The sequence below is a fragment of the Lolium rigidum genome, chromosome 2 (assembly GCF_022539505.1).
Source record: "Lolium rigidum isolate FL_2022 chromosome 2, APGP_CSIRO_Lrig_0.1, whole genome shotgun sequence".
Classification (NCBI taxonomy): Eukaryota; Viridiplantae; Streptophyta; class Magnoliopsida; order Poales; family Poaceae; genus Lolium; species Lolium rigidum.
The window spans coordinates 227,559,982-227,632,070 of NC_061509.1; the positions used below are offsets into that span (position 1 = coordinate 227,559,982).

At 47.0% G+C, this 72,089-nt stretch overlaps 2 protein-coding genes across 2 annotated transcripts; both read right to left on the bottom strand.

The window, feature by feature from the left end:
• Positions 1 to 23,437: 23,437 nt before the first annotated feature.
• On the bottom strand, positions 23,438 to 25,674 carry LOC124688263 (uncharacterized protein At1g66480-like). Its single transcript, XM_047221964.1, has 2 exons — positions 24,952 to 25,674; positions 23,438 to 23,639 (listed from the first exon to the last, which is right to left on the bottom strand). Exons 1-2 carry the CDS (start codon positions 25,672 to 25,674, stop codon positions 23,595 to 23,597), a joined length of 768 nt encoding a protein of 255 aa, XP_047077920.1. The 3' UTR covers positions 23,438 to 23,594.
• A 13,100-nt stretch (positions 25,675 to 38,774) lies between these two features.
• On the bottom strand, positions 38,775 to 42,743 carry LOC124690623 (U-box domain-containing protein 11-like). The gene is made up of 4 exons (XM_047223984.1): positions 42,447 to 42,743; positions 40,671 to 40,787; positions 40,131 to 40,586; positions 38,775 to 40,016 (listed from the first exon to the last, which is right to left on the bottom strand). Exons 1-4 carry the CDS (start codon positions 42,741 to 42,743, stop codon positions 38,958 to 38,960), a joined length of 1,929 nt encoding a protein of 642 aa, XP_047079940.1. The 3' UTR covers positions 38,775 to 38,957.
• Between the last annotated feature and the right edge of the window lie 29,346 nt (positions 42,744 to 72,089).

Genomic DNA, 72,089 nt, shown 5'->3' on the forward strand with positions numbered 1-72,089 from the left:
AGACTTCTATATTGTAAGCTAAGTTGGGTTCGCCTAGAACCCAGGAGTATTCCTCTTAGGACCCAAGAGGAGCTCCAAGACGATATGTGTATTATGTTTGTAATAATAAATGAATGAGTTATGGACCTGCTATGTTCTGTTGTACTACTCTGAGGGATGTAATATTTGCGGAATGGTACTTCGTGAATGTTATATCAACGACTGGCATACTACAACATGCAGTGGTATGCAGGGTCACCACACATCCCCATGTCCATGTCGTCGATGCTACAACCCCATGTCGATGATGTCGTCGTAGTCGTCATCGCCGCAGCCCCTGCTGATGTGGTTGCTAGTGCTGCCCCATGTTGATGTCATCGCTTCCGTAGCCCCATTTCTTTGTCGTCGTCGCCAGTAGTAACATACTTCCAATGGACATAAAGATTTCGATATTACAGAATGCACACTTTATTATTTTTATCTATCTTCTCACTTGTTTAGATTCATACAATTCAAATTGATCTTAGTAAGGATACTACTCCCTCCGATCTGGAAAGAGTGTCGGATTATTAGTACACTTAACATTTAAGACCTTCTAAAATTAGGGCCCTCATTAGTTGCACTCGCCGCCGAGGGTGTCACCGTCGAGCTGGGGCTGGACGAACTCATCATCGGCGAGGATGTCCACATCGTCCCCTTGTGCAAGGACACACAGCTCAACCTCTGTCTACCCCCACCAGAAACGGCGCCGAGATGAGCATCAAAGGGGAGAAGGGACGGTCGAGCGGAGATGCAGCCACCCGCGGCTCCCGGCCGCAGTCGTAGGAAGTGATTTAGGCCATGAAGACGCCGACGTCCGTTAATGGGATGGTGCTAGCCGGCCACGGCTATTGCACGTGCTGTAGGCGGCCACCCGAGCCTCCGTACCACCCGTCGTCGCAGCGCCGCCATCGCCATGGAAGGCATAGGCGTACACTTGTCCTCCAGATAGGGTTTGAGGTGCTACTGCAGAGGACCTGTTACTCATCGTGGAATAGATGGGGGAGGAGGGCCGACAGGTATCTTTGGTGAGCTCATTTAGGAGGAGGGCCGGACTGATTCTTGTCCACGGTTCTGGTGGGTGGGAGATTTGTGACGAGAATGAGGTGGAGTGGAGATGAGGAGGCAGCCCGTACATGCGCTGGGTAGTGAATGCGGGTTTTGTGTTGTGCGGGTGGTTCACGAAGGGGAGTGCGGGTTCCCGAAGAGATTTATTTTGCGAAATCGCCTTTCCGACACTATTTTTGGATCAAAGGGAATAGTTTTTTTTAGCTCATATAGTGCATTACGAAGTCAAGAATCAACTTAGGGGTGATTTTACCTTAAATTTTCGTAGTTTCAACGGAAATCCCACCTTGTTATAACAAGAAATTACTAGAGCTACAAACAGTTTGCAAGTCACAAACAACTTGGTGTAGATATCAATATTTCGAGATAAGCAAGTCAAAAACAACTTGGTGTAGATATCAATATTTCAAGATAAGCAGCAGCGCAGGCATTTCAAGCATGCAAAAAAAAGAATTAATCAATGCTTTTCAAGGAGGCTGCATTGTCTTGACTCGCAAAAGATTTAACTACTTTGTGGAACAAGTAGTCCAGACCAGCTCCAAAAAACTCCACGTTCAGCCCACACTGAATGCATGCCAGGTTTAATCTTTACATTCATCAACTCAATCAAACAACAAGTTAGATAAAACCTCAAGTATAGGGATCACCAAAACCCGGCCAGCAATTATAGGAATCACTAGACCACATGAATCACCAAAATCCAGCGAGTATATGGATCACCAAAATCCATCAATATAGGATTACTCTTACGATAAATGGTGTATACAATTCAGCTAGATGAAACACCATAGTATCAACCTACCACACACTCACATATTCGGTCCATAAAATTGGATCTTGTGTAACATCAGATTTAAACAAAGTCCAAAGGTTGTCAACCTTATGTATACAAGGTTAGTTCTAGACATGTATGAACCAAGTTACTCCAATCCTAGAGCAAATATAAGACACCTTCTGAACCTAGAACAAGATTGAGTTTTCCTATAACCGGGCAGTGTCCTTCAACATTGGTTCGCCCTGCAACACAACACTCTGAACATTTCTTAATTGATCGATTACACAAGAGATGAGAAAGACACATACTTGAAATTCACATTGATGCGCTTGGCATGGCACTCTTGACTGACCGATTACACACGAGATGCGAAAGACACATACATGAATTTCACGCTGATGAGCTTGGCATGGAACTCTTGATTTATTGATTACACACGAAATTCACGTTGATGCGCTTGGCAGGGGCATCAATCAGCAGCAGCCCGTACCCAGTTGTCGTCAAAGTGCATCGACGTAAGACTTCTTGTTGTTGCAGAGGCACATTAGGAGCCATTTCCTAGTCGTTCTCCTAGAAGGCAACGGTTCTTTCTTCAGATCGAATGCTGATGCCCACAAGTATAGAGGATCGCTGAATTTTCTGATAGAAAGTACTACCTAAATTTATAGTTTAACTCAAGGGAAACACAAGAATACCAGTAAGACTTTAGCAATTGAGGCGTCACTCTCAACCACACATGTGTATCAATGTTCTCAAAAAGGAAGTGGTGATTGCAGCAGTTGAATTAAAACAGTAAAACAAAACACTGAACAGTAACACTAGATTTCCAGTTTTCACCGGAATAGTGACTTGTAACTTCAATGGTAAAAACGTATGCATGAGGTGATAACGGGGTGTTGCACGAATAAGATTGATCATATAATGAGATACAAATAACATGGAATTCATCTCTAACTCTGTGGTGTATAGGTATGTGTTTCAAATATAGTTATGCGTACTAACCAAGAGAATTTGCACAACCCATTTTGCCGGGGCCAACTTGGAACTACAGGTAACTAAGATCTACCCTTTATAATAGCCCTGAACAATGCATTAGCACTCTTGTAACACACAATATCCTCAAAAGTACAACATATCCCCCTTGTTTTCCCTAACTAACACCTTAGGGTTCACAGGTTCAACCTAATAATAGGCAATACAAATTTTAGATAAATATCAAACTCATACATATGATGGGGCAATAAAAGTTCAGTACTAAAAACAACGTTAGGTTCAGCAGTTTGGTTCAAGTATGGTGAGATTCCGGAGCAACACATTGAGCAAAGTACTTGAAAAAGTAGATACATTTTGGATGTATCAGCTCCCCCAAGTTTAGCTCAATGTTTGTCCTCAAACGACTCAAATGCAGTGCAGAAGCGAGAAGGAACTTTTACAAGAGCTTTGCTCTACACATGTGTGACATTTTAATAACAAAAAGTATTCAGATCATGAATTTCTTAACGAATAGAAAGTGTTAGCAATGGTTCATTATATCGGTGTTCCAAAATTTATACATGTTGCAGAGAAGGTAATATATGGCAACACTATTGAGATAAGATCAACTGATAGTAGCAACAAAACAAAGTTCTCGCATCACATTTTGATTGAACCATGAGCAAGGTTTTTGAGATCGTTGATTCTTTTAAGTATTTGATTGATAATTTAGCATGCTTGCATTGTACACTTAAATACTCAGGTAATGTTGTATCCTTCCAGTCTTTCAACATTTAAACACTCATAGAAGATCGATATATGAGTATGTGGCTAGTATCTTCAGTTGACAACATTGAGATGGGAAGGAAGTAGGAAATGCATTTGCTTCTTAGCTTCATGCCTTGGATGAGCGGCGAGGATACCCTCAAAAGAAATTTGAACTTGAATAACTCTTTCTTTCCATGGATCTCAACATAGTAATAATAAAAATAAAAGACAGCTCATTGTGTTTTTATTTTCTTTTTCTTTTCAGGATTTTGGCTCAAGGGATTTTGTCCACCAACACATTATTCATGTTGGTAGAATTGGTTTTTCAGGCTAGAACTAAGGTTGATTCGTCAACGGAAGATACTATAAACCCACTTATATATGAGTCTACGATGAGGTTCGCCATTTGAAGGACTGGATTGCCGTACCAATATTTGACCTTTATATTTTGAAGACACACATGAATATAAATATTCATCATTGAACGTGTGCCAAATTTACAATAACAAGCATGATGGGATGCATAGACCTTTGTTCTCAGCCACTATCTTTTAATCAAATTTGAATGTTGTTACTCAATATCATATTCCTTGCAACATTATATAGCCAAGAGAACACATGCAGATTAAACAATCTATCACCACTTTCCTAAGTATTAATGAAGCAATGTTGTGATCACTTGCATTATTAAATTGCATACATAAACATAGCAAATGTTTTATACCTCCTTTAGCAATTCTTACATGCCAATTCATCATTTTTTGCTCTTCCTCTACCAACTGAAACAGCAATGCATTCACAGAGAAAATAGAGATCAAAATCTATCAACAATTTACTACAGCGGTGCATCCCAATTTTTCCTTACTTACACACCCTATAAATTTTTGCAATTTTTTGTACATGCAGGGGGTGAAAAGTTGCAGTTGTTATAGCAGTTTCAACTCAATCAGAGTTACAAAGAAAAAAATTAAAATATAAAACAGTGGACAACATCATGCAGATTTTTGCAACTCTTTCTAGCATTCATAACACGAACGAAAATTTGTTTGGGTTTTTGGTTTTAGATGGATGAAGTAAATAACTATGAGACAAATAAATGAAAGAAACAAATAGAATCTTTTTGGTGTTTTCATTTTTAAATAATAGAACTACAACTTAAACAATTCAAACATGATATAAACAATGAGAATGAAGGGGAGGAAATCATACTCCTCCAAGCTTGGAGGGAAACTAGCATCCCGGAAAGTGCTGGTATGACCCCTAGCCACTTGATCCATCATCATAGTAAGATGATGGTTCCCATTGCAGATCCTCTCACTGCCCCATTGGGAAGAGGGCGCATCCCATGATGGATACTGAGATGGTGAAGGTGTGTCATCCCATGAAGAATGCATCTCTTCTAGAGCTATCCACTTGTCCGAAAGCCTGCCAAAATAGGTCTGGTTAAAATAGCGGGATATAGATTATAGCTGCGTCGATTTTTAAAGCTACAACAGGCTATAGCTGGGCTATAGCAAGCTAAACCCATATAGCCAATTTACTAAATAATGAGGAAAAAATCAATATTTCGGCAGCATATAATCGTATATAATATATACATCAATAATTTACAGACGCATAACATAGTAACAGAGTCATATAAGAGATGCACGTAACCGAAATATAGGGTTAGCCGCTTGGTGATTTTGCCAGAGAATTGGGCCGTTCTAAAACATTTGGATCAAAACCTTTGGGCCCGATGAGTGAAAAGATAGCCGCTATTGTGCTAAATTGGGGCTAAATAGCTATAGTCGGACTATTGACGGCTATTTATATTTTAGCCTCTGAAGGCTATAGCCGTACCCGCAGACCACGCGTAAACAGAGCAAAATAGTCAAGACGAGGGAGGAACGTGGACTCAAAGTTTCCACGTTTAACCATGTATTGATACATGTAAATTCCATCTCTCCACAATCTCATTATTCCCATGTTCAAGTCTAGGAGATTAGATTCATTGATTTTAATGCCAGGGTTTGAGAGCTTCCTTTCATCTTTAATGTAATAAAAAAATTAAAGTAGCTATGGCTCTAGCAAAAAAGGGTGTGCTACTGTTATGTGATATTGCATATGATAAAGTTCTAGCAATAATTACCCTAGATTATAATCTGGAAATCTACCTTCCTTAGCACATTTGAACAAATATAGCACAGGACCGGTGCAACTAGTGGAATTATCTCTACCAAGAAATCATCTAACAAGAAACAATGCAAAGTACCCTAGTCCAGCGTGTTGAATATGTGAAAGCTTGCCCCTATGAATATCATAGGGCGCATCTACACTTATAGCCCTCCAAAAGGCTCTACGATTAGCATCAATATCACTAGGGATTTCATCCCAACTTCCATTATTTGGAAGACGCAATGCATTACATAATTCATCAATGGACATGGCATATCTCTTTTCTTGCATGACAAAAGTTACATTAAAGGTGCTTGCAGTGTATTTACTTCTCTTACTTACCTTCCACTTCTGGTAGTTGAATCTGAATGTGGCAAGGAACTCACGACTTATTTCAGCATAAGTATTCTGAGGTTGTTGGCGAAATTGAGCAACCCTGTTTGAGCCGCGAAGTGGTTGTGTCGTTGCCTAATCGACGGTACCTCGGAGGAGGGATCCTCACGAGGGGGAGAAGAAGTAGGGGCCATAGGGCGGAGTGCACACGGGACGGTGGTACGCGAGTTACCCAGCTTCGGAACACCTGCACGATGACGGGGCCTACTGCTGCTTGTCTGGAATTATCTGGGCGCTTTCGCGTTGTTACAATGAGTTGTGGTTGTGCCTCTAGGGCTCCCAGGATCCGGCTTATAAAGGCGCACGGATCTAGGGTTTACATGGAGAGTCCTAGCCGGAATACAAGTTGCCTAACTACGGTACAAAGTCTTGCCGTGTACGTCAAGGATCCGCCTTCCTCCAAGTACGTGCTGGATCCGGATACTTCATGGGCCGTCACGGATCCGGCCTCCTTCGTAGGTCGGTAGAGATTCGGCTTACTGTTCCTGGGCTGGACTTCATCCTTCAGGATCTACAGCAACTGGGCCGCCCGATAGGCCACATGCCTCACCACCATCTATGGGCCACCCGGGCTTGCCGGATCTAGGCCATGCCGTTGATATACCCATAAAGTATACCCACAACAGTAGCCCCCGAAGTTCTCCGAGATTCATCATTCCTCCGACTTCATTCAACTCGGATCCGAAGAGAATCTTGAAGAGCTTCAAAACTTTTACTTGATTCCGGGTTCATTCACTCGGAAATCCTTCGTCTTCAGATTAGGTATCACAACGGAGATTCCTTTTTTCCCGCGCACAACCTCCTTTTTTTCCCGCGCTGAATTTTCGCAGACGCAAATCTTCAGCCGGAAATATCGGGAGTGCATGGTTAAGTTACCTCCACGTCGTTTTACCGCATTTGACCTAAGACACGTGTCATCCATCCAACGGTGCAACCGTTCCGTTTCCACCGTTGGATCCGAATCCCGAATCTCCGCGCGTGGCCTATAAATACCCCCGCGGCTCGGTAATTCCTCATTCTTTCACCGCACCTCACCACCTCGTCTTCTTCCTCGCGCCGCGCCGCCCGTCAGATCTCAACTCCGGCGAGCTTTGCCACGGTGAGCTTCACGCGTCGCCGGCCCAGGCTTCTCCTCGTGCCAAGATTCCCACGGTTGAACGGGAAATCTTGTCCGCCGCCGATTCGTGGTCACGCGAGGCGATTCCCTGCAAGTCCGGCGACCTCGACTCCACCGGAGCTCCGCCGAGCCACCGCGCCATTGACGGTACGTGCGCCGGTCTTGTAGAAGAAGTAGTAGTTGTAGTATAGATTTTCCGGTTACTCAAACTAGCTCGCATGGGTGCAGCCGGAAGCATGCCTCACGGTTCTCCTCACTGCACTGGTAGTTCTCCGAGTAACCCGGAACCCAGTGCCGTGGAACCAATTTGCCCGGATCCCATTGCGTTCCTACCACCATATGTTTCCGACATCCGGCTAGCTCAACCATTTTCCGCATCTTCCAGCACCACTCCAGGCCGGATCCCTTCCCTCAAAGAACTCCAAGAAGAACTCGAAGGTCAAGCGAGGATGGCAACCAAGGTGCAGGAGGCGGAAAACAAGAGGGCTTCTAAAGCTCGGATCCGCGAAGGAGAACGGGGTCAATGGTGGCCCTGTGAAACCACCGATGTGGAGCTCAGAGAGCTTCAGAACGAGGGTATGATCTCCGCCTACTGGAGCTTCATACGTGACACCGACGTCCCCAAGCCCGGAGGCGACGAAGTGGTCATGACTAAAGCTTGGGTGGAGCGCGGACTGTCGCTCCCCTGTTCAAAGTTTTTCTCTCCATCCTCGGCACATATGGGCTCCAGCCGCACAACATCTGCCCAAACTCATACCTCCTCCTCTCCAACTTCGTTACACTTTGCGAAGGGCATCTCGGAATCCGTCCGGATGTCAAGTTATGGCAGTTCTTCTTCCGAGTGAAGAAAGAAACGAAGGAAAGAGTAATGGTGAACTATGGGAGCATGACGTTCATGCTCCGACCTGGACGCATGTATCCACCTCACGATTCGCACGAATCCGTCCGGTACTGGAACGCCGGATGGTTCTATGAAAAGAACATCTCAGTTCCGAACGTCCACGACGGCCTGCCCAAATTCGTCAACGATCCTCCGGAAGAACTTGCGAGCTGGAGCTTCGTTCCCTCACTCGCCCAAACTCCGATCTTGGAGAAGGCAGCGCGGAGAATATCTTGGCTAGTCCATGATGGGCTAACCGGAGCTCAACTCACACTTAGCTGGTTCACCCGGCGGATCCAGCCACTGCGGCATAACGCGCGATTAATCTGCGCATACACCGGGGCGGACGACCTACTCCGGGCTACCCGCCACGACCTTCCGGCTGACTCTCTGAAAAGGAGAATCAAAACGCTCGTGAAGATAGGCCGGGGCCAGCCGGTCCCGGAATTGATCAAGGATATCTACACCAACGACCAGTGTCCTCCGGTAAACTCAGTTTCCTTTGTTACTTCAATCTTCACAAGTTTTCATATATTAATCTTAACTTATATGCTTATTTCTTCCAGCTCGATACTCTGGCGGAGGAAAACTTTCGCACCATTCTTCGTGTTCCTGTCAGCGGCGACGGGGCGGAGGAGGTTCCGGACGACGAAGAAGAGGAAGAGGAACAAGCACCCCGCAAGGCGGCCCCTCGACCTTCGAAGCGCCCCCGCGCCAAAGCTTCCGGCTCAGAAGCCGGAGCCAGCGGCGAGGCCTCCGCCAAGAAGCCAAAGACCGTGAAGCCCCCTCCGCTAAATTCGAAGAGAGCGGAGCAAGCACGTTTGAAAATGCTGGCAACAGCTGGCAAACGCTCGCGCCCCATCATCCCCGGCGCCCCGTAAGTTTCCGAGTATGGTACATCTCTACTTGGATAAAGTTGTTTATGACGTGAACCCCTTCGCTCGCATGTAGGAATCCAAGCACCGCCGCCACCCGGACCACCAACCAAGAGCCCATCACCAAGTACATGAAAAAGTCTCCGGCTGTAGGTCCACCCACTCCAGCTCCGCCAAGCACGTCTCATACTGCTCCTCAAACGTCCCCTTCTCAAGCTGATCGTTCTCCCCCTCCTGCCGCCAATACTCCACCGGAAATAGTTCCGATTAGCAGCGAAAAGGTGGGCGGAGAAGATCCTAAAGACAAAGGACCTGCTCAAGATGAAACAGGAGTACAAGGTCAAGGAGAAACCGAGGTTACTTCTTCCGAAAGAACCGGAGCCGGTACTGGCGACGTTGTCGTATTTCCAAAGAATTTTGGAGATCCGACTGACCTCACTTCCACCCCCAAGGCATACGCAACTAAGTTTTTCAATAAACTTACTGAGGCGGAGAAATGGGAACTTGAACAAGACTTGCTCAACGCCATGTTGGACAACACCTGGGGGAAACCTGATGTCGCCACAGCGGAGATTCAGGACTTCAAGAAGAACGTCGGCCATTTCCTCAACAAACTCGTCTGCAAGCAAAAGGTACCCCCAGTAGCCCCCAAGCATGTAAGCGGAAACGTAGATGTACGTTAGCGCTTAAATGCTTAGACGATATCACTTCTGGAAAGATTTTTAAGTCGATGCAGTAGCCCCCAAGCATTATGGCGGAAAAGTTCCGGCAATAATGCTTTAAAGGAATCCACTGAAGCAGGCGGAATTCTTACTCCTGCTCTGTCTAACTTTACAGGAACAGCAGGCGCTGCATTATGAGCTGCACAAAAACATTGCCCTTCAGCACCGCGTTACCTTAAGTCAGGCGGAAAATATCCGGACTCTGAAAGATGCGAATGCAGATCTAAACAAACAACTGGCGGAAGCCCAAGGTTGGTTTCCGCCCTTTGCTTATCACTGAATTCGTATTGCGATTTTAACCTGTGTTATTATAGGTGCATCCTCGTCCCTTGCCACAGCCTCCTCGGAGCTTGAGAACCTGCGCTCCTCGTACCAAGCATTGGAGACGAAGCTAAAGGAGGCGGAACTGAAAAGGGAGCAGGCCGAGAAACAGCTGGCGGAGAAAAACTCCGAGCACGCCAGGGAGAAGGGCGAATTTGTATTGAAGAGAAATGCTGACAGCGAGACCATCAAGAGGCAGCAAAAAGAACTCACTGGGCTCCAAAAATATATGGAAACCGCGGAACATCATTGGGACGTGCTTAGTGAGAACGTTTTGGGTACTATTCTAGAACCTTATACAAATGCTTGCTCCGACCTTTCTCGTGTGCTCAAACTGTATACTTATATCCGATTATCTCGTGCAGAACCTCTTGGGTATCCGGAAAAGCGTCGAAATTTGTTCCCCCGAGACGATCTCCTTCAACTTGCAGGCGATGATTGCAAAGACCTCATCTCCGCCTCCCGGAAGATATGCTACAACTTGTCCATCAAAAGGAGTCGTACTTGCAAAGTTCGCAAGCTTATACAAAAGATGGACGTTCTTCCGGAGCTGGTGACGGATCTTCAAGCATCATCAGCCCGAGGCGCAGCTGCGATGGCCTTGACCATGTGCTTGGCGCATAACCCGGAGCTTGATCTTGACCAGGTGACCGCCGAAGTTCCTCCGGACGCGAATGTCAATGCGCTCTTAGATGCAGTAAACGGCTACGACACCCGCATTGCGCGCAGGATCCGACACGAAGAATTCTACGACAAGTTCGTGCTTCCCGCGGACGAACCCCTGGAAGCAGAACTTCAGGAGAAGCGTGACGCAGAGGCACGTCCTGCGGAATCCGGCACCCAGTTTACCTGGACCAGCTCCAAGGATGCTCCCCAAGAGGAACCCAAGGACGGCGCTGCGTCTTCGTCGGAAGAAACTGATGAGGATGTGTCGTCTCCGGCAAAGGATGCCGAGGAAAATGACCCAAAGGGCAAAGCTTCTCCTGCTAAGGGAGAGTGAAAACTTTATTCCTGCGGAAAAAACAATGCATCATTTTGGCCCCAGCGAGGGTTTGTAATAAGACTTTAAATTCTTAAGTAGCTAGGGACGAAACAACTATGCATGGGCGGAAACAACTTATCCTGCTATCCCTTAATATTATTCTGCATGTTTCGTTCTTGTTGGAAAGCAAGTGTTGATGTTGATGTTTTCCGGCTTACTCGCTTGACCTTCCGCGAGCCGGAAGACCTTTAGCCGGAAACGCCCGCCAGCGGCGACGAAACCCAGTGGTAATCCGTCAATAACCGCGGAAACAAGCCCCCGGCCAAGGTGCTGGAAATCGCTACTAGGAATCCACGAATTCGCAACAGAAAACATTTCGACCAGAAAACTAAAGCTTACGTCCTGAGGGACGATTTTTGAAAATCACAACTTTCGTACACGCCTAGGCGGAAATATCCAGCTCTGCGGTTTTAGTCGGAAAACATACACGATCTAAAAATGAACAAGTAAAGGAGGTAAATGACTCATAGAGTGAACCAAAAGCTTTATTTCATTGATCATGTATAATATTGTTACAAGGTATGTAATTCTATGCTAAGTGTGGAAAGGACGTAGCTGTGCGATGTTCCAGGGGCGATCTGTTTCGTCGTAGATGTCCTCCGGATCCTCACGCTTGCGTTTTCGGCGCCAATTAGCAGGTCTGTCCCTCAGCTCTCGGAAATCGACAAGGTAGTACGATCCGTTATGAAGCACTTTGCTAACGACGAAGGGTCCTTCCCATGGAGATTGCAACTTGTGATCTTTCACCTGGCGAAGGCGGAGAACCAGGTCTCCAGCCATGAACGAGCGATTCCGGACTCGACGAGCGTGATATCGTCGGAGCTTCTGCTGGTAGATGGCGGAGCGCTGGTCAGCTAAATTCCGAGCTTCTTCGATCAGGTCCACAGATAGCTGTCTGGCCTCGTCAGTTGTTTCTTCATTATAGGCGGAAACTCGCGGCGAATCGTGGATGATGTCGGAGGGAATCACGGCTTCGGATCCGTATACCAGGAAGAATGGGGTAAACCCTGTTGACCTGTTAGGGGTAGTTCGCAAACTCCATAAGACAGCGTCCAGCTCGTCAGCCCAAGCTCCAGCTGCTCGTCGCAGCGGTTCCTCGAGGTGTGGCTTGATTCCTGATAATATTAGACCGTTAGCCCTTTCAACTTGACCATTGGATTGTGGGTGAGCCACAGATGCGAGGTCCAATCGAATCCCCATTGTCTCACAATAATCCTTCAATTCTCCCTGAGCGAAGTTTGTGCCATTATCCGTGATTATGCTTGTGTGGGATGCCGAATCTCATCACGAGGTCGTGCAGACAAATTTTAGTGCCGTAGCACCGTCGGCTTTTCTCACTGGCTTTGCCTCGATCCACTTGCTGAATTTGTCAACGGCGACCAAGAGGTATTCAAAACCGCCAGGAGATGATCTTTTTAACTTACCAACCATATCGAGCCCCCAGACCGCAAATGGCCAGGTGATAGGTATGGTCTTCAGCTCTTGGGCTGGAGCGTTTGGTTGAGTAGCATAGTACTGACAACCTCGGCAGGTCTTGACTATCTTGTCAGCATCTTCTTTAGCTGTGAGCCAGTAAAAGCCTAGCCGAAAAGCTTTTGCAACGAGTGACCTGGGAGCAGCATGATGCCCGCAATCCCCTGCGTGGATCTCTCTGAGGATTTCAATGCCATTGATGTCTACGTTCCCCCTCCTTTCCTGTAGACAGTGTTGGGCCTCCAAGAGCAGAGGTTTGTAGAACAGCAGCAAGTTTCCCTTAAGTGGATACCCAAGGTTTATCGAACTCAGGGAGGAAGAGGTCAAAGATATCCCTCTCATGCAACCCTGCAACCACAAAGCAAGAAGTCTCTTGTGTCCCCAACACACCTAATAGGTGCACTAGTTCGGCGAAGAGATAGTGAAATACGAGTGGTATAAATAAGTATGAGCAGTAGCAACGGTGGCGAGAAAAGTGCTTGGCGTGTAGTTGATGGTGGTGGTATTGCAGCAGTAGTAACGCAGTAAAACGAGTAAACAAGCGGTAGTAACTCAGCGGTAGTAACGCAGCGGTAGTAAATAAGCGAGTAGTAACTCAGCGGTATTTAGGAACAAGGCCTAGGGATTACACTTTCACTAGTGGACACTCTCAACATTGATCACATAACAGAATAGATAAATGCATACTCTACACTTTTGTTGGATGATGAACACATTGCGTAGGATTACACGAACCCTCAATGCCGGAGTTAACAAGCTCCACAATAATGCTCATGTTTAAGTAACCTTTAGTGTAAGATAGATCAACACTACTAAACCAAGTACTAGCATAGCATGCACACTGTCACCTTCATGCATATGTAGGAGGAATAGATCACATCAATATTATCATAGCAATAGTTAACTCCATAATCTACAAGAGATCATGATCATAGCATAAACCAAGTACTAACACGGTGCACGCACTGTCACCATTACACACGTGCGGGAGGAATAGAACTACTTTAATAACACATCACTAGAGTAGCACATAGATAGTAGTGATACAACATGCTGCAATCATAAAGAGATATAAATAAGCACCTCACTATGCCATTCAATGAGTAAGTATTCTGTGAAATCTAGCCTAAGAGACCCACACGGTGCACACACTTGTCACCTTTACACACGTGGGACGAGGAGTCTCCGGAGATCACATAAGTAAAACCCACTTGACTAGCATAATGACATCTAGATTACAAGCATCATCATATGAATCTCAATCATGTAAGGCAGCTCATGAGATTATTGTATTGAACTACATAGGAGAGAGATGAACCACATAGCTACCGGTACAGCCCCGAGCCTCGATGGAGAACTACTCCCTCCTCATGGGAGCAGACGGCGGTGATGAAGATGGCGGTGGAGATGGCAGCGGTGTCGATGGAGAAGCCTTCCGGGGCACTTCCCCGCTCGGCGGCGTGCCGGAACAGAGATCCTCTCCCCGGATCTTGGCTTCGCGATGGCGGCGGCTCCGGAAGGTTTACGTGGGTTTCGTCAATTGGTATCGGGTTTTCTGATCCAGGGGCTTCTTATAGGCGAAGAGGCGGCGCCGGGGGTCGAAGGGCTGGCCAAACCCTAGGGGGCGCGGGCCCCCTAGGCCGCGCCGAGGTATGGTGTGGTGGGCCTGTGCCCCCCTCCGGTCCCTCTCGTGTGTTCCGGATGCTTCCGGGGATTCTAAGATCTTTGGCGTTGATTTCGTCCGATTCGAGAATATTTCGTTACTAGGATTTACGAAACCAAAAACAGCAGAAAACGGAAGCGGCACTTCGGCATCTTGTTAATAGGTTAGTTCCAGAAAATGCACGAATATGACATAAAGTGTGCATAAAACATGTAGATAACATCAATAATGTGGCATGGAACACAAGAAATTATCGATACGTTGGAGACGTATCAGCCATCTTGATTGGAGACGCATTTGAGAAATACCCCTGTTGCGCTTCGTTTGTAGAGCTGTCCATCAACAATTGTGTAGGATCTTGCTCGTCTGATGATCTGTCGCGCGAGGACCTCGTCCTCCGGCAACTTCTGATCGATGAGGTAGTCCAGGAAAGGCTGCGTCCAGGCCGGAATGATAGCCATCACTTCTTTAGCCGGAGATACTGCCACCTCTGGGTTTTCCGGGTTAGCGCCCTTCACCGAGGGTATCCGTAAATGCTCCAGGAAAATTCCAGGCGGAATTGGCTTCCTGCCGGATCCGAGCTTGGATAGCATATCTGCCGCTGCATTGTCGTCTCTCCGGACGTACTTGACTTCGTATCCTAGAAAGCATTTGGCGATCTCGTCAACTTCGTCTCGGTAAGCCGCCATGACGGAATTTACGGCGTTCCGGGTTCCGGCTACTTGCTGTGCCACCAGGTCGGAATCTCCGCAGCAGATAATGTGCTTGATCCCTATTTCCTTAGCGATGCGCAGTCCGTGTAGTAGAGCCTCATACTCCTCCATGTTGTTTGTAGCTTCGAAGTGGATCTGCAGAACGTACTGCAGTTCTTCTCCGGTAGGGGACTTCAGGGTGACTCCGGCTCCTGAGCCTTGATGCTGCTTGGATCCATCGAAGTGCATAACCCATGTCTCGGTTCCGGCTCCAGATTAGCATCCGGAGCTTCTGTCCAATCTACAACGAAATCCGCCAAGACCTGTGATTTAACCGCAGTCCTGGCTTTGTAGCTGATATCGAAGGCGGATAATTCAATGCCCCATTTTGCTGTGCGTCCTGTTGCGTCAGCGTTGTTGAGAATCGTTGACAGCGGAGCCTTGCTCACGACTGTTACTGGATGTTCTTGGAAGTAATGTCTCAGCTTCCTGCTGCCCAGGAATACTCCGTAGGCTAACTTCTGAAAGTGAGGGTAGCGCTGTTTGGATTCCGTAAGGACCTCGCTAATATAGTAAACTGGCCTTTGGACTCCATATTCGTGACCTTCTTCCTGTCGTTCCACCACGATGACGAGGCTGATGACCCTGTTGGTGGCTGCCAGGTAAAGGAGCATAGGCTCTGACTCTCCTGGAGCTGCTAAGATAGGTGGGGAGGTAAATATCTCCTTCAACCCTTGTAGTGCTGCATCCGCTGCCTCGTCCCAGACAAACTTGTCTGTTTTCTGCAATAGCTTGTACAGGGGAAGTGCCTTCTCGCCAAGACGGCTAACAAACCTACTGATTGCTGCGACACAACCAGTGAGTCGTTGCACATCTTTGAGACAAGTTGGTCTTTTGATGCACAAGATTGCCTTGATCTTTTCCGGGTTCACTTCAATGCCCCTGTTAGAGACAATGAAGCCAAGGAGTTTTCCGGCTGGTATGCGAAATACGCACTTCAGCGGATTCAACATCATCTTGTACCGACGGAGATTCTCAAAGGTTTCTGTGAGGTCGCTGATCAAGTCGGATCCTTTCCGAGTCATGACCGCGATGTCGTCGACGTAGGCGTGTACGTTCCGGCCGATCTGGTCCTTCAAGCACCGCTGCATCGTACGTTGGTAGGTGGCACCTGCGTTTTTCAAGCCAAAGGGCATAGTAACATAGCGAGTAAGTGCCAAATGGGGTGATGAATGAGGTCGCCTTTTGGTCGGACTCCTTCATCCGATCCGGTGGTACCGGAATACGCATCAAGAAAACACGAAGTTCCACCCTGCCGTCGAATCAATGACTTGGTCAATGCGCGGCAGGGGAAACGGATCTTTCGGGCAATGTTTGTTCAAGCCGGAGTAATCGATGCACATTCTTAGTATTTCAGTGTTCTTTTTGGGTACAAGGACGGGATTTGCGACCCAATCAGTATGGATTACTTCTATTACAAAACATGCCTCTAGTAACTTTGCTAATTCCATTCCTATGGCGCGTCGCTTCTTATCTCCAAAGCGTCGCATAGCTTGCTTCACCGGTTTAGCCCCCGGGTTTATGTTGAGGTAGTGCTCGGCGAGTTCCCTTGGTACTCCGGACATGTCAGAAGGTTGCCATGCGAAGATATCCATGTTAGCACGGAGGAACTCGACGAGCGCGTCTTCCTATTTGGGGTCCATGTTGGCTCCGATCGAGACTTGCTTGGTAGCGTCATCTTCCTTGAAGTTGACTTTCTTGGTCTCTTTCGCGGCCCTGAAGGAGTTTTTCTGTTCGGAGATCTGCTTCTTGGTGGTCTGCATCTCAGTCGGATCCACCGCGGCTCTGTAGCCTTTCAGCTCTTCTCCAGATATCACAGATTCTGCGAAGGCGGCTTCGCCCAACTCGCACTCGTGAGCCTTTTTGTAGTCTCCGGTTATGGTGATCATACCGTTAGGACCCGGAATCTTGAGCTTGTTGTAGATATAGCACGCCCTTGCGTGGAACTTGTGGTAGGTGGGCCTGCCGAAGATGACGTGGTAGGAGCTCTTGAAGGGCACAACTTCAAACGTGATCTTCTCTTCGCGGAAATTGTGAACATCGCCGAAAGCCACGGGAAGTGTGATGCTGCCGAGGGAATTCGCCTTCTTACCCGGAACCACGCCGTGGAACTCAGTGTTGCTGTGTTTGAGCTGTTCCTTGGTGAGGTTCATCCGCTCCAGAGTCTCCAGGTACATGATCTTCAAGCTGGCTCCACCATCCATGAGGCACTTGGAGAAGTCATACCCGTCTATGCGGGGACTTACAACCAAGGCGTAGTATTCTTTTGGCACAATGGCGGGATGATCCTCCCTGTCAAATGTGCACGGAACTTCCGACCACGACATACTTGCGGCACGGCCGGAAGCTGTGGCGTTCGGGATCCGGGTAGCTGACTTTGTAGCGCGGATCGTTGGGGTTCCGAGGAAAGTGTGGTAAGCCCCCACGCTCTTTTTCTCGAAGGGGTTGGATTTACTCGCGGATCCGGCTTTGGGATCCGGCGAGTTATCATCCTCATCCATTGCCTCGGAAGCTGTCCTCCTCCTTGTCCTTGTTCTTGCCCTTGCCTCCTTTGCCGCGTGGGCGGTGCTTCCGGGCGCGCTTGTATCCTGCCTCCGGGTCGTTCTTTAGGTCATTGACCCACTTGCAATTGCGGTTGGTGTGAGTGGACTTCCCTGTAGCCGGATCCAAGTGGGCCAGGCAGGGCATGTCTCTATACTCCTCGTAGGTTTGCGGGGCGCGGGATCCGCCAGCTGTGACCTCTGTGCCATGCTGCTGACCCCTGCCGGCTCCGCCTCCACGGCCGCGTCCTCTTTCGCCTCCTGAACCTCCGCGTTGGAACGCCATGGCGACCATGTCGGATCCGCCACTCTTCTGGTCATCAGGGTTTTTGCGTTTATGGCCGCTGTTGTTGCCGTTATCACGGTTCTTCTTTTGCTGGTGCAGGGGGATTGATGTAGCTGCGATATCACCGCCCGCATCGTCATCGGCGGCAGTGTGGTCACTGGCAATGGAGATCATCTCATCCAAAGTCAGTTTATTGGCGTTAGCCAAACAAGTGAGCTTATGCCTCAGCAATCCTCCTCTCTGCAGTCCGCCAATGAAGGCGTACATGGCGGTGGTGTGGTCGACGTTTTCGCATTCGTTCTCGCATGCCAACCATCGTGTGAGGAAGTTTCTTGAGGATTCTCCCTTCTTCGGATACAAGCTTGTAAGTCGCTTGCCGTGGCGAGGTCTTTTGTAGGTGCCCACGAAGTGTTTCTCGAAAGCGGTCTTCGAGGTCAAACCAACAAAAGATGGAGTTCTTCTCGAGGTCGCTGAGCGCAGTTCGGGCTGGACCTACAAGGTACAAGCTGGAGCATGCGGCAGGCGATATTAGGGGTTCCTCCGGCAAAGGTTACTGCGTTATAGTAATCCTCAATCCAGGTATCCGGCCTTTCGGTGCCATCATAATGCTTCAGGTTTCCGGGTAGCTTGAGATTCATCCTTGGCTTTGGTTCCTCTCGAATCATCCTGCCAAAGCACTTCGGTCCGATGTAGTCGGTTCTGTATTCGTTGAGGCGTTCCCGCGCGTCGCGCGAGCCGTGGCGGGGGGACTGTGAGCGAGAGCGAGATCTCCGGCCACCGCCTCCGCCTCCACCTCCGCCGCCACCGCTAGGTGGTGGTGAGGGAGACCTACGAGGGGGCCGATCCGACCTCTTGCTTCCGCCTTCGGATTCTCCCCGGCCCTCCCGGTGCTGGCTCCGGCTTCTGTGGCTGCCTTCGCCGTGGCGTTGGCTGCCCTGGTCGTTCCGGCTCCGGCGGGGCTCCGGGTCGCGCTCCTCATTCCGGCTCCTCCTAGGCTCAGGCTCACGATCGTTGTTCTGATTCCGGCGAGGTTCTGGCGTGCGCTCCCTGTTTCTGTTTCTTGAGGGCAGCACGTTGTCGCGGATAACAATTCCACCATGCCCTTGAGGCCTGGTGTTTCCGGCTGGACTACGGCGGCGAGGGGGACGCGGGTAACCATTAGGCGGAGGAGAGGGGTTGCGGTACTTGTCTCGTCCAGAGTACATTGCATCCTTTCCCTTTCTTGGATCTGACGGTGGCGTCTTTGATGGTACGGGGATCGGATTTGGGTGTTCCCTGGCTTTCCTTCTTCGTTCCGAGGATCCGGTTCGCGATTCGTCATCTCGATGGCGATTGTCGTGGGCGTCCTTCTGCGCAGTGGAGATGCAATGCTCTGGGTTAGATTCCAGCTTGCGCGAAGTGTCTGCCTTGCTCTGTTGCTTCACCGCTGAGGCGACGAGCGTGCGAACGTAGTCGATGTCAATCTCCTCGTTGTTTTTCTTCAAGATCTCTGCAGCCTTCGTCATATTGTCCTTTGGGGTTGCGAGCGGCTGTTGCTCTGTTGGAGTTGCGAAAGTGATCTTGCGGGGAGCTATCATCTCACGCCGGACCTTTTCGACCTCCTGGTGAGCTTCAACGATCTTGTCCTCCCAATGCTTTCGGAGTTCCTTGACTTTTGCCAGTCCTTGGTCCACCTCCTGCTCACGCTGGATGAAGTCTTCCACAAAAACTGCGGCGTGCTTCCTTTCCTCCAGCATGGCGGCTGCGGTGACCTTAAACTTCTTGGCTGTGGCCAGCAGCTCCACTCTCTTAGCTTCTAAAGCTTCTACGTCTTCGGGAGTGATGGGTTTGTTAAGAATATCCGAGCGATAAACTGCATCCATGCCTGCTTGTGCGACCATCTCTTCAGGCGACAGGAGGCTCTCCGAGGAGGAATCCCTATGGGGTCGCTCTCGCGACATTGGAGATCCCTGACGGGATAGCTGGGGGTCGGATTGGGTGCCTGCCTCTTCTGATCCGTTTTCTCCCAGTGCCGCTACAGTTGCAAGTACCTGCTTTGGTTGGGCGGAATCAACTTCAGGCTGTTCACCGTATCCATATTCCTTCACCTTGCGATCGAACTCTTCAGTGTCCATGGATTGGGTGTCTCCGGAGATTGGGCTCAGGTTGCCCAAAATCGACTTCAACCGGATCTCCGCTTTCTCCGACAGCCTCTTGCTGATCCGGAGCAGCGTTGTTTTCCGGGGCTTCGACCTGCTCGGGACCAGCTCCGGCTTCTTGAGGGGCGGTTCCGGCGGTATGGGCCAAGAAGTGCACGAAGTGACACCTTTGCTTTTCTAACACACGGGAGACCCGGGCGGATCCGCATTGGTCTTCCACCGTTATTTCCTGCTCGGGGGCGGATTGGGTGGGTTTTGATTTTTTCGGATCTAAGGCGGAATCTTCGCCGGGAAGTTCTGCGTCTCGAGATCGGATCTTCGCGGCTGCGTCCTGCTCGGCGGCGGTCGCGTCGGCGCTACTTACCGGTGGGTTTCCGTCGGAATCGGCGGTTTCCCCGATGAAGATGTGTATGCCGCCAAGCGGGACGATGGAGAGCTTGACGGGGTCGGTTTTAGCCGGAATCCAACACTCATCCGGAGGGACGATCGGCAGATTTCCGGCGTAAAGGACACGCCCCACGGCGATGGTGTCGTCGTAGCTTCCCATGGCGGAACCCTCCCGGTTCCGGCCTCCGGACGCCGCGGAGCCCCACGGTGGGCGCCAAGCTGTCGTTGCCTAATCGACGGTACCTCGGAGGAGGGATCCTCACGAGGGGAGAAGAAGTAGGGGCCATAGGGCGGAGTGCACACGGGACGGTGGTACGTGAGTTACCCAGCTTCGGAACACCGCACGATGACGGGGCCTACTGCTGCTTGTCTGGAATTATCTGGGCGCTTTCGCGTTGTTACAATGAGTTGTGGTTGTGGCTCTAGGGCTCCCAGGATCCGGCTTATAAAGGCGCACGGATCTAGGGTTTACATGGAGAGTCCTAGCCGGAATACAAGTTGCCTAACTACGGTACAAAGTCTTGCCGTGTACGTCAAGGATCCGCCTTCCTCCAAGTACGTCGTTGGATCCGGATACTTCATGGGCCGTCACGGATCCGGCCTCCTTCGTAGGTCGGTAGAGATCCGGCTTCCTGTTCCTGGGCTGGACTTCATCCTTCAGGATCTACAGCAACTGGGCCGCCCGATGGGCCACATGCCTCACCACCATCTATGGGCCACCCGGGCTTGCCGGATCTAGGCCATGCCGTTGATATACCCATAAAGTATACCCACAACAGGTTGAAGTCATCATCCATTCTCCACCTCTCCAACACACGTGGGTCTTGCCACCTTGTGGTGTGCATGTCCAATTGCTCCGCCTTGTAGAGCATATCGGCTTCTCAATGTTGAGCTTTATCAAGGTTGATGGAGACCTTGGAAGAACCTCTTCTAGACCTTGGCATTAGAGCACCAAGGATGTGTTTGCCCTTGCTCATGGTGATAAGAACCTTGCTGAACTCTAACAAAATCACTAAATAATTAGATGCATCAAGTTATAATTCATTAAGAATAGCAGCAAAGCATCTACCAAGTAAGACTATGCATCGTTTCAACTTAAAAACTACAAATCCATGGATTTCTCATGCATAAGATGTGTCAGCAATAGCAGAAATTCTCTCATAGTTCAAAGCATCAACTCAAAAATAAATTGGATGAGAGGAGGAGTCACATACCAAGGAGTAATCCCACCAAAGGGATTTGAAAATGGTTGCTCAAACTTGGAGATCGAAAATGAGGCAGCAAGGGAGCACGGATTTTTTTTTCGAGGAGTATCTGGTCGAGTTTTGAGTGGAGGAGAAGAACATAGGAGCTTGCATCTCACCTAACTCCCCCTGTTGGGCCCACCAGGGCAGGTGGCGCGGCTAGAATGGTAGGCTGCCCCACTAGTGTTCTTTTGGCCCCTGGGTCCTACACAGTGTTCTTGTGTTAATACATATGAAAGATTATGGTGTCACTAAAGATAAGGATCTTCATGTTGTTTTTACATAGAAAGGCAATGTTAACAAAAGACAACCTAATTAATAGAAATTGGCATGGGAATACAAAATGTTGATTTTGCCCAAAGAGAAAACACTACACCAAACATTTATTCATGATTGCCAACTTGCAAAACTGTCCGGGGTATTGTCCATATGTCCTTTGGTAAATCACCAACTAGAAACATTAAGCATTTATTTGTAAATTGGTCGCATGGACTGAAAAAAAGAGTCAAGGGCCAGATTAGAGTTGGAGTTTGTGCTCTTATGTGGACAATATGGCATGTGCGAAATAATATCATCTTTAACAAAAATAATTGTGCTTCTTTTTTGCAGGTTATCCCTCTTGTTACCCAGTGACGAACCTGTACGTGGTTATATCACCAACCAGAGGAGCAGCGTATGGACATGAATTTTGGGTGCACATGATTTATTCAGTTGTTGCGGCTTGCAGCTCTATCGCCGACTTGCATGTGGATTCATTTGCGCCTATTCAGCTTTTCCTTCTTTAGATGGTTGATACATGTATCAACCTTAAGTGATCGGTGAATTTGTAATCAGCTTATACATTGGAGATTTGGAGACTATCTTTCAATAATGAAATAAAAGCCGTAGGCATTATTTCCATGCTGAGATTGGGGCTTCGTTTCCTCGTTTTGAAAAAAGAAGTTTTTTTACACCCATTCATCTAAATGTGGCTCTGCTATTTTATATTGGATGGAGTTATTTCTCTTCGAGAGATGTATGGTAAGCAATTATAACAATGTTTCAGTCGTCTAGGCTTGATTAAGACCCTGACCTGTTTATCATGCCCATCTCAGTCGCATAGACATAACAAACTGGCAGCAATATTGCGTCATTGTCCTGCTGTTATACGTAGAGGTCCTGCTGAAGATGGACATCTAGACGTCCATTAACTATTCTGAGGTGCATAAGGTGCATTACAGGGTCAGCGAGTAAGATGCATTGCCAAAAAAAAAACAGGGTCAGCTAGGAAGGTTCAAGTATGTGCATATATCTGACTTTCTGGCACTGAATATACTAGAATGGCATTTCAAATCGATCATATAACATGTCCATCTTTCTGATGATTGGGTGCAAGCCTGCCGCACCATTATCCGAATCTGACTGGTTTGAGATAAGAAACACTGGATGTGCATGGTTATGTAAATGATATCTGCATGTGCCTAGGAACGCGGTTCAGAAACAGCCCCATTATATGCATTATACTTATGCTAATCATCTAACCAATTCAACGCAACGCTCAATTATTAAGCACTATTAGCCCGCACGTCTGCTCAAGAATCATACACGAAATGAGAATTAGTAGTTGTACAAGACAGTGCAGAGAACCTTAAACTGCAGGTTGGCATCTTCCAAATCATGCAAAAGAGTTGACCATGACTATTGGCTCGCCCAGAGAATGAGAGCACAACATGGTGGACTTATAATAAACCACCATAGACAAGCTACCACGAAAACGCAGAAGAGAGAATCCATAAACACACTAATCAGATGTGAAATCAAGGTGAACTGGAAGCCATTCGGCGGCTTCTCTGCCATCATGCCATAGTTTTTTTTTTTTTTTTTGGAAAGAGAGCAACAATCCAACTACATCTCAGCCTGAAGATACATTGAAACTTTCTATCTCCCGGCCGGTCAGACGATCACCAAGCATGGTTGGGACAGTAGGATGTGTTAACACGTCTTGGTGGTCAAGGGAATACCAGTCATGCTATCAGCTCGTCTGGCAACGCCACAAACCTTGCCCGCTTCTGAAATACCAAAATGGGAATAAGATTAGTCTTCAGGCAAGGCGATGATTATGACACAGATTTGAATACAGGTTTGTTGAACAGTTCGGTATATAAAGAAAGTCTTTTGCAATTTTAATCGATGGCCAGGGGGATAACGACTTCAGGTAACGTCTGTTGGCACCTAGAAATTGTATAAAAATGATAGAGACAACTTAATCATTTAGAAACTCGGTCGCTGAAAATAAAATCATATGCCTCTGGATTCAACACCACGATGCAGTTCTAAAAAAACACAGAAATGGCAGGCAACAGTCATTTTGTTCTTCTTTTCTTCCCATTCTACTAACTTTTTTTTTTGCTAGGGCCACTAAATTATACTTGTTGAATGTGAAAGTCTTTTGCAAATACAATTGATGGCCAGAGGGATAACGACTTCATGTATTGTATGTTGGCAACTAGAAACCATATAGAAAAAGATTAAGAAAATTTCATGGTTTAAAAGTCGGACGCTGAAAAAATATCGTATGCCTCTGGATTCATCGTTTAGAAACTTCATAGTTTGAAAGAAAAAACAAAGATGGCAGGCAACAGCCATTTTCTTCTTCTTCTGCGAGGGCTGCTAAACTGAGTACTTGTTTGAATGTGAAAAGAGGAAAACAGCAGGAAGGTACTTGCGTGTAGGTTGTTTCCCGCAATGAGCGGAGAAGAGTTTTCCAAGTGTAGTGCTCCACCGAGACAGGCTACATGTTCTCTGCAAAGGCAGCAAAATTCTTGCTGCTGCTGTGCTCATGACGCGGCATCTTACATAGTGCAATTTCACTAACCTTTGCTAGTGGCGCTTTTGTACTGCGGTCACCGACGCAAACCGATCTAAAAAGAACAAGAATTATAGTATCTACACCATTACTGGCAAAAGGATATAACTCGGAAAGTGAACAGTACCTAATTTGTTAAGTTTTACATCTTCATGCTCCAACACTACAAGCTACTCCTAATTAATTCAACCAATTAAAAATGTACTACGAGTAGATCTTGTTCTGAGCTGCGTCGCAAATAGCAATTGTAGGAGTACATATTTCTATCCAAGGATAATTCACAAAGTGAACAACCTAAGTTTTTTAGCTTGCATTTCCAGGTCGTAGTCCTAATCCGGAGTACAAGCAGATTAATTTTACCGCAGGTGAAAAATGTATAGTACTAGAACTTGTTCAGAGATGTGTCGCAATTCTTTCACGCAATGTGCGATGTGTACAAGGGAGCACGCAGTGATGGAGCGCACGTGGAGAATGAATGGGGGACGTTAATGGAAGAAGGCATTGGTTTACTATACCTCCTCCTTGGCGTTGGTGCGGGCGAGCGAGGGCCACCGCTGCGGCGTCTTGGGCGCCGGCCCGGTCGCCGGCTTGGGGAGCATGAACCCGGAGCCCCACTCGGGCGTGGCGGCGAAGCGCGGGCTGCGCAGGATCCCGGGCGGCCTCTCGGGCGTGACCTTGGCGGTGCCGCCGTCGCCGACCGCGGCGCAGAGCTCCATGATCTTGGCGGCGGCCTCGGCGGCGTCGCGGCTCTCGCCCATGAGCTTCTCGACCTGCGCCTTGGGGAGGCGCATCTTGAGCCGCACGGGGGTGCCGCCGCCGGCGCTGGCGTAGCCGCCGTTGAGCGGGGAGGTGGGCGCGGAGGCGGAGGCGGCGGCGTGGCCCTGGAAGGAGGAGAGGTCGGAGGTGGAGCGGCGCGAGAGCTTGAGCGACTCGAGCCGCTCGCGCGCGCCGACCTGGAGGTTGCCCGACCAGGCGCGGCGCGGGGGCCCCGCGCGCGAGGCCGGGCGGCGCGGGAGCGCGACGAGGAAGTAGAGGTGGCCGCGGCGGAGCGGCGCGTCGGCGGATAGAGGGCGCGCGCGCGCGCCCAGGAGCTTGACCTCGTCGGCCTCGAGGAGCTGGAAGCCCGGGTGGTCGCGCAGCACGTCGGACGCGGCCGCCGGCGGCTTGACGCGGAAGGAGGTGCCGTCCAGCTGCATCACCTTGGCGCCCTTGCGCTTGGCTCCAATGCTGTTCCCCATCGCTCGTGCTCTCGGCTCGGCGGCGGTGGTGGTGCGCACGGCGGTGCTGGCCTGCGTTTTTTGATGTTGAAGGAGGTGTGTCGTCTCGGGAGCCGCGGCCTGTGCTCCGATTTTTCTTTTGTTTTATAAAAGGAAGGGAAGAGGAGGAGGAGCGAAATGTGGCGGGGTCAAAGGTGACGAGGGAGTACTTTATTGCTCCGGGAAGATGCCGAGGTGTGCTCTTGTCTCTCTTGCGCTTGTTTTTTTTTTCCTTTCTTTTATTTTTTGTGCTACTATTTAGGTATCAATGGGGCTGATCTATCTCAGACGGTTCGTTTTGATCTGTTTGGCTCAGCTCACGGACAAAATAGGGAAGTGCATGGCTTTAGCCCCATCTCAGTGAAAGTGGTGAGGTGTCGAGGATTTCTTCTGACTAGGGGATATTCGGATTTTCATGGAGCTTCATCGGCAACTAATCTCTTTTTTTCATCTTGGAGAGGATGTTGTCTTCATGCCCCATTCGGCGACTTCTTGACCGGACCTCCTTCAACGTGTATCCTCCGGTTCTTTGTTTTTTTTGTGTTGCACCGTCGACGTCATCCATAGGGTCATCGTTCATATCACCGGCATTATCTTCCATGACAGTGGCATCATCCATAGGGTAGTCATCTTGCCCAAATAATGGCTCCAAATCAATATTGAACCCCTCTAGTTAAGTCTCTTGCGTGGTCCGGCCGCCAGCATTGATCATGTCATGCATGTAAGCGTTGTCGTCTTCGTCTTTAGCACTCCCTCGAACAGGATGCGGCACACGAGCAAGTTCCCTGGCGGGATCACCTGTGGCCTCTTGCTAGTCTCCTGACCTAAATCACGGGGCATAGCGGTGCGGTTGAGGTCGCGGCCAGGCACTGCTAGGCCACCCTGCAAGGATGAGTCCTCTGGTGACGACGATCACGAACCGTCTAGCCGAGAGGGCATGGAGACGTACTGGACGGCATATAGCGTCTCTGTCGGTGCCGTTGGCGACCATGGTGAAAGAGGTAGTCGTGCGGCCACAGACGAGACCGAGCTTTTCAAAGAGGCACCGACGACCTAGACCCTGGCAGGATTGGGTGTCTCTTACTTGATCAGGAGCACGACCTTGACGGAGGCTTGGGAGCCGAAGACGCTTGTGTTCGCATAGGCCTGAATGGTCAGAGCGAGCTCGACCTCTTTCTTTGTTGCGGCAAGGGTTGCCTCTTTGGTCGCCCTCAGGGACGGAGACAAGGGGGGACGAGGGGGGCTGCGCCCCCCCCCCCTATGCTCATGATTTTTCTTTGAACACAAGTCATGGCAGCTCCTTATTTGTTTGATTTTAGCTAGCTCTGCCCCCCCCCCCCCCTTATACTCCATTGCTGGCTCTGTCCGCCCTTACCTTCATGGCGACGCGTCGGACGGCGTGTTTCTTGGTCTCATTTGTTCACTCCGTCGGCGTCAGCTCTTTCTTCGACTCGGTTACGACCTTGGCCATGCACTTGCAGAAGGCGACAACGGTGGTGGTGGGGGCTATGGCTTCATCCATCGCATGATAGGGTTGTCGCAATAGCGTCAGCGTGTTTTGTGAGGGAGTGCTGGGGGAGTGGCTCGTGCGCCACTGGCTTGTGCTCAGGAGGACAAGGTGGGGACGCAAGCAAACAGTAGGCGCTATCCGTGCGATCACATTTAAAGCCCAAATTTGACCGAGAAGAGTCGATCCATGCGTCTCGATCCGTTTGTGTCGAGCCAAGATCAAATATTTTGTGTTCTCATGTCTGCGTGAACCAAAACGAACAACTTCTATCCGTTTAGGTTGGATCGTTGCAAATGCCTTTAGCACGCACGGGAGACCATGGAAACTCCGACAATCGTGGCAAAGAAGAAAATACAGCTTCAATGAAAGTAAAGTGGAAAGAAGGGTGTGCATGCATGTGAAAGCGTCGAGATGAACGGAATCTGTGCAGGGGAATATCAGCACTGGCTTCCATTCTGGTTACGATCCTGGATTGTCACGAGATCTTCAGCTCTTTGCAGCTGCGCAGCCCAACTGCGAACTGTAAAGCGAGCGGCTAAGTGAGATTCAAGGCACAACGACCAGCTCTTTCTTTTCCGTCGCTCGCGCGCGTTAATGTGAACAATCAGCCAACCCCCTATGCTTCTAGATTTTTTTTGAATGGTTACGCTTCTAGATTTGCTAGTACTGATTTTTTCTGTCCTTGGTCGTTGCCTCGTCGGTGTTTGCAGGAGTCGGCCACCGGATTGCTTGCTTGATTGTTTCCCTGGGAAGAAGCGAGGTGTAAACTAGGTCAAACCGTAGACCTCTTAACAGCACGATAAGATGTCAACTGAATTTTGCATTGGGGGCTGCATCTCACCGCTCCTAAAAGTCTTCTTCCTCTGTCGGTAGGCCGTTCGCTGCAACCCTAAGGCCTTCTTTAGATCACAACAAAGAAATTTGATAGTATTGGAGGTACAAAACAGATGATTGCAAACATAGAAAACTGCTGGATTTGGATGCAACACAGAGAAAACACGGAATGTAAGAAAGCGGTTAGAGTAGATGTTGAAATTCCTATGCAAATAATTGATGCCTTGGAATGCAATCCATAGAAAATTTTGGAGGTATAAGAGCAACTTTAGCAGATCCCGAAAAACGGACCAGAACTCCGGCTGTTTTCCAGGTTAACGCTTTTTTTGGGCCCCAATAGATACCGCAAAACGGCCCCACCCAGAAAGAAATATCCAAGGTGTCCTATATATAGAACCCCCTCATGACGCTATATATCTCATCCTGTGAATGATTTAGGGCTCCTATCCCGAACCGTCCCGCCGTGGCAACGGCGACGCGTAGGTCCTCCGGTGAGCGCCATCGACGCCGCCTCGTAGGTCTTCCAACCAATCTTTCTAGGATAGGGTTAGGTCCGGTGACAATAAGAAGTTATAAGATGCTAATCTATCTATGCGTTGCCTGTGTAAATTGCTGATCTATGATGGACTATGAACTAGTAAACTATGTCTATCTTCTATTTATCGCGCGATTTTTCTTTGAATTTCCAGTATGAATTCTGGTATTTGTTTTGTCACTCGACCGTTTATACCGTACATCTGTTATATATCGAGCTCCCCCAATACGATTTATCCGGGTTTGGATTATGGGGATATGCTAGAGTTGCTCTAATTCCTTTGATCCAAAAGGCTTCCTGAGAAAAAAAAAAGCTTATAGACCATATTTCTCCAAAATTCCGTTAAAATCCTTCGATCCAAAGGGGCCTAATCGTATTAAGCTACCACTGGTCAAATCGATCCCCTCTTTTTGTCAGCTTCTAAGCTACCTACCTACTTTGTTGTGCTACTAATGGAGGTCCCTTTGGAGCGTCCCTCCGTACGGTGATCTGCAACTGTCGCCCGTATTTCTAGGTGACATCAAATAGTGACAATGGATTTGCCTGTTCTTTTCTCGCAATGTACATCTGGCGCCTTCAAATTACAAAATAATCCCATACTTATTGTATTTCCTCCCTTTGTTAGGTACAGCTGCCTCAGTAGTGAGCATACGCTTCAGTTTTCTGTCACTGCCATGACCTTGCATGGTGCATACGTCGTCACAAACTGACAGATCGAGTGATCATATTTTTTTGCCGCTTCTAACCAGTGAGCACGTCACGTTACACACCACATGAAAGCGAATCGCTAACATTATGTACTGTCTCACCTTCGCTGAGTTTGTTCTGAAAATTCAGCGCTGTTTGACAGGTGTGTGCAGAGTACAACATTTCTTACAACAGACTGATCGCCATCTGTCCATATCATCTTCACTATCCATTCATGAATCAGCATGATCTTGAATATTGGGTTGCAAGTTTGCAACGGATGATGATGTGAGTGTTAGGTACCAAGTGTTAATGGAAGGGGTGGTTCCCACCTTGTTGATGAGGGACTATCTATTTTTTAGTATGTCGATGATATAATTCTATTTACGAAATATGAGCTAGAGAAATCTAAAACTAATTTTATCAGTTTTCGAGCAACTATCAGGTATAAAGATTAAATTTTACAAGAGTGATTTATTCTGTTTCGGTGAGGCACAAGGCGATGCCAACCTATAAGCCGGGTTTTTTGGTTGTGGGCTTGGCCAGTTTCCAATTATCTACCTAGGCATTCTGATTCATTATAGGAGGCTTACGATCATTGAATGGAAACACGTCGAGGAGATACCGCAAAAGCGGCTAAGCAGTTGGAAAGAAATAATATTATCTTTAGGTGGGAGACTGGTTCTCATTAATTCAGTACTAGCAAACAGGGTATTGTATATGACCTCTTTTCTTCGGTTATCCAAAAGAGTCTTTAATCGGTTGGATTACGTCCGTTCAAAATTCTTTCGACAAGAAGATCGTGAGAAAAAGAAATAACGGCTTACTAAATGAAATGTTGTTTGTCTCCCAAAAGATCAATAAGAACAAGGCTCTGCTTGGTAAGTGGCTGGCCAAGCTACTCACCGAAGATGGGGTTTGGCAAACATTCTAAGGAGAAAATATGTTGACTGATCAAGTGTGATATCTCAGGTATATTAGAAATCTGGGGATTCACACATCTGGGTTGGACTTATGGTAATCAAGAAGTTTTTCTTCTCATATGTTTCTTTCTTTATTAAGGATGGATCAGAGATAAGGTTATGGGAGGATATATGGTTAGGTAATACCATGCTCCGGAAATAATATCCAGCTCACTAAAATATTACGCATCACAAACATGATACCTTAGCTAAGGTGTTGGAGTCCACCCCCACCGAATATGACGTTTAGAACAGATCTTGTTGGGCGCCACTTGGAAATGCACCGCTACAACTTTTGGATTTCGTTCAATTGACGCAATGGGCGGACGAGTTCCGTTAGAACCTGAATGATAATGGAAAATTATCTATGGATTACATTTACAGAGCCATAATCCTACCTATTGAGCCGGTAGTTTATAATAATTTAATTTGGAAGATTAAAATACTAGTGAAGATGAAGGTCTTCGCGTGGTATGTTCTTCGTTTTAACAAAGGCAACCTTGCAAAGCGGAACTAGTAGGTAAGTAAAAAAATGTGATTTTGTCGCCAGGATTAGACAATAAAACATTTATTCTTATAGTGCTAGTTTGGAAGATTTATATGGTCAATCATCTAAATAAGTTCTACATTATTTAAACCCACCACGAACCGTTTTCAATATTTTTGGCAATTGGCTTAATAGGGTGGATCATAGGTTTAAAATACTTATTAGGGTTTGAGCGCTTGTCGTTATTTGGTCATTTTTCCTATAAAATAATGATAAGGTTTTTAACGATAAAAATCCTCTCTTGTGTAGGTTAGCACCACTTTGCTCCTTACATGGTTATCTCTTCAGCGTATGGAGAACCAGGACCTCTTTATGAAGGTGTCTACACGATTGGAGAACACGGTGATGGAGTTGAGTATCCAACATGGGTGGCAGCATAATCTCAGGATTGGACCTCCACCGTCTTACGAGTCGATACTATTTCATGTTGATCTCATGTATCGGACATTTTATTTTTCTTTTCGTACTTAGATGTTTAACGGTTGTGGCTATGCAAAGGTCAGATGTGACGCTTAAACCTTTTTAGTAATAAAATGCATTTTATCAAAAAGAAAAGAAGGATACCAAGCGTTGTGAGTGACTTTAGTCCCACCTCACTAGCGGGAGTGGGCCATGGCCAGCTTATAAGGGGGAGTAGTCATCCTCCCATCAGACCACTCTTTTGGGATGGAGAGGGCTCTCTGCTTGTGAGCTAGGTCAGATGCGCCAAACGGCTGAAACGCGATACGAGTGTGTGGAGCTAGGTATATGGAACCCTAACACTGAGGTTATGACAGCGCTTAGTGCTGTCCAAATCTACTACCTTTATGACGGAGTGAAAGGAATCTGGTTAATGTTTTTGGCATGGAAAAAAATTATGCTTAATGACACAAGGTGATACACTGATACTGACTGTTTCTTTCAAGTCATTTCCTATAATCTAGATCAAATTTTATGTTTAAACAGAAGGCCGTAGCCCTACCTTAAATTAATAAGGCCGTTGCTGGCAAGTTGTTATATGGTGCTGAAGAACAGCTAACAGGAGACAAAAACAACAAGCATACAAGAATGAAAAGAAACACAGCTTGAGCTTCGTGTCCGTTGTCCGGCCTTGCGATCCGTCTGAAGAGGCGCCAAGGCTGGTGAAGAGGACCGCCATTGAGAGCTCGCGCCTAGTCAACCTCCAGAGGCCAAGCACACACCCAAGCACCATCCGCAGAAAGCTCCCTGCTTTCTCGCCCCGGATCGAAAGGCGCCGGACCTGTCAGAGGTAGACCGCTCTCCCTGAGCATGCATGGATATCGGAGGTCACTGCCGGGGATGAGGACTCCAAGCACTCGCCTCGCCGCGCCGCCACCCACGCACATCACCGCCACCCGCAGCCCACACCACAACACACTAGACCAAGCTGCCAGGAGCAAGCACAGACAATGCCTACCAACCGCCGCCGAGCTCGTCCACCCATATCTGCTATCTCCGACCAGCGCCTCCATCGAGGGAACGACGCCAGAGCGCCGCCGCCGTCCAAACCGAAGTTTTGGGCTTTCATCCGAGATAAGCAGAGCAGGGGAGGGAGGGGATACAACCTCGATGTCGCCTTCAAGAAGGAGCACGGCGCCGTCGCCAGCGTCGTCGACCTCGTGGCCGCCACCGTCAGCCAAGGGTTTCCCCCGGTTCAGAGCCCACCGCCGACCAACCTCACCAAACCGCTGAAGGAAGTCCAGGGCCAGGGAGATGGGAGGAGCACCACAGGGAGGAAGAGCACATGTCCAGATCTGATGCCGGAGGCCCGACGGGGCGACCTCTGCACCAGGCCTGCGCCCGCCGCCCCTTCGCCGTCCACACGGCCGAAGAACGCAGATCGCAGCACCGGCGCCGCCACCCGCTGCCAGGTCGGCGACACACCACCCCGCGCCCAAGGCCGCCGCCCTGCATCCATGGATTCCGCCCGGTTCGTGGCGCATAGCCCGGCCACCAGCCACCACTCCCAGGCGCCGGCGAGGCCGGGCCGGAGAGGGGAGAGACAGGAGGAGGACCAGCACCGAGTCCCCGGGCGAAGGCCATCCCTCACCCCCCGGCCGCCTTCCTCCCTTCAGCCGCGCGTGGGGGCCTGAGAACAGCTCCCCGCCACCCCCATCATCGGCGCCGCACGGCCTTGCCGGCGGCTGCCTCCAAGGGCGACGAGAAGGGGAGGGAGGTTGAGGGGAGGTGGCGGCGGCGCCCGATTTAGGGTTCCCCCCCCCCCCCCGGTCGCCTGGAGGGGCGACGCGAGGGAGAGAGGAGGGGGACTTCGCTTCTGTCTACTCGGCCCACTTTATGTTTAACACGGGAATAAACTTATAGGACTTTGTAGGAACGAAGGGAGTAGCACGAGAATCATCGGGGTACATCTGTTCCCAACTTCTTGTTCCCAACTTCTGATTCTTCCATTTTTTTTTCCGAGGATGACGGGGAAAAACCCACCGCTTGTTATTTCCATTACTCTAAAAGGCCAAGGAGCCGGTCTGTATGTACACAAGGAGAAATACATGGGGGGAGGGGGTGATCATCCTAGTACATCTCAAAGGCGGGAGAGGATGAAGGACCGGAGCAAGTCAAGCGGAGCTCGGTCCACCGCCTTGTACCGCCAACGCCATAGGGAGAGGTCGTCGCAACCACGCCTAAGCACCAAGCTCAAGGTAGAGTTCTTGGCATTGAACACTAGATCATTGCGTGCTTTCAAAATGCTCCAAAGGATCACCGCAACGCCGACGCGCCACACATCCAACTGGAGGGGGAGAGGGGCCGGGAGGTCCCAGGACGAGAAGCGACCAAAAGGGATTGGGACATCCATGCGGTTCCAGATCCTCGCTGAGACCTGGCAGCCGAAGAACAAGTGTCTAGCAGTCTCCACCGAAGAGCAAGCTGCACACACAACTGACAGCACATAGCTTTTGGCGAAGAGGTTGGCGCGAGAACTCAGGCGGTCGATGTCTGCGAGGTAGGCGAATAGCTTCACCTTCGATGGAAGACGCAGAGCCCAGGAAATAATCCAACGGGTGCACCGGCGAGAGCATATGGTATGCCCGGCGGGAGCAGAAGCGCGGTGCCGTGGGAGAGTCCATGCGACGCAAGTCCGGGCCGTCCCGGAGCGTGAGCTGTGGGCAAGTCGGAGAGCGATGGAGAGCTCCGCCTCCGCGGCCGAAGTCAGGCGGGGCCGCAAGTTGATGCCGGAGTTGGCGACCTTCGCCACGGTTGCCTGGGGGCGAGTGCAACGCGAGAACAGTGCCGGAAAACGCGTCGCGAGCGGCTCCCCGGGCAGCCACCTATCGTGCCATAAGGAGGTGGAGCAGCCAGAGACCACCGTCACCCGCGTGACGGCGCGGTAGAGCGGGAGGCACTCCGCGACGATCCGCTCATGGAACGAGGGGGGAGCGGAGAACTCCCCCAAGTCCCGACCTGTATGAGAGAAAAACCAGCTTTTCCAAGGTAGAGGGTCAGGGTGGTGTAATTTATGGACGAAGTTTAGTAGCAAGCACATGTTCTACCGGTGGAGATTCTTGATGCCGAAACCGCCCTCCTGCTTAGACAATAAAACTTTATCCCAAACAATTAGACAACGAACACTAAAACATGATTCTTTCCTGGTCCAAAAAAAAGCGCGGCGCCTTTTATCAATACTCTCAAGCACACCCCGAGATCCGGTTTTCGTGTTAAGTACTTAACTTACAAAATTTGAAACTTGGTTACGCAGGATATGTATATTTGTCGTTTTTGTAAGGACCACAAATAAACATATTTAATTTGTGGTTCTCCACTCCGTGATGACTACCAGACACTACGGGGGCAGCAAATGGAGGCGTACAAGCTTCTTATTCTGGAAACAATCTGAAGATTTAATGCCAAAAGCCTGTTCTATTCTGTACTTTGTTTTTTGGTCCTGTCGTTTAAAGTTTGCAGTTGTTGTTGCTTTGGTTACTTTCTAGTTTATTTTCCTTTCCTAGACCACATCTGTGTGTGTGGCTCGGGTGTGAAAAACTCTGAATGATGTACTGTAACACTTGTGGAGTTTCATTCTTTCAATGAAACCGGGGGTGAGCCCTTTTGATCTAAAAAAACATATTTAATTTTCAAACTTCACACCCTCATACCAGCATCTGTTACTTGCAATGGTTTTTCTGAGAATTATTTTAAACTTAGAAATGTGATTATTTTCTATGTCGTAAAAAAGAACTTGACTTCTCCTTTACTTTCTCACTGCTCTCTCCCTATTGGTTACAAATTCAGGTTCCAAGGAGTAATAACATGGAACCAAGAGGTCGTGAATCGATATTTCGATGCAGAGCACAATAATATTGCACTCCAATCTAAAAGGCTAAAATGAAACTTCATGAGAGCAACAGCACATTTGAGGTTGCCTGAAACCCAATCACCAGCCAACTAATTTCACACCCAATAACAGATGAAGTTACAATATGTATATTTGTCGTCTTTATCGGAAAAAAATGTATATTTGTCGTTTTTATGTATACGTACACGTCAAATACACGCACACGCGCAAAATGGTATGCGATGGGCAATGAGACTAGAGCACCTGCAACTTACTGAGATGCTCCTAGAATTGCTAGTCTAGAATGTTTTCTGTTGTTAGTCGTTGCCTCGTTGGTGTTTGCATGAGTCGGCCATCGGGTGGAGGAGATTGCTTGCTTGATTGTTTCCCTGGGAAGAAGCGAGGTGCAAACTCGGAAATGCTGAACGGAACCCGGGTACGGGCGAGGATGAAAACTCAGCCAATCAGAAAGCATCACGTGGCTGTATATGCTATGTATCTGCCATGTATCTGACATTGTCCAGAATGTATTCAGTGTGTATTTACTGGCCGCATTAACTTCCTATGGCAGCCTGTCCTTATCCACCGCCGTCTCCCCCAAATCCTCAACTAGCACCCACCATTTCAGCCATGCCCGAGCTCCCTAGCTAGCATCCTGCCGGCAGCAACCTCACTCGCCCAAGCTTCATCGGCTACCATACTCCTCTACCAGAGCTCCTAGGTAGTGAGCTCCTCTAGCCGTCAGAGCTCATGCTCCGAAGCTCCAAGGCAGCGGGATCCTCTGGGCGTTCTGCTCCTCCATCCAAGCTCGAAGTTAGCGAACTCCTCCGGCCGTGCGTGGCGCTCCTCTACCCAAGCTAGCTCCAAGGCAGCAGGCTCCCCTGGCCACCGTTCTCCTCTGCCCGAGTTCTTATCTGTATGGCCATCATGAAGAATAAGGCCGCGCTACTCGGCTTCAGGCGCGCGTCCGTGGCGGACGATCCGCGCGGCGCTGTCACGAGGTGGGCGTCCGGCGCTAACGCCAACTCCACCGCGCCGTGCTCTTGGCCCAACGTCGCGTGCTCGCCGCCGACCGACGACCGCGCGCACGCGAGGCGACCGACCGCTTGCTCATGCCACCTTCTCCCCCGCGCGGGCCGCTGCCACGGGAACGCCGTTGAGTGGCTCAAGGACCGGCGGCAGCAGGAACACCAGGCGCGGCCGCGGGAAGGCCGGGCGACCGGTCACGGTGATTGGCTCGAGAACCGTCGGTCGCAGGCGCGGCCAATGGAACGCCGTGGAGTGGCTCAAGGGCTGCCGGCAGTGGGAACACCGGGCGCGGTCGCTGGAACGCTGGGCGACCGGTCGCGGTGATTGGCTCGAGGACCGCCGGCGGCTGGCGCTCCTACTCCGCCCAAGCTCCAAGGCTGTGAGCTGCCCCGGCCGCCGTGTTCGCCTGAGCTCCAAAGCCGCGAGCTCTCCCCCACTCGAGTTTCTCCGGCGCCCGTGCTCCTCCGGCCGAGAGCTCCAATGCAGCAAGCTTCTTCACCCGCCGTGTTCAGTCGCGGAGCTTCTCTGTCCCACCTGCACCTCCGGCCGAGCTCCAAGGCCATGAGCTCCTCTACAGCCGTACTTCTCCTCCGCGAGCTTGTGCTGATTTTTCTCGAATCAGAAAAGGGATGCATGCGTATGTTCTTCTCTGGGAGCTCTATTTGACTCATTTTTTCTACTTTGGATGTTCTGTGAAGAAATAGCGCTTGTTCTTGACTTCTTGGTGGATTCTACCACAATTATTTCTAGTTTATTTCCTGATAGACTAGAAATGGTTTTAGTGCCAATTATTTGGTGATTGCTAGTTTGTCACAAGGCATGCCTCGCGCATGTTCTTTCTTTTCTTTATTTCTTTGTAATTTTAGATTCTCTGTATTTCTCTTTTGATTTCAGGATAAGTGAATATGCTCTAAGTGGTGGATTCTACCACAATGTTTTCAGTTTATTTTCTGATAGACTAGTAATGGTTTTAGAACCAATTACTTTGTGACCTCCATGTCTCAGTGCATGTTCTTGTTGTTCTTTATATCTCTGTAATTTAGATTCTCTTCATTTTTCTTTGATTTGGGTTTTACTATAAATGAAGCTTAATCTGGCAAGTACAAATGTATTTTCCCCATGGATCTATTTCTGAATGCACTTTCAAGACACTGATGCTTACGGCATTTGATTTCGGATTATGTATGCAATTTTGAAGTTATACCTGGACACCTGGTACAAAAATGGTGCATTTCTTACTTGTTGAAAATAATGTTCCTTAATTAATCTGTAAATTAGCAACAAAAAAAACAAATCAGACTTCTTCCATTTTCAGTAGGTCTCAACTTCCATTTTCAGCGGATCAAAAGCATGCATGCACAGTAATTGCAATAACTATGTACGGTTGGTCTGTACCATGGATTAAAGTTTCAATTAAAGCACAAGCGCATGCATGGGCGACGATGTATGTAGAAGCATCGTATACATCTTACCAAATCATAGAGAAACACCGTATAAAATAACTGCTATATTAGTTGCTAATCGCAATGCATGCATGGGCGGACGCGATATCGACCTCGCGCGTTGCCAGGTCCAAACGTCCGGGTCGGGTGCAAACTAGGTCAAATCGTAGGGCTCTTAACAGCAAGATAAGATGTCAACTGAATTTGCATTGGAGGCTGCATCCTCTGTCGGTAGGCCGTTCACTACTAATTCCACTGTCAAATCGGCCAGTACATCTTTTTGTCTGCTTCGATCCTACTACAGTACCTACTTTGTTGTGCTACTAATCCAGGTCTCTTGGAGCCTCCCTACATACGGCGATCTGCCATTGTTTTAGGTGGCATCAAATTGTGGCAATGGCTTTGCCTGTTCTTTTCTCGCAGCATACATCTCACTACTATGCTATTTTGTTTGATTTGGTTGTTTGGTGCAGTGGCCCTGCGTAATGGGCAATACACTTCAGTTTTCTGTCACTGCCACGACCTTGCATCGGTGCATCACATCGTCACAAACTGACAAATCGCGTGTTAATATTTTTTCGTCCCTTCTGACCAGTGAACGCATCGCTTTACACAGCACATGAAACGAATCGCTAACAGTGTGTACAGTCTCACCTTCGCTGAGTTTGTTCTGTAAGCGCAGCGTTGTTTGACCGGTGCGTGCAAGTACAACATTTCTTACGACAGATTGCACAAGATTCGCTCTAGTCTTGCGGCCGCAGGGTATGCCAACGGAGATGCTCTGAGCAGTCAAATGTTCAGAAGAGGGGGAACGCAGTATCAGGTCAAGGAAAATCGAATGTCAAACAGATCACCATCTGTCTGTGTCATTTTCACTGTCAATTCATGGATTAGCATGAACTTGAGATTTGTGAAATCAAAGGAACGAACACAAAGTCGCCATTACCATGTGGGTTTTCAAACCGGAATCACCTTGTAGTGTCATGTCCAGACGAGTATACTGGGGCTTCCAACAACTTGGGTTGCAACAGATAATGATGCTAGATTATGGCGGCGCTGAGTGCTGTCCAAATCTCTGATCTTTTTTATGGTGGCCAAAGAATCTTGGTTAACGTTTTGTGGCATGAGAAAAGTTTCTGGTTAATGTCAAGCTGATATCTTGGAACCAAGAAAGTCATGAATAGATATTACTTAGGAGATCTAGAAGGCTTGAACGGGGATTCATTCAGATGAGCAACACCACAGATCAGATTCATCAGCGCCAACCCTTTTATTGTATCCACCAACAAACACATTTCAGGTTGTCCGAAACCTCGTTACCATCCCACTAATTTCACACCGAATAACAGATGAAGTTACAAATCTTTTGTATGTATACGTACACGTAAAATCCACGCACACGTGCAAAATGGTATGCGATGGGCAAGGAGACTAGAGCACCTGCAACTTACTGAGATGCTCCAGGAGAGAAGTCGCCTTGCGCTTGGCTCTGTCCGAGCCTGTCTTGGAGAGCTCGGTTAGTGGTATTTGAGCACCCAGCCTTCCTATGCAAGCCAGATTCTGTGCATCCTTCTTGCATAGGGCAAGTAAAATAGCAGCGGCGTTCTCCTTGTTGCGGGCCTGGCTCGATCTTAACAAATCTATCAAGAAAGGAATGGTGTGAGCCTTGGCTATGGCGGTTTTACACTCGTGGTGACTCACGAGGACTGACAAGATCGTCAGTGCTTCGTCGGTAGCTCCATTGCTAGATGAATCTTGCAGCATTTGAACCAGTGGCGACAATATTCCTGCTCGAACCGCACGGACCTTGTTTGCTTGGTATATGCATAAATTGAACAGCGCTGTTGCTGCATCTTTTCTGCCTCTTGAACTGCCACCCTGCAGCAGCTCAACCAAAGCTTCAATCGCCCCAGGGGTGCTTCCTATCATAATCTTGTTATCATCGATTAGTGACAAGCTAAAAATAGCCGCAGCTGCATTTTCTCTTGCTTCCATGCTACCCGCCCTAAGCACTTGTATGATTGGGACTATGGCGCCACCCACCACTATCAGTTCCTTATTTTGATCATATATCGAGAGGTTCAAAAGGGAGGTAACTGCATGTTCTTGGGTTTTCGGGTCTTTTGAAGACAACAGTTTCACTAGAGCAGGAATAGCACCAGACTCTGCTAGAAGCATACGGTTGTCTGTACTTTTCTTGGCCAAAGATCTTATTTCAGCAGCTGCAGATTTCCGTTCATCCAACGAGCTGCAAGAGAGATTGCGAACTAACGCTTCGATTGCTAATCGGTCCTCACCAACCTCTACGGAAGAACCTTCATACTTAGATCTTGTAGGTGGTTCAATCCCTTTTTCCTCACACCACTGTAATATCAAACTTCTCAAGACATAGTTCGGGGTTAATGTAAGGTTTTGGAGCTTCTGTTGAGTTTTTGGACAGGTCCGGTTCCCACCATCAATCCACCTTTGAATGAAAGCACGCTCATATGTCTACAACATTAGCGAGCAAATTGTCAGCAGGTGTCAAATTATGCTTGAAGCGCTAAACAGAAGTACTCTTAAGTGCTGTGCGAACAAATAATAGGTGATGGTGTGCAAATTTACCTGTCCTGTTGACACAATGACAGGATCTCTCATCAGCTCAAGAGATATTGGGCAACGAAAATCTTCAGGCATAGCTACAGATTCGGGCTTCTTAACTTCGTCAGGTGAGCCTTTTGTGTCATCACTTTTTTGGCTCTCAACATCGACAGGTTTTGCGGAATCAGTAACTATTGTGTTTTCTAGTCCTTCAATTAGCTCAGATGTTATTTTCTTGATGTCAGATTTAGCTATCCCGCTAATTTCTGAAACTAGTAAAGCAACATTTTGCAACTCCAGTTGATCACTGCTGAAGTTTTCCATCTGTAATGTCTCTGCCTGGCTATCTGGTTCTTGAGATTGTGATCCAACAGTATCGGCATGACGAACTAAGATATCATGAATTTTTAAAAAAACGTTTACATCAAAGGCTCCCTTCTTCTCCATTTCCCTTTTAAGCTGACCCCGAACTAAATCAACCTACAGGTTTATGAATTCAAACAGCTATGTTAATTAGTGAGGGAGCAATCTTTGTAAAGTATGAGTCAATCAGGTTAACTATACCTCCTCTTGAACTTCATCAGATATTTGAAAACAGCTATGTGGTAGGTTTGTTAGAGCTGCTTGCAACTGCCAAGTCACGTACTTGAACTGAACAGCAATATTCTTGTCGATGACATCCTTAACAATGAAAACGTGAAGCATAAGAATTAAAGGTACTAAGAAGCTATTACATTCGAAATAAAAAAGTATTAACAGGGTATAATGCAGGTCAGCCTATACGGATTCATACAAATGAATTGGAGATCACATTAAAACAGCTGTTCTGAATTGAGTTAACTGACATGCAGGTATCAGAACATTTGAAAGGAGTAGAATGGATGCTGAGACATGAGGTACAGATTTCATAATAACACGTATGTAAATATAACATTTATTAGACATGGAAACTTTGCATTTAGGAGTTAATATGGTGTATGCAGATTTTACATCAATTAATGCCCCTTAGTATAATCATATGCTTAGCTTTCTGAGAGATTAGGTATAAAAACAATCATGTGTTGGTTATTTCATTCAAACAAGATCCGTTTGGCCCCACTAGTACAACCAAGAAGTTAAAAGTTACATGGTATTGTGTGGTTCCTCTATAGAAAGATTGTAGCAGTAGTATAGATTGCTTAGATTAACACACTATGAATGAGCGGAACTCCTGTAAATAGCAACTTGAGGACAAATGGCTCATGGAAGTAGAGCTTCTTGAAATTTTAAAAATGTACAGGTTTACAGTGACAATTGACAAACAGTAACTAAACCAAGGCAATTGAAGCTTGGCATGCTGCTTCTCAGAGCTTCATGAGAAGAATGAGGGAAGGGTCTAGCAATATATGACCAACCTTGGACCGTTTTAGAATATGAAGATGGGGAGTAAAGTGGGTCGCTTATGTACTTGAGAGCACAGAGAGTCACATAAACTTCCCATTGTTATCTTAAGTAGCATAGCGTGATCTCAAGAACCAAAACTAATTCGATGAACTACATGACCAGTTCCGTGCCAAAAATCTCAAGTAAGTAACAACAACTTGGATAAGAAAACACCACCTGATACATAATTTTAAGTAAACCCTATTTATGTATGCCATGAGTTTACGCACATATAGTGTGCGTAATATGCGTTACTTTTTAGACGATGAATGAGTGTTGCGAAGTGGGATTTTTCTTCTGATGCTTTTGGAAGATTTCAGTAACCAGCAGGCAGTACAGGTTGACGATGGGTATTTTGGAGAAGAGACATGGTAGGAAAACAGGTCGACAATTGAAACGTGTTCTATCTATGGTCCTTGGCTTGGCTCCTTGCTAAGGATGGTAAGATGTTTTTTTGCCACCTTCGTTGCTCTTGGTGCCCTCAAGTTCACACTCATCGAGCATCATTGGACGAGCTTGATTTGACAAAAGACAATATGATGGTGCACCGAAGTCCAATTAGATGTGCAGGACCTATAAGATATCACGGTGCGAGGAAGGAGTAGCTGCAGCTGAAGCGGCTGGAAAGAAGATCTACCCCTATGCGCAAGAGGAACTAATAGTCACATGTGTATTTCCAGATACTGCCCGATATACCAAGTGTTGACGGAAGTGGACCAAGATCATGCTAGCGAGCAAACGGAAAGAATACAATCTAGAGAACGTTCGAGCTAGACGGCCCGCGCGAATCGCGCTCCACATGTTGGACGGAATCTCTCGGAGAGCTGCGCACCAACTACCGAGCAAATGCAGGTGGCGCAAACAGAAAGGTAGCAGATGCGGGAAGGGAAAAAAAAAAAAAAGGGTCCCGGAAGTCACCTGATCCGCGTCCCCCGTCGCGGGCGGCGCCGGGGGTGCGCGGCCGAGCGCGATGAATCTCTTGGCGGCCTGGAGCGCCCTGAGCAGCTCGGCCACCCAGGCGACGGCCTCGGGCTCCCCCGCGGCGGGTCCCGCGTCGGCGACCTCGGCGAGGAGGTGCGGGAGCAGGGAGACCTTCCTTGCGAGGCGCAGGCAGTCGGCCCGCAGCGGGTCGGCGGCGGCGGCCAGGTCGGCTGCGCCCACCGCCGCGATCTCCCGCACGATCTCCGCCGCCGCCGCCGCCTCGGCCGTCGCCATCGCCGCGGCGCGACGAGCCCCCTCCGACTAACTCAAGCAACCGGGTCAGGACTCCGCGCGGATAAGGAAGGGCGGAGGAGGTGGCGGTGGTGGGGAGACGGAGGGGGAGGGGGGCATGCCAATGTCAACGTCGCGTGATTGGGATGTACTAGTTGGACAGCGGAGGCGCGTAGTGCGGGGGAGCTCAGGGGAGGGGATGATGGGTTTGGGATTAATGAAATGGCGGGGGCTGGGTTGGCGGCAGCTATAGCAATACCAGAATGGACGTCCCGGCCGGCCGTCCTCCTCCGGGCCGGTGCGGTGCGGTGCAGCCGTGCGGCGGGAGGAGGAGGATGTGAGCTGGGTTTGGGTTGTCGACGGACTCCCACTGGCTGCCGTCCTTCCGCGTGAGGAGAGGAGACGAGGAGAGATTCCCGGCCCGGGCGCGGCGGACCGGAGTAAACAAATGCGGGGAAATCGGGTGGCTGCCTGCCTGGAGACCTCGCCAGCCAGCTTCCAAGGTTGCAACCGGCGATCCGGATCCCGTGTGGAACCAATGCAAGTAGGCTGTACCCTGCATATACGTATATAGCCTCTTTAATTATTCGCAGATTAAAAAACGCGTGAATAGGCTAACATAATAATGTGATGTAATGCCATCTCATTCAATTTTTCTTCATCAATACAAATATCATTCAAATTCTACCTGACTTCGTCTGCATCGACGTTCACTTGATTTGTTATAGGCCAACACTAGACATATGTCGGCTGGAAATAGCCAAAAGTATCAGCCGCCTTCGGAGCCTTCAGCAAAGTAAACAAATCATGCGTATCCGATCATGTAGAAAAATGATTTGTATGTATACATGGATTCTAGAAGCAGCCAACCGGAGATGGTTAGTCGGAATATTTACAACCAGTGTGGCTGGCGGGTTTCTAAAAGAATACATGGTGCATAGACGTTATATGTTCACCTTATGTCATCCACAAGTTGTAATGCTTTCAAACTTCGATATATGCAATAAAACGGCCCGTGTGCATCAATTGATACAGAGGATGGGTGGGCTATGCTTTGACTACCTAAACCTAGAAAATATTTGCAAATGTGTGAGAGCAAGCTACAAGTAGGACACTCACATTTCGTGAAGGGGATTAAGGACAAAGTAGGCATATACCGTAGGGGCGACATGTTGCAATTAAATCAATTGCTCCCTCCGGTCTATATTACTGAGCTCTACTTTTCTCTAAATTTATATGTATCTAGTTAAAAAAATTAGACAAAATGAATGTGTATCTACATAAAGTTGAGTCTACTAATTAATATGAACTAGAGGGAGTAATTGTCTTGCGTAATATGCTACTTACTCCTACCAAAATACCAATTTACGATAAAGCAAACATCTTTTTTACTCCAGTTTGTAGTTTTAAGAACATTTTGGATTAAATGATTTTATAGGTATGTCCTCTGTGAGATTTTCAATTTAAAAAGAACAATTGTCCCCTCCTGGGTCGCCTCGCACGGGCGGCCCTGGAGGCGAGCAAACTCTGGAAAAAGAGAGACTTGATATCTTCTCCTCGGTCGTTGCCGGTGCTGGCACCGACGATGGTGGACCTGCCTGGTCGTCGAAGGCGGCGGGTAAGGGAGGCGCGCACCGACGGGGCCCCTACGTGTGGAGGCGGTACGTCACCAGGGCTGCGCGGGAGGTGCGAGTCCGACGGCACGAGTGAAAGAACATCTCTCTAATTTAAGTTTTGTGTGTTTGATGATAACATGTGTGATACACTAGTGTGCTTGATATAGTGCAGAAAATATATGTGGTTAAATTTGTGTTGATAAACAAGAGAAAAGGGAGCAGGGAAATTTTCCCAGGCCGGATATTTGCAAAATATCCGGGCCCAGAAAAACGGCTAAGGACTTTGGCGATGAGCTCCTAGTACCCCTGGATCCAGGCCGGATATTTGGCCGGATATTTATGGTCGGCACGGATAATCCGGGGAGGGGGGATAATCCGGCCCTTACTCTGGCCGGATAATCCGCCACACAGATTCATGCAACGGCTCAATTTTGGGAGGGGTATAAATACCCCCCTTCTTCCTCCACCTCAAGCTCCTCATTCTTGCTCAAGATCATCCACCATTAGAGCCACACCAAGAAACACAAGATTCACTAGATCTCCTCCTCCAACCATCCAAAGCTCTTGATCTTTGGATAATCAAAGGAGAAGACCCCGATCTACATCTTCACTGAAGCGATTTACACTTCCCCCTCATTTGCTTGAGGGCCCCTTTGCTAGTGTTCCATTTGGAAACCCTAGTTGCTTGTGGTTGATTTGTTCTAGTTATTGTTGTTGTGTTGTTACAGATATTGGGAGCCTCCAATTCGGTTATGGATGTGTGCCCCACAAACTTTGTAAAGGGCCGATTTCCGTCTCGAGGAAATCCCTTAGTGGAAGTGGGCTAGGCCTTTGTGGCGCTGCTCACAGGAGACCTGAGTGAGGCCTGTGTAACGTTGGTCTGGCCTTCGTGGCGACAAAACTCCTCCAAACGTAGACGTACTTCCCTTCAAAAAGAAGGAACTACGAGAATCATCTATGTGTATCCGCGTGCTCCACTCTCGGTTACCTCTATCCTTAATAGCTCTTCTATATCTTGTCTAGCTATATCTTGCTTAGTAGTAGTCTTGTCACGTAGATAAATTCATATAGTTGCATATCTAAAGAATTTACCTTTGTGTCAAGCCTAAATTGAAAAACAGCTAAAAATTGGTTAGCACCTAATCACCCCCCCCCCTCTAGGTGCGGCATACGATCCTTTGAACGAGGTCATCGAGGCACTCGCTGACGCACGAATGGGGCCGTGGGTGTTGGAGATATGCCCAAGAGGCAATAATAAAGTGGTTATTATAATATCTTTGTGTTTATGATAAATGTTTATATACCATGCTATAATTGTATTAACCGAAACATTGATACATGTGTGTTATGTAAACAACAAGGAGTCCCTAGTAAGCCTCTTGTATAACTAGCTTGTTGATTAATAGATGATCATGGTTTCGTGATCATGAACATTGGATGTTATTAATAACAAGGTTATGTCATTGGTTGAATGATATAATGGACACACACCCAAATGAGCGTAGCATAAGATCAAGTCATTAAGTTCATTTGCTATAAGCTTTCAATACATAGTTGTCTTAATCCTTCGACCATGAGATCATGTAAATCACTTACACTGAAAGGGTACTTTGATTACATCAAACGTCATTGCGTAAATGGGTGACAATAAAGGTGGGATTAAGTATTTGGAAAGTGTGAGTTGAGGCATATGGATCAACGATGGGATTTGTCCATCCCGATGACGGATAGATATACTCCGGGCCCTCTCGGTGGAATGTCATCCGATTAGCTTGCAAGCATATGAATAGTTCATAAGAGATCACATACCACGGTACGAGTAAAGAGTACTTGTCGGTAACGAGGTTGAACAAGGTATGGAGATACCGATGATCAAACCTCGGACAAGTAAAATATCGCGAGACAAAGGGAATTGGCATCGTATGTAAATGGTTCAATCGATCACTAAGTCATCGTTGAATATGTGGGAGCCATTATGGATCTCCGGATCCCGCTATTGGTTATTGCTCGGAGAGGAGTCTCGACCATGTACGCATAGTTCGCGAACCGTAGGGTGACGCGCTTAAGGTTCGATGTCGCATAAGTAGATTTGAGTATGGTATGGAGACGAAGTTTGTTCGGAGTCTCGGATGTGATCCAGGATGTCACGAGGAGGTCCGGAAGAGTCCGGAGAATAAGATTCATATAAGGGAAGTTGATTTACGGGTTTTCGGAAATGTTCGGGATTGTTCCGGTGTTGACTGAAAGGTTCTAGAAGGTTCCGGAAGGGTCCACCATGGGGCCCACGACCCGGGAGGCCCACCGTGGGCCGAGGGGATGCTCCCTGGCCTAATGGGCCAGGGGCACTTGGCCCCCAAGGCCCAGGCCGGCCAACCCCCTAGGGTTTCCCTAGGGGGATCAACTTGGGGGAGGGAAAGCCCCTCTCCCCCTTGGCCGCCGCCCCCCAACCCTAGATGGGAAGGGGGGCCACCTTGGCCGGCCAGCCCCCTATATAAAGAGGGGAGGGGGTGGCCGGCCACCCCATCTAACAATTGCCTCCTCCTCTGGCCGCCTCTCCCTCCACCATACGCTGTCCGGGCTTAGGCGAAGCCCTGCAGTTTTCTTCCTCCACCACCACCACCACGCCGTCGTGCTGGCTTGGACGTTGGAGGAGATCTACCACACCTCCGCTGCCCGCTGGAACGGGAGAGGAAGGAGCTTCATCGACACCGTACGCGCGACCGAGTACGGAAGTGCTGCCGGATTGCCGCACCGGGGACGATCGTCTACACCAACAACGAGATTAATCTCGTAGGCTTTGGAATCTTCGAGGGTTAGTCTCATCTCCACCTCGTTGCTTAGATCTAGTAGATTGGATCTTGGGTGTTCCATAGATTAGATCTGTTGGTTTTATTCGCTTTGCGGTAGGAAAATTTTTGTTTTCTATGCAACGAACCCCATCAGTGGTATCAGAGCCAGGTCTATGCATAGATCTGTTGCACGAGTAGAACACAATGGTTTGTGGGCGGTGATGCTTTTGTTGCTTTAGTTTGTGTACTTTGCTTCTTGCGGGATGGTGGGATGAAGCGGCCCGGGCTAACTTTACATGACCGCGTCTCATGAGACTTGCTCCACGCTTGACATGCAACTTGTATTGCATAAGTGGCTTTGCGGGTGTCTGTCTCTCCCACCATAGTGAAGATTATAATTTGCACTTCTATTGTCAACACTAGTATCACCGTTGTGGTTCATGTTCGTAGGTAGATTGGATCTTACTCGAAAACCCTAAACCACGTAAAAGATGCAAACCAAATTAGAGGCGTCTAACTTGTTTTTGCAGGGTTTGGTGATGTGATATGGCCATAATGTGATGATGATTATATTCGATGTATGAGATGTTCATTGATGTATTATGGCAACCGGCAGGAGCCTAATGGTTGTCTTTAATTTTTGTTAAAGACCTGCGTGTCTATTCATCATGTAATAGCTTTATTCCAAGTAGTTGTTATAGTAGCTATAAGTGATGGACAACCATGAAGTGGCGCCACTGACCTTGACGCCATGCTTGGTGATGATGGAGATCATGTCCGTGCTTTGGAGATGGAGATCAAAAGCACAAGAAGAAAGGCCATATCATATCACACATTATGAATTGCATGTGATGTTAATCCTTTTATGCATCTTATTTTGCTTAGATCGCGACGGTAGCATTATAAGATGATCCCTCTCACTAAATATCAAGATAATAAAGTGTTCATCCTTAGTATGCACCGTTGCTAAGACTTGTCGTTTCGAAGCATCTCGTGATGATCGGGTGTGATAGACTCTACATGTGCATACAACGGGTGCAAGCCGATTTGCACACGCGGATACTAAGGTTGCCTTGACGAGCCTAGCATGTACAGACATGGTCTCGGAACACGGGATACCGAAAGGTAGAGCATGAGTCATATGAATGATATGATGAACACTTTGAGTGTTCGCCTTTGAAACTACATCTTTTCTCGTGAAGATCGGACTTGGTGTAGTGGATTTGGTTCGTGTAATCACTAAGACAATGCGAGGGATGTTGTTTTGAGTGGGAGTTCACCTAGTTAATTTAAGAATTAAAACTGAACTCATTTTATCATAAACTTAGTCTAAACTCTTTGCAAATATGTTGTAGATCATGGCGCCCCCCTCCATCAATTTTAACCAGTTCCTAGAGAAAGAAAAGCTTAAGGGCAATGGTAGCAACTTCACCGATCGGTCCCGTCATGTGAGGATTTTCCTCACTGGCGTGAGCATGCAATTTGTGCTCGAAGCACCGCTAGGTCCCCCACCACCTCCTGCAGTGTCCGAGGACATAAAGAATGTTTATGAGACTCGGGTAACTCGGTACTCCGAAATTCAGTGTGCCATCTCGTGCGGTTTAGAGGCGAGCTCCAAAAGCGTTTTGAGCACCACGACCCATGTGAGATGATGCGTGAGCTCAAACTTATCTTTGAGACTCATGCAGCCGTGGAGAGCTATGAGGCCTCGAAACAGTTCTTTAACTGCATGATGGAAGAGGGCAGCTCCGTTAGTGAGCACATGTTCGCCATGTCCGGACATGCGAAGAAGCTCAGTGACTTGGGGATTGTGATCCCTAACAAGCCGGGTATTCATCGTGTCCTCCAATCACTGCCACCAAGTTACAAGAACTTCGTGATGAACTACAACATGCGAGAACATGAACAAAGAGTTACCTGAACTCTTCTCCATGCTTGAAGTCTGCTGAAGTAGAAATTAAGAAGGAGAATCAAGTGTTGATGGTCAACAAGACCACCGGTTTCAAGAAGCGAGGGCAAGCCTAACAAGGGCAACTTCAAGAAGGGCGGCAAGAAAGTTGCGGCGCCTCCGAGAAGCCTAAGGCTGGTCCTAAGCCCGAGACTCGTGTGCTACTACTGCCAGGGGAAGGGGCACTGGAAGCGGAACTGCACCAAATACTTGGCCGATCTGAAGAGCGGCCATGCCAAGAAGAAAGGTATATTTGATATACATGTTATAGATGTCTATCTTACTGGTTCTCGTAGTAGTGCCCGGGTATTTGATACTCGGTTCGGTTGCTCACATTTGTAACTCGAAACGAGAACTGCGGAATAAACGAAGCACTGGCAAGGGACGAGGTGACGATGCGCGTTGGAAATGGATCCAAGGTCGATGTGATCGCCGTCGGCACGCTCCCCCTACATCTACCTTCGGGATTAGTTTTAAACCTCAATAATTGTTATTTGGTACTGCGTTGAGCATGAACATTATATCTGGATCTTGTTTGATGCAAGACGGTTATTCGTTTAAGTCCGAGAATAATGGTTGTTCGATTTATATGAGTAATGTCTTTTATGGCCATGCACCTGAGATGAATGGTTTATTCTTGTTAAATCTCGATAGTAGTGATACACATGTTCATAACATTGATGCTAAGCGAATTAAATTGAATGATAATTCTACTTATATGTGGCATTGTCGTCTTGGTCATATTGGAGTGAAGCGCATGAAGAAACTCCATTCCGATGGACTTCTTGAGTCACTTGACTTTGAGTCACTTGACAGATGCGAAGCATGTCTAATGGGAAAAATGACTAAGACTCCATTTTCCGGCACAATGGAGCGAGCTACGGACTTATTGGAAATCATACATACCGATGTGTGCGGACCAATGAGTGTAGCATCGCGCGGTGGTTATCGTTATGTTCTAACCTTCACGGATGATCCGAGTAGATATGGGTATATTTACTTTATGAAACACAAGTCCGAGACTTTTGAGAAGTTCAAGGAATTCCAAAGTGAAGTAGAAAATCAACGTAACAAGAAGATTAAGTTTACGCGTTCGATCGCGGAGGCGAATATCCGAGTTATGAGTTTGGCATGCATTTAAAGAAATGCGGAATACTTTCACAGTTGACACCGCCGGGAACACCACAGCGTAATGGTGTGTCCGAACGTCGTAATCGAACTCTCTTAGATATGGTTCGCTCTATGATGTCTCTTACCGATTTGCCATTATCGTTTTGGGGCTATGCTTTAGAGACAGCCGCATTCACTTTAAATAGGGCACCATCTAAATCCGTTGAAACGACACCGTATGAATTATGGTTTGGAAAGAAACCTAAGCTGTCGTTCCTTAAAGTTTGGGGTTGCGATGCTTATGTAAAGAAGTTACAACCGTACAAGCTAGAACCCAAAGCGGAGAAGTGCGTCTTCATAGGATACCCTAAAGGAACAATTGGGTATACTTTCTATCACGGATCCGAAGGCAAAATATTTGTTGCCAAAAACGGATCCTTTCTTGAGAAGGAGTTTCTCACTAAAGAAGTGACTGGAAGAAAAGTAGAACTCGACGAGGTTGATGAACCTTCTCTCATAGATCAGAGTAGCGCAGTGCCGGAAGAAGTTCCTGTGCAGCCTACATCAATAGGAGAGGAAGCAAATGATGATGATCATGAAACTTCGAACGAGGAAGCTACTGAACCTCGCAGATCGACGAGGGAACGTACCACTCCTGATTGGTATGATCCCTGTCTAAATGTCATGATTGTGGACAACAATGATGAGGACCCTGCGATGTATGAAGAAGCGATGATGAGCCCAGATTCCAACAAATGGCAAGAAGCCATGAAATCCGAAATGGGATCCATGTATGATAACAAAGTATGGACTTTGGTAGACTTACCTGATAGCCGCAAGGCTGGTCGAGAATAAATGGATCTTCAAGAGAAAAACGGATGATGATGGTAATATTACTGTCTATAAAGCTCGACTTGTCGCAAAGGGTTTCCGACAAATTCAAGGAGTTGACTACGATGAGACTTTCTCACCTGTAGCGAAGCTAAAGTCCGTGAGGATTTTGTTAGCAATAGCTGCATTTTTCGATTATGAGATTTGGCAGATGGATGTCAAAACGGCGTTCCTTAATGGTGACATTGAGGAAGAGTTGTATATGGTACAACCCAAAGGTTTTGTCGATCCTAAAAATGCTGACAAGGTATGCAAACTTCAGCGTTCCATTTATGGACTGAAGCAAGCATCCCGGAGTTGGAACCTACGCTTTGATAGAGTGATCAAAGATTTTGGTTTTATACGGACTCATGGTGAGGCCTGTATTTACAAGAAAGTGAGTGGGAGCTCTGTAGCGTTCTCGATATTATATGTAGATGACATATTATTGATTGGGAATGATATAGAACTTTTAGGCAGCATTAAAGGTTATTTGAATAAGTCTTTTTCAATGAAAGACCTTGGTGAAGCAGACATACATTTTAGGCATCAAGATTTATAGAGATAGATCAAGACGCCTAATAGGCCTTTCACAAAGTACATATCTGGACAAGATTCTAAAGAAGTTTAGAATGGATGAAAGCAAGAAAGGGTTCTTGCCTATGTTGCCGGGTAAGGTCTTGAGTAAGACTCAAGGTCCGACTACGACGGATGAAAGAGAGAGGATGAGCAAGATCCCCTATGCTTCGGCGATGAGGCTCTATCATGTACGCCATGCTGTGTACTAGACCGGATATCGCACATGCTTGTTAGTTTGACCAGCAGATATCAAAGTGATCCAGGAATGGAACACTGGACAGCGGTCAAGAATATCCTGAAGTACTTGAAAAGGACTAAGGATATGTTTCTTTGTTATGGCGGTGACCAAGAGCTCGTTGTAACCAGTTACACCGATGCAAGTTGGAACACCGATCCTGATGACTCTAAGTCTCAGTCTGGGTACGTGTTTATATTGAATGGTGCGGCAGTAAGCTGGAGCAGTTCCAAGCAATGCACGGTGGCGAAATCTTCAACAGAATCTGAATATATAGCGGCTTCAGAGGCTTCATCGGAAGCGGTATGGATGAAGAGGTTCATTGTTGAGCTTGGTGTGGTTCCTAGTGCATTGGACCCGCTAGTCATTTACTTGTGACAACACGGGTGCCATCGCCAATGCAAAGGAACCAAGGTCACACAAGAAGCTGAAGCATATCAAGCTGCGTTTTCATTCGATTCGCGAGTACATCGAAGATGGTGAAGTAGAGATTTGCAAAGTACACACGGATCCGAATGTTGCAGATCCGTTGACTAAAGCTCTCCCAAGGGCAAAGCATGACCAACACCAGAATGCCATGGGTGTTAGGTACCTTACAATATAATCTAGATTATTGACTCTAGTGCAAGTGGGAGACTGTTGGAGATATGCCCAAGAGGCAATAATAAAGTGGTTATTATAATATCTTTGTGTTTATGATAAATGTTTATATACCATGCTATAATTGTATTAACCGAAACATTGATACATGTGTGTTATGTAAACAACAAGGAGTCCCTAGTAAGCCTCTTGTATAACTAGCTTGTTGATTAATAGATGATCATGGTTTCGTGATCATGAACATTGGATGTTATTAATAACAAGGTTATGTCATTGGTTGAATGATATAATGGACACACACCCAAATGAGCGTAGCATAAGATCAAGTCATTAAGTTCATTTGCTATAAGCTTTCAATACATAGTTGTCTTAATCCTTCGACCATGAGATCATGTAAATCACTTACACTCGAAAGGGTACTTTGATTACATCAAACGTCATTGCGTAAATGGGTGACAATAAAGGTGGGATTAAGTATTTGGAAAGTGTGAGTTGAGGCATATGGATCAACAATGGGATTTGTCCATCCCGATGACTGGATAGATATACTCCGGGCCCTCTCGGTGGAATGTCATCTCGATTAGCTTGCAAGCATATGAATAGTTCATAAGAGATCACATACCACGGTACGAGTAAAGAGTACCGATGACCCACAAGTATAGGGGATCGCAACAGTCTTCGAGGGAAGTATTACCCAATTTATTGATTCGACACAAGGGGAGACAAAGAATACTTGTAAGCCTTAACAGCGGAGTTGTCAATTCAGCTGCACACTGGAAACAGACTTGCTCGCAAGAGTTTATCGGTAGTAACGGTTTTATGGCGAGTGGAAATAGTGAAATAACGACGAGCGGTGAAATAAAGACAGCAGTAGTGATTATAGTAAACAGCAGGATTAAAATACGTAGGCACGGGGACGGATTTAACGGGCGTTGCATGGATGAGAGAAACTCATGTAACAATCAAAGCAGGGGCATTTGCAGATAATAATAAAACGGTATCCAAGTACTAATCAATCAATAGGCATGTGTTCCATATTTAGTCGTACGTGCTCGCAATGAGAAACTTGCACAACATCTTATGTCCTACCAGCTCGGTGGCGGCCGGGCCTCTAGGGAAACTACTCGGATATTAAGGTACTCCTTTTAATAGAGTACCGGAGCAAAGCATTAACACTCCGTGAACACATGTGATCCTCACATCACTACCATCCCCTCCGGTTGTCCCGATTTCGTCACTTCGGGGCCATTGGTTCCGGACAGCGACATGTGTATACAACTTGCAGGTAAGATCATAAACAATGAATATCTTCATGAATAAATAACATGTTCAGATCTGAGATCATGGCACTCGGGCCCTAGTGACAAGCATTAAGCATAACAAGTTGCAACAATATCATAAAAGTGACATCTACGGATACTAGGCACTATGCCCTAACAATCTTATGACTATTACATGACCAATCTCATCCAATCCCTACCATCCCCTTCAGCCTACAGCGGGGGAATTACTCACACATGGATGGGGGAAACATTGCTGGTTGATGGAGAGGCGTTGGCGGTGATGGCGGTGAAGATCTCCTCCAATTCCCCGTCCCGGCGGAGTGCCAGAACGGAGACTTCGGCTCCCGCGACGGAGTTTCGCGATGTGGCGGCTCTCCGGAGGGTTTACGGCGATGTCGACTTCTCTCCGTGCGTTTTTAGGTCGAACCCGATAAGTAGTCCAAAGGGGGCGTCGGAGGCCGGCCGAGGGGCCACACCACATGGCCGCGCGGGCCCCCCGGGCCGCGCCGCCATGTGGTGTGGGGCCCTCGGGCCTCCACCTCCTTCGCCCTTCCGGCTCCGTCAATATTTTGGTAAAATAGGGCCATCCGAAGAAATTCCGAGGATTTTCCCGAAAGTTGGATTTCTGCACAAAAACGAGACACCGGAGCAGTTCTGCTGAAAACAGCGTTAGTCCGTGTTAGTTGTATCCAAAATACACAAATTAGAGGCAAAACAATAGCAAAAGTGTTCGGGAAAGTAGATACGTTTTGGACGTATCAACTCCCCCAAGCTTAGCTTATTGCTTGTCCTCAAGCAATTCAGATTAACAACCGAGCGATAAAAGAACTTTCACGAACACATTTGCTCATATGATGTATATATTCTCATGCTATGGCTAATACTTAAGCAGTTCATAATAAGATACATGCAAATAAGATCATCCAACGAGCTATGTCAATCATGGAGAGGTACCAACAATTAATAATAAGCACCATGAAGCATGTATATAAGCAGGATTGCAATGTTCATAAGAGAATATGACAAAGTGGTATCTCGCTTGCCTGTATTTGATCGGCAAAACATAAATGCCGAGGCACCTCTTGAGTTCATAGAAGGACTAGAAATAGTGATTGTCAAAGATAAAAGCATCAAAGTTATACCACAATCAATCATATTTTGAGACAAGCATATTATACTAAGAATGACGAGTTGTGCTCTCAAGATAGTGCTCAAAGAAAGAATGGAGACACAACATAAAAGTAAAGGATTGACCCTTCGCAGAGGGAAGCAGGGATTAACATGCGCTAGAGCTTTTCATTTGTAAAGCAAGAGTAAAATTATTTTGAGAGGTGTTTGTTGTTGTCAACGAATGGTAATGGGTACACTAACTACCTCATCAACCGGACTCACAAGAGTGGCTCCCATTTTATTTTTGGTGGCACTCCTTCCAACCTTTCTTTCACAAACCATGGCTAACCGAATCCTCGGGTGCCTGCCAACAATCACATACCATGAAGGAGTGCCTTTTTATTTAGGTTTTATTATGATGATGACACTCCCCCCAACCTTTGCTTACACAAGCCATGGCTAACCGAATCCTTCGGGTGCCGTCCAACAATCACAAACCATGGAGGAGTGTCTATTTGAATTAATTAATTTGGGACTGGGAATCCCATTGCCAGCTCTTTTTGCAAAATTATTGGATAAGCGGATGTGCCACTAGTCCATATGAGAGTCCGTCAAAAGTAAATGACAAGGTTGAAAGCTAAACACCACATACTTCCTCATGAGCTATGAAACATTAACACAAATTGAGAAGCATTTTGAAAGTTTTAAAGGTAGCGCATGAGAATTTACTTGGAATGGTTTGAAATTCCATGCATAGGTATTTATGGTGGACACTTTTGGAACAACTTGGTTTTCAGGTGTTTGGAAGCACGAGCAGTGATCCCGCTCAGTACAAGTGAAGGCTAGAAAAAGACTAGGGAGCGACAAATCAAGAGAGCAGTAACTGTCATAATCATGCTTGCGGCAAAATAAATTAACGGAGGCATAAAAGTGATACAAGAACTCTGAAACAATATAAATCATCGAGGCTTAATTGACTTTTTGTTCAGTCATATGCATGCGTGAGCATGTGCCAAGTCGATATAAATGAATTATTCGAGAGGAGGATACCACAATGCCATACTTACTTATGAATAAAACAATGCAAGCGAACATCCATGACATGCTACTCATATTAATAGATTGGAACTAAACATGAGAGATCATGAGCTACTAGACTTTCTCAAATAACATATACCTCACATGAACCAACTAAGCATGCTCATATGGATGAGTATATGTACAAAAATGAAAGCAAATAGAGTTCGTACCAGCCTCTCACCACAATCAGATTGTCGTAGATCGTCATTATTGCCTTTTCACTTGTGTAGCTTGGATAATATGAAATGAAAACCACGCTCCAGCCACCGAAGACCATTGAACTCATGATGAACTTTACAAACCAAAGAGGAACAGCAAATATTTTTGGTGTTTTCGAATTAGAAACAAGCACGAAAGAAAACAAGCAAACACAGCAAAATCTTTTTGGGTTTTCTTATAGCAAACTAACAATAGCAAATAAAGCAAACTAAGAGCAAGGTACCAAATAAACAAATGGTGAAGAGAAACAACAGAAATATTTTTGGTCTTTTTGTGTTTTAGGAAAGAAACAAAGCGAAAACAAAACAATGCAAACTAACAGAAACACAGAAAGCGAGGATGACAGAAATCTGCCAAATCCCGACAGCAGTACAGAAATCGAATTTAACAAAAATCTTCCATTGCTCAGACCAAAAAGTGTTCAACTAATGAAAGTTAGATAACAACCTGGGGAACATGCTCAAAAATTGGCAACTCAAAATAACGTTCTGGCTGTGCGTACGAATTTTTTTGGTAACAGCACAGAATCTGTTTTTGGACAGCACTTCCCCAAATATCATCTCCCTCTCATTAGAAAACCACTCTAAGAGACTAAGCAAGTATGTACAAGTATCCAGCAACCATAATATGCAAAGAATGAGTGATGCCGGTATACCTCCCCCCAAGCTTAGGCTTTTGGCCTAAGTGGAGTTCATTCCCACGGTCCCCATGAAGTGGTGTCTTCGTAATATGACGAAGAACGACCCGGTTCCATGTATGTGCTTGGAGGAAACGTCGGGGTACGTGACGGTGTAGTCGTAGGAGGGCTCGGCGTTCTCGGAGTCATGTTGCTGGTGGAACTCTTGTATCTTCATATGTTCCTCCACCACCTCCTTTGTTAGCGACCATGATTGCCTGTCAATATTAAACAAACCCTGCTGGGGAAGAGGGATTTCTTTCTCGTTCCCATCAGCAAACAACATTTTATAGACAATATTATCTATGGTGGAGTTAGTAGTAACAAAATGATGGCTCTTCATAGCAGCAATATCTAGCTTCCTAGGGGTTAATGGTACATCATTAGAATCAAGAGGAATATCTAGATGTGTTAGAATGCGCAGTGCAATAGTTCCTCCAAAAATAGGTCCCCTGCTAGACAGGCGGCGAGCAATAAGAGAACCAAGATGATAAGGTGTCTCTCCAGTAAGTGCAACATTCAAGAAAGCAAGATGGTAGCTAGAAATGTTACTAGTATTTTCTCTACCCAAAATGCTAGTACCAACGTAATATGCGAAATACTTAATAGCGGGGAGTTGAATGTTTCTTATCTTCCCTCGGCTGGATGGTGCGGCAATCATCCCCGGTGATCCCTCGGTAGAGCTCCAACAAGTCCCGGGGTTGTCATCAATCCTCCTTGCTGTACCTACAGGGGCAATACCCAATGCAAAACAAAATTCCTCCAATTTCATGGTAACAGGAATATCATAAATCTTGAATGCGACTGTCGGCTCATATTCCGTGTTGTGGAACTTGAAGCTCTCAACGAAAATCTTGGTGAGCCTCGTAATATTGTCCCCTCTCGTCTCCCACGTAGGTGGCTAGGCCTGCCCTGTTGACGAGGGTGAAGAAGTCATCCATTAACCCTGCATTGGTTAGAAACTCATAACAAGGGAAGGATGAAGCATTAGGAGCCCCATGGTCCTCCTCGGGCGCAAAGCTAGGCGCGATGACGTCCTCATTGTAGGATCGCCTAATTTGCGTAGACGCTCTTGAGGGCCTACCGGTGCTGGTTGTTGCTTTCTTGAACAACTCTCCAAACTTGAATTTCTTCATCTTCCCTTTCTGAAATTTTCAACAATCATTATAAAATTTGATTTCAAGGTGTGTAATTGAAGGGAACTACTATAGGAACTTGCTAGAGTACTACACATGCATCAAAACTAATTTCTATCACTTAGAACAAGCATGCAAGCTCACTAAACATGTTATCTACAGCAGCAAAATATTCAATATATACTCAACCAAATGAAATTCTAATTGGACAATCAAAGGAGTCACATACCAAGGAGTAAATGTGCCAAATTTCAGACAGAAATCTGGGCTGAGCAAGGAGATCGAAAAATCGCGAGTTCTTGAGCAGAAACACGAGTGAGAGAAACTTGGTACGAGTTTTTTCGGGAGAGAGAAGGTGCTTGGGAGGAAGAGATGATGAAGTGGGGCAAGGGGTGGCCCACACCACATGGTGGCGCGGCCCCCTTGCTGGCCGCGCCGCCCTATGGTGTGGCACCCCCGGTGCCCCACAGGTCATCCTCCGGTGCTCCCGAGTGCCTCGTCGAAAAATAGGACCAACGGTATAATTTTTATAATTTTTAGAGAACTTTGAAAAATGCACATTTCGGGTATTAAATTAATGATTACTTGCGCAGGAAAATGATTTCTAAAATCTTAAATGACTAAAGCATATTGCAAAACAAAAGTGCTACAGCAAGTAAAATAGGTGAAGGGAGAAAGAAAGAAAGAAAGAAGTGTTGTTTAGCTCTTTTATGCAATAAAATATACTTGTTAACAAGGTTGATCAAGTCTTGCTATCAAATAAATTTTATATGACATAAGAAGAAATAAACCTCAAATCAATCATGTTACCTTATATTGAATTGATATGGATCCAATCACAAGAGTTTGATATTCTTCTTTAGGCTCATATATAGGACAATCAATGGATCCCACTTTGATAGTTTTCACATTAAAAATTGTATTAACTCCATATACTTTATCAATCCTCTTGGGAAAATAGACGGTGTGTTCCTTATCATCAACATTGAAAGTAACCATGCCTTTATTGCAATCAATAACAGCCCCTGCAGTATTAAGAAAGGGTCTTCCAAGAATAATGGACATATTATCATCTTCGAGCATTTCCAACACAACGAAATCGGTTAATATCAAGCAATGCTGAGTAACTTGAACAGGAACATTTTCACATAAACCAACAGGAATAGCGAGTAGATTTATCAGCCATTTGCAAAGATATATCAGTTGGTATCAATTTATCTAAATCAAGTCTCTTATAAAGAGAAAAAGGCATTACACTAACACCTGCTCCCAAATCACATAGAGCGGTTCTAACATAATTATTCTTGATGGAACAAGGAATAGTCGGTATACCTGGGTCTCCAAGCTTCTTTGGAATCTTACCATTGAAGGAGTAATTAGCAAGCATAGTTGAAATTTCCTCATTGGGGACTTTCCTTTTGTTAGTAACAATATCTTTCATATACTTTGAATAAGGAGGCAATTTAATAGCATCCAGTCAAAGGGATTTGCAAAAATAAAGGTTTCATCCAATCACAAAATTTATTATAATGTTCCTCTTCCTTTGATTTTAGTTTCTTAGCAGGAAAAGGCATTTGCTTTTGAACCCAAGGTTCTCTTTCATTACCATGCTTCTCAGTAATAAAGTCTTCTTTAGTATACTTTTTATTTTTAGCATGCTTTTCAGGTTCTTTTTCAATTTCTTCTTTATCAGGAATATCATTCTTATCATTATCTTTATCATGTTCATTACCACTTTCAGTTTCAGCATCGAAATAGAAATACTATTAGGATCATTAACGAGGTTCGAGAGGATTCTACAACATTCTTATGTTTCTTTTTCTTTTTCTTAGATGGAGCACTAGTTTTAATTAGTTGAGAATCTTGTTCAACTCTTTTGGGATGCCCTTCGGGATATAGAGGATCCTGGGTAGAAACACCACCTCTAGTTGTTACTTCACAAGCATGTTTTTCTTTAGAATTATTTCCCAACAAGTCATTTTGCACTTTAGTAAGTTGATCAATTTGAGTTTGAACCATTTGAAAATGTTTAACAAGTATCTTAACATCATTGGAGGTTCTCTCCACAATACCATGCAATTCACTAATAGCTCGGGAATTTTCCATTAAATGATTCTCTACTCTCATATTAAAGTTTTCTTGCTTAACAATATAATTATCAAATTCATCTAAGCATTGAGCAGGAGATTTTGAATACGGAATATCTTCCCTAGTAAAGTGTTGAAGCGAGTGTACCTCAATCATGGATGAAGGGGGAATTGTCTCACATATATCTTCAATAGGAGGTAAATTCTTCACATCTTCGGGTTTAATACCCTTCTCCTTAAGAGACTTCTTGGCTTCCCTCATATCTTCATCATTCAATTTAATCATACCCCTCTTCTTCACTATCGGTGTCGGGGTTGGTTCAGGTGTAGACCAATCATCATGATTCCGGCCTATTTTAGCCAATAATTCTTCAGCGTCGTCTGGAGTTCTTTTCCTGAAAACACAACCAGCACAACTATCTAGGTATGCCCTAGACTCAATAGTTAGTCCACTATAAAATATATCAAGTAAATCATGCTTTTCCAAATCATGGTCAGGCTGAGCTCTAATAAGAGAACAAAATCTAGCCCAAGCCTCGGGCAATTTCTCTCCATCTTCCTGGTCAAAATTATAAATTCTCCGCAAAGCGACGTGTTGAGCACTAGCGAGGAAAGTATTTTCGAAAGAAAACATCACGCAAATCAGTTGGACTTTTAATAGAACCAGGAGGCAAATTATTATACCAAGTTTTAGCATCATCCTTTAATGAGAACGGAAAAATTTTAGCGACAAAATAAGTACGCATCTTGACATCATCAGAAAACACGCCACTAAGAGTAGATAACTCGGTCAAGTGTTCAACGAGCACTTTCTTTTTCAGTACCACAAAAGGGTGTTTTCTCAACAATAGCTATATGAGATAGATCAAGAGAAAAATCATAATCTTTATCCCTAATGTTTATAGGAGATGTGGCAAATTTAGGGTCAGGAGATGGTTTATATCTAACAGCATGTTCTGCAAGCAACTTTTTAATTTTTCTTGCATCAGTAGTAGCCTTGCATTTTTCAATAAAATCATTATCAAGCTCTACATAATCTTCATCAAGATCATCACTAGAGTAATCAACAGACTCAGGTGAATTAACAGGTGTAGCAGCATTAGGAGTTTCAGTATTTTCAATTTGTCTAGACTTAGCAATTGTAGCATCTAGAAAAGATCCCAATGAACCACTATCATCAAGCACAGCAGAAACATTATCAATATTATGAGAATTTTCAGATTCAGCAGAAGTACCAGCACGCGAAGCATGTGGCGGTGAAACAAGTTTATCAATCACAGATGGTGAATCAAGAGCGGCAGAGGTACTCAGAGTTGTACCTTTTCTTGTAGTGGATGGTAATATGGCGATCTTAGTATCGCGAGGTTTACCCATGATGGAGAATTTGCAGCGAACAATATCAATCCAAGTGAACTTCCAAATAAAGCTATGCTCCCCGGCAACGGCGCCGAGAAAATAGTCTTGATGACCCACAAGTATAGGGGATCGCAACGGTCTTCGAGGGAAGTATTACCCAATTTATTGATTCGACACAAGGGGAGACAAAGAATACTTGTAAGCCTTAACAGCGGAGTTGTCAATTCAGCTGCACTGGAAACAGACTTGCTCGCAAGAGTTTATCGAGTAGTAACAGTTTTATGGCGGTGGAAATAGTGAAATAACAGCAGCGGTGAAATAAAGACAGCAGTAGTGATTATAGTAAACAGCAGGATTAAAATACTGTAGGCACTGGGACGGATTTAACGGGCGTTGCATGGATGAGAGAAACTCATGTAACAATCAAAGCAGGGGCATTTGCAGATAATAATAAAACGGTATCCAAGTACTAATCAATCAATAGGCATGTGTTCCATATTTAGTCGTACGTGCTCGCAATGAGAAACTTGCACAACATCTTCTGTCCTACCGGCCGGTGGCAGCCGGGCCTCTAGGGAAACTATCTGGATATTAAGGTACTCCTTTTAATAGAGTACCGGAGCAAAGCATTAACACTCCGTGAACACATGTGATCCTCACATCACTACCATCCCCTCCGGTTGTCCCGATTTCGTCACTTCGGGGCCATTGGTTCCGGACAGCGACATGTGTATACAACTTGCGGGTAAGATCATAAACAACGAATATCTTCATGAATAAATAACATGTTCAGATCTGAGATCATGGCACTCGGGCCCTAGTGACAAGCATTAAGCATAACAAGTTGCAACAATATCATAAAAGTGACATCTACGGATACTAGGCACTATGCCCTAACAATCTTATGACTATTACATGACCAATCTCATCCAATCCCTACCATCCCCTTCAGCCTACAGCGGGGGAATTACTCACACATGGATGGGGGAAACATTGCTGGTTGATGGAGAGGCGTTGGCGGTGATGGCGGGGAAGATCTCCTCCAATTCCCCGTCCCGGCGGAGTGCCAGAACGGAGACTTCTGGCTCCCGCGACGGAGTTTCGCGATGTGGCGGCTCTGCGGAGGGTTTCGGCGATGTCGACTTCTCTCCGTGCGTTTTTAGGTCGAACCCGATAAGTAGTCCAAAGGGGGCGTCGGAGGCCGGCCGAGGGGGCCACACCACATGGCCGCGCGGGCCCCCCGGGCCGCGCCGCCATGTGGTGTGGGGCCCTCGGGCCTCCACCTCCTTCGCCCTTCCGGCTCCGTCAATATTTTGGTAAAATAGGGCCATCCGAAGAAATTCCGAGGATTTTCCCGAAAGTTGGATTTACGCACAAAAACGAGACACCAGAGCAGTTCTGCTGAAAACAGCGTTAGTCCGTGTTAGTTGTATCCAAAATACACAAATTAGAGGCAAAACAATAGCAAAAGTGTTCGGGAAAGTAGATACGTTTTGGACGTATCAAGTACTTGTCGGTAACGAGGTTGAACAAGGTATGGAGATACCGATGATCAAACCTCGGACAAGTAAAATATCGCGAGACAAAGGGAATTGGCATCGTATGTAAATGGTTCAATCGATCACTAAGTCATCGTTGAATATGTGGGAGCCATTATGGATCTCCGGATCCCGCTATTGGTTATTGCTCGGAGAGGAGTCTCGACCATGTCTGCATAGTTCGCGAACCGTAGGGTGACGCGCTTAAGGTTCGATGTCGCATAAGTAGATTTGAGTATGGTATGGAGACGAAGTTTGTTCGGAGTCTCGGATGTGATCCAGGATGTCACGAGGAGGTCCGGAAGAGTCCGGAGAATAAGATTCATATAAGGGAAGTTGATTTCTGGGTTTTCGGAAATGTTCGGGATTGTTCCGTGTTGACCGAAAGGTTCTAGAAGGTTCCGGAAGGGTCCACCATGGGGCCCACGACCCGGGAGGCCCACCGTGGGTCGAGGGGATGCTCCCGGCCTAATGGGCCAGGGGCACTTGGCCCCCAAGGCCCGAGCCGGCCAACCCCTAGGGTTTCCCGGGGGATCAACTTGGGGGAGGGGAAAGCCCCTCTCCCCCCTTGGCCGCCGCCCCCCCCAACCCTAGATGGGAAGGGGGGCCACCTTGGCCGGCCAGCCCCCTATATAAAGAGGGGAGGGGGTGGCCGGCCACCCCATCTAACAATTGCCTCCTCCTCTGGCCGCCTCTCCCTCCACCATACGCTGTCCGGGCTTAGGCGAAGCCTCGCGGTTTTCTTCCTCCACCACCACCACCACGCCGTCGTGCCGCCGGACGTTGGAGGAGATCTACCACACCTCCGCTGCCCGCCGGAACGGGAGAGGAAGGAGCTTCATCGACACCGTACGCACGACCGAGTACGGAAGTGCCGCCGGATTGCGGCACCGGGGACGATCGTCTACACCAACAACGAGATTAATCTCGTAGGCTTTGGAATCTTCGAGGGTTAGTCTCATCTCCACCTCGTTGCTTAGATCTAGTAGATTGGATCTTGGGTGTTCCATAGATTAGATCTGTTGGTTTTATTCGCTTTGCGGTAGGAAAATTTTTGTTTTCTATGCAACGAACCCCATCAGTGGGTATGAAGAGGAGCTCAGCGAGGAAGGCAGCGCGTTGCGGCGAAGTGGTGGAGCGAAGGCGCGGCCTTGTGGCGGCTGCGCGAACCCATGGCCGTCGAGGCGGCGAGAGGAGGCTCGGCCGGGAAGGAAAGGCTCGAGCAGTAGCCGACCGCCAAGTGTTGTGGGCGTGCGATGATGCCCCTTGGTGGTGGCCGACGTGGGTGTTGTGGAGATGGTGCGGGCCCGATCTAAGCATGGGTTGGGGCTGCTGCTTGGTTGTTGCCTGGAGTTGGCGACGACCCTAGAGGGCGGTCCTGCCTCGTGCTAGAGGAAAGGTAGGTTGTGGTTCCTTGCCCCATGGAGGTGGAAGATGGACCAGGCTCTCGGCCATGTGTGGTGCTGGATGCCACGACTAAACGACACCACTAGAAGGAGTTGTGGTGACGGTTGTGCGAGCCTACTTGGACGGTGATGTCCAATTCTCGGAGGTGCGGAGATGTGTGTCGATACGGATGAAAATTGTGCTCGTCTTTTGTCGGGCTGGTGGTGACGGCACCCGCAGGTGTCTTCTTCCTTGTTGGAGGCGTCGCTGAGGTGTGTGTCCATAGCTCCCTCACTCTGTTGGTGCTGGTAGTTGTCTCCCGACAAAAGCCTAGATTCGGTGTAGAATCGGCACGATATCGGCGCCATCGATGTCATTCCTCTGTTGGGAGCTTTGCATTTGGAGACACAACTTTGAGGTCCTAGGTTGCGCTCCTCTGAATATCACGGCTATCCAAGGTTGTTCTTTAGGGACGCTATGCACTCCATGGCCGGCGAGTTCAAGATAATGCCTTCTTGGGACCGACCGAGTTCCACCATCTATCTCCTTTAGATGGTGCGTCGACAAGGAGTGTTCTTTTTCAAGGGTCTGTTCTTCGGAGGCATCCGACGCTAGTCAGGACGCGGCTTTGTGGTCTAGCTTTTGATTTGCTCTTTCTTGTTGTGTTGTTGTTGTGTCGGTGGTGACTGTCTTTGGACTAGCTGGTGTGGATTTATGCTACGCTCGTTGGTTGCAGCGAGTAGTAGTGTTCTTTTACTCAAACCTCCGCCTTCTATAAAAGTGAGGTGCACCTTTGACGTACTCTTGAAAAGTGCTAGAATCTATAGCAAATATTCCTATAGAAGCCCTATGGATCAAAGAAATTGTTCCACTGAGATTTCTATGAATTTCATTCCTACAACTTAATGTCATAGGAATTTCGACATCTGCTTGAACCTTTTTGTGTAATGATTCACGTGAAATCAAGACTTTTTTTTCTATATGTTTTCTTTTGTGTTAAATCCAAATTCATAGTAAACTACATGTACGAAGAAGCCCGAAAACACATCTCCAACATCTCAAAAAAAGTAAACTACATGTACGAACAGTAACAGTAAGTTTTTTTTTTCGCGAATTAATCAGTAACAGTAAGCTAGCATATTGTCCATATGATGCGTATAGCTCTGGTAAACAATACAATATGTGGGCACGAACGTAAGGGTGCAACTAGTGAAATGGACATCCGCATGGTTCAATGTTTTTTTATACACCGCGTCATCACGGTGATATATATATGTTCAAATAAAAGGAATACATTGGGTGTTACGAACCAAATGAGAAGACTAAACCACCTAGACGCAGACATGAAACATAAATATCCAAGAGAGGCGCGAAGGTGGGGTGAATCGTGGCCTTCTTATCATGTGAGACGTATTCTAACCATGCATGCGTTGACCTGACCCCCCTACACGTGGCATGAGTGCATAACCACATGACAGTACGAGATCAAATCAAACTCACCGATGTCAACCCAATGCATGTTCACATATCGATCCAGGCGCATGGCAACTCTCATATCGGGACGGCGACTCGGAGCGAGAGGGAGAGGGAAAATGCGCATGGGCAGAAACATTCTGCGTGACGGTTGGGCTGCGAGGGCCAGATATGTTTTGCATATTTAAATGAGTTGGGCAAAGACACATCGCCTCTGGAAAAGATATACATCACCATACACGACCTGTGGGAGGCTATTTTTTTGCTCAATATGACGTAGTGTATAAGTTAGATTTTACCTCCCCAGCTGATCGATAGAACATGCATGCTCTCAACCGTGAACATTGTCCATATGATGTGTAAAGCTCTTTTACACAAGGCGGGTGAACGCAAGAGTGGAACTAGTGAAATGGACGTCGGCATGATTCAGTTTTTTATATTATACACCGCGTCACGGTGATATATATATCCAAATAAAGAGAAGACAAAACCACGTAGACGCGGACATCAAACATATAATTTTTTTTTTGAGGGGGATCAAACATATAAAGATGAAGGTGGGATGAATCGTGTCCTTCTTATCGTGTGAAGGGACATGATGTAATCATGCGTTACCGCTCTCACCCCTCTCCTGTTCTTCTTGTGCTCCTCCTCTCCTAGGGCCGGTCGGCCCCTCCCCTCCCCTCTCCGGCGGTGGCCGGCGATGAGGCGGGTGAGGGACCCCTCCCTGTATAGTTCTAGACTAGATTTTCGTTGTGTGTTGGGCTTTATGCCTGTATCTTGGAGCTGTGCGCCGGAGATCGGCCAGATCTGGCGCTGGATAGGGTTCCTCCTCTTCTTGTTGATGCTCTGGAGGTCGGAGTTAGGCGCGGAGGGGTGGAGCATAGGAGTCTCCTCCAATAAGGCCGCGGTTCGTGAAGCCCCAGATCTGGCCGGTCGTGTTCTTCATGGTCGCCGTGGTGGCGGACGGTGGAGCAGGCCGGACGATGGTGGAGCTTCAAGGGAAGGTGGGATGGCTGCTTGGTGGAGTTCATGCACAGCAGAATGGCTTCTCTGCTGCGATCTAGGGCCGGTGAGGCGGCCGCTCCACATCAATCCTGGGAGTGAATACTCGATGGCACTTCTGCTATCGACCTTGATGGCCGAAGGGCGGCTACTCCTGCCATGGGCGCCGGCATCAGGTGCGAAAAATCTGATTCTTCTTTGCTGGCACAAGATGTTCTTCAACCTCCTGGCCTTTGTGCCTTTTTGGAGGCCCTTCGATTCCACCGCAGTGTGCTCCCGCTGTTGCACCCCAAGTGGTGATGTCCCCGGTGGTGTTGCAGTTGACTGCAGTTGGAAGATTCAGCAAGATCTCGGTGGAGATGGAGCTAGAAGAAGACATGGATTGGATCTCATTTCTTTTTCATGTTCTGGAGTCTTCGGTGTAAAATTTCAGAGGCAAAATGTAATCTTCTTTTTTTCAGTGGCCCTTTATGTAATTTGTACTCCACCGATGATGGAATGAATGCAGCAATCGGGGTCCTTAGCGACCCCTCTTCCCGTTCAAAAAAAAAAAATGTAATCATGCGTTGACCTGACCTCCCAAGCAGATACTAGTACGAGATCAAATCAAACTCATCGGTATCGGTCGTGTGCGTGCCAATCCCAAGTCCACAAATCGATCCCGGCACAAGCTGGCGCACAGGAAAACTGGGAGCAGGGGATGGGGTTGCTACCTACGGGAGGAGGAAACGGCCGGGCGGATTATATAGTTGGAGACATGCTACAGTCTGGCCGCGGCAGCGTTAGTTGCCGTCGTGGTGCGCGTCCACTTTGGCTGGTCCCAGCGGCGCCTTTCGATACGGTTGCCCAGCCGGCGGCGAGCCGCTGGATCAGCCGGAGTCGACCGGGATGCATCCGAACACAGAAGAGCGAGTCACCCAGCTTGCGTAGTTTCTCTAGGATACTTTGGCTAGACCTCGTGGCCTTGTTCCCCTGTACATGGTGTTGTCGATCGTTTACAAATGACCTCGCACGGCATGCATGTGCACGCACAAATTGACAAAGAAACGCGAGCATTTGGACCCGGATACAATCATACAAGACGCGTGGAATTCCGGAAACCACAAATGCAGTCCAAGCTCCATGGTGGTCTTTATTTTTATTTTTTTGAAAAATCCAAAATATACATGTGTTGGAAATTTCAACAAATCCAGAAGAAAATTCATAGGCATAGATAATGTTGAACTCTACCGACTGCAAAAAATTCTTGAAAATTCGTTATGTTATAGGTTACACAAAAAATGACGAACCTGAAATTTTTCCAAGTTTTAAAACATGCACGGCTCACCGCACCCAGATTCACATTTCTTTTATGTTCACGCAGCCTAAAATATAATGAATTTCTACCTTTTTTTGCACACTGGTAGGTTTCATAATTATCTATATATAGAAAACAATTGATTTTTCAACAAGTTAAATACTACATTTTTTTTTTAAACAAGCTCCAGGAGCTTGGGATCCATTTGTCCGCTCCCATGCATGCATGCATGTACTAGTGTAAGGACATCTTTACTTGCGGCCCAACCGTTTTATGGGGGTCCGTCGTTGCTTTCAGGTTCACACTGGTATGTTCTAAAAGTAATCTGCCTTTTTGGAGCCTAATAAAATAGTCGACACTCCCGTGCCGGCCCTACGGATGGGGCGGGAAGCCGGTGCTCCGCGCCACATTGGATTTTGGCCGCGGGACTCGCTTGGCAGCCACACAACCCAACACGGGAAAATATCTAGTGATACCATCCCTTACATGATACCATGATACCACTTCATAAAATTTGAATTCTAAGTGTCGAAAAATTTAGAAAAAAAATTGTGGCTGTTGACAAGATGTGTGTTTACATTCTCTAGATTTTTCATAACCAAAATTAAAATACACCAAGAGAAACAAAAAAAGAAAAATTGTATGTGAATAGTGGCATTTTGTGTTTTTGTCTTTATGTGACACTATTCATGTTTGATTTCTCATTTTTATTTCTCTTAGGGTATTTTGAATTTAGTTATGAAAGTTACAGGGGCGCGTAGAGACGCATCTTGTGAACACCCAAAATTTAGGTTTTAAATTTTTTAACATTTAAAATTTCAATTCTAAAAAATGGTATCACGGTATCATGTAAGGGATGGTATCACTAGATATGTTCTCAACACAACACATACAACTATTCCCCCAATATCTCCCCTCCTGGCTGTCGCTCCATTCTACCACCCGCCAATCTAGTTCTCGAGAGTAATGTGACCGCTGATCCCAACGACATGTTCTCGCCTTTGACGCCGCCACGACACGAGGGCCTCCGCCTCGACCTCAACAACTCCTACACCGACTCGCATGCTATGCGCAGAGGGGCTGGTAGTGAAGGCGACACGTGATCCACAGAACTGGCCTTCCTCGCGACCTCTTCGGCGGGCGTCGATGGCCCATGGAGATATCGATGGACATGGTGGTGGCAACACCACTAGTGATGGAGGATCCATCGGTGATCAACATGTCAGATGTGATACAGGTGTCCGCACCGTTAACTCCGTTCATTTGATCATTTGGTCATGAAGCCCAAATTGTTTTGGTAGCCGAACTATGATGGCGATTTTGTGGTCGGATGTTTTGATCGAACTAGACTTTGAATTCATATTCAAAAAGAAGAACTTGAATTTATATCCCTGTTTGACTTTCAATTTACTTTGGGTCTACTGGAGTTAGGCTATTGAGATCGTCGTTGTAGAGAACCCCTCCCTATACTAAGGGACATCGTGCCGCTCGCGACTATTTGGAGGCGCGTCAGTGGAGATGATCATGCATACCAGTCGTATGTATTATCTATCGCTATAAAACAGTACGAGTATTTGTAAACACCACCTTGTCCAATACCAAGATCTGAGTAAGTCGAACCCAGTATAGTAGTAGAACCCAGTATAGTAGTAAAAGGGAAAACGCTTCCGATCCGGTGACCGATCGCTCGCCAGATCGGTCCTCCAGCTCGCTCCCAGGCGGCCCTATATGGGCCTGGTTTTTTGGCCCAAAACTGGAATATTGCTTTTTTTAAAAAAGAAATGTACAGTGTTATTTCCAGATTTGTAACAATTTAGATAAAAATTTGTTGTAAACTCACATGACATAATTTGTAAGATTTTTCTAAGTGATATGTTACCAAAATGTGTGTTTCTTGATATGTTATAAACACATGACTTTTTTATTGTAATTATTTGTGATTTTTGGTGTAATTGTTTTAGTCATGGATATTGTTTTTCGTAGAGATGTTGTATATGCTCGTTAGTTTTGTAACAAATGCCTATAAAAGTTGTAGAGAAAGCATGTCAGAGATGTTGTAATGTTTACCTGGACGTTTGCCATAAATTATTTTGTTGTAATCGCCAATAATTTTTTGGTAAAAATAGCTGGTGATTTTTGTTGTAATTTGATATATATATAATGTGTTATTTTTAACCAAATTTTCACAGCCACGAACACATATTTTTTGTTGTTATAGCTTTTGATTTTTATTGTAATTGCTGTCAATTTTTGTTGTAAACCAACCTATAGCAAAATAGTTGTTGTTTAACCACTTTTTTATAAGACTATTTTTTTACATTTTTTGTAATTTTTTTTTGTTGTAATAGCACTTTTTTTGTAAGCAGAGTGAGAGATTTTGTTGTAATACTATGTATGAGACTCGGATCAGTCATCGAGTGGCAGTTTTCTTGTAAATATTGAGAAGGCCAGGCCCAAAGAAACATATCCTTTCGGGTTAAGGAGAACAACCGATTTTTGGGCTGCCCATCAGCCCAACGTAGCGTTACCCTAGTAAAAGACCGGTGTGGCCTGGTCCACATACCGTTTCGGTGCCGCACGGGCCATTGTTCGCATCATCCGGATGTTTGTAGACACAAAGCAACACTGCTGTTACAACATCTTCAGTCGCGTCCTCTAAACCGTCCTTTAAATAGCGTCAGATCGAGCGTTTGAGGGACGTGTTTTGTTCGTGCCGTGTTTGGATGACGTTGCTTTCTAGTCGTGTCCTCCAAACAAAATTTCAGAAATTTTAAACTTAAGCGAGATTCGATTAAATTTATCCAAACTTGGCATATATTAGATTCGAACGAGATTTGACTAAATTTAAACCAAACCTAATCTAGAAGTACTTGCGGCGGCCAGAGGCGTCATAGTACTGGTGGAAGTTGTACATTTCCTCGGTGACGACCTCCTGCTTGACGCGCTCGTCGGGCTTGTCAACGGGCTCGTCCTTCACCAGGCCGCTTGGTCCTGCCTCGCCGTTATCGGTGAGGTCCACGAGCGGCTTGCCGGAGTCGCGGATGGACATGGCGTCCTTCCAGCGCTCCGTGCCCGGCGAGGGCGGCGGCGGGACGCCTATGCCGTTTACGGCCATCTTTCAGCCGCCGCTGCTTGGTAGACGCATGTCCGGCGGGATGGGATATTCCGCGTGGTACAGCGCCCACACCTCCTTCACGATGAGGCTGCGGCGGCCGAAGCCGTTCGCCGCGGCGATCTTGCGGGAGGACGATGACATTGCTTGGAACGGCGAGGAGAAGATTTGGGGGCGGCGAGGAGAAGATTTGAGAGCGGTGAGAGATTGGGACGAACCATATGGCCTCTTAATGTACAGCGGCGGCAGCGGGTGGTTGCACGCAATAACGTCGGCGCGGACGGCCACGCGACCATGCACGACGAGACGCGTCCTTGCGTCGCCTGGGAAAACTAGGACGCCATTAACGTCGCTTGACCAAAGGTAGGCGACAGGGTTTTAGGCTTCCGAGTCGCTGATGCGTCGGGTCGGGCCCGCGTCTCTTCGCCTCGCTTTTCGTTGTGTCCGACGTGCCCGGAGCGTCCCCCATGGGGCGGGGACGGACTCGGGGCGGCGGACACCGTATCAGTCCGCGCCGGACAAAAAACGGGTTCGGGGGACATGGCTGGAAAGGTTTTTTTTGTCCGGCGCGCCCCAAATCGCTTTGGGGGACGGTTTGGAAGACGCAACTGGAGATGCTCTCGCTATGGCAGAGAACGTATACTATGAGGGGAATCTCCAGCGGTGCGACGCAAATGGTCGCTGAGCGACCGTTTTCGTCCGCCGTGACCGGAAATGCGTCTGGGCCTTGCTCCAGCGGGGCGACGCAAAGTGACCGGCCCGTCCGCGGAAACGCAAACCTGGCCCAAATATGCGCCAGGTCCGCGGACGCTGCGGACGCGCCGAGCGTCCTCCATTTCTTACC

Coding starts and splice junctions, on each gene's coding strand:
- LOC124688263 (XM_047221964.1), bottom strand. CDS start 25,674: ATGGGGAACAGCATTGGAGCCAAGCGCAAGGGCGCCAAGGTGATGCAG. Junction 23,640..24,951: donor GCACCAACGCCAAGGAGGAG/GTATAGTAAACC, acceptor TTGGTATTTCAG/AAGCGGGCAAGGTTTGTGGC.
- LOC124690623 (XM_047223984.1), bottom strand. CDS start 42,743: ATGGCGACGGCCGAGGCGGCGGCGGCGGCGGAGATCGTGCGGGAGATC. Junction 40,587..40,670: donor CTGATGAAGTTCAAGAGGAG/GTATAGTTAACC, acceptor ATAAACCTGTAG/GTTGATTTAGTTCGGGGTCA. Junction 40,017..40,130: donor TCATTGTGTCAACAGGACAG/GTAAATTTGCAC, acceptor CTAATGTTGTAG/ACATATGAGCGTGCTTTCAT.